This window comes from Rhinolophus hipposideros (assembly GCF_964194185.1).
Source record: "Rhinolophus hipposideros genome assembly, chromosome: 14".
Classification (NCBI taxonomy): domain Eukaryota; kingdom Metazoa; phylum Chordata; class Mammalia; order Chiroptera; family Rhinolophidae; genus Rhinolophus; species Rhinolophus hipposideros.
Window position 1 is genome coordinate 23,573,596 of NC_138060.1, and position 72,089 is coordinate 23,645,684.

The 72,089-nt window shown below is 47.5% G+C and overlaps 1 protein-coding gene across 1 annotated transcript; it reads right to left on the bottom strand.

The window, feature by feature from the left end:
• Nucleotides 1-3,231: 3,231 nt before the first annotated feature.
• Nucleotides 3,232-34,560, bottom strand: SSUH2 (ssu-2 homolog; the record flags this gene model as incomplete). The annotated part of the gene is made up of 12 exons (XM_081072197.1): nt 3,232-4,708; nt 9,056-9,163; nt 11,009-11,114; nt 11,686-11,778; nt 13,097-13,182; nt 14,902-14,964; nt 15,934-16,058; nt 17,107-17,167; nt 18,361-18,493; nt 19,907-19,980; nt 20,313-20,419; nt 34,518-34,560. 12 exons carry the CDS (start codon nt 34,558-34,560, stop codon nt 4,562-4,564), a joined length of 1,146 nt encoding a protein of 381 aa, XP_080928323.1. The 3' UTR covers nt 3,232-4,561.
• Between the last annotated feature and the right edge of the window lie 37,529 nt (nt 34,561-72,089).

Sequence of the window (72,089 nt, forward strand, 5' to 3'; positions counted from 1 at the left end):
TGGAGGTGAAGAGAGGACAGGTGTCAGGGGAGGGCTCTGGGCCCTCCACCCACACCTCAGCCACAGCAACCATGTTTCTATATCTGGATCCCACATAAGATTTTATTTGGGGGAGACATAAATGGTGCCATGAAAAAGGAAAGGAAAAGAGAAAAAAGGAAAAATAGGATCCAAACCAATTCCTCATAATACAAAAAGAAAACTGACGTTAAAAGGTAAAAGGACTTATTCAGCATCACACAGCTGGTGGAGGCCACCTAGAATTAGAATCTGACATTCTTTATTTTAAATCAACATCCAGCACCTTGATTCAGTCTTGGGTTGTACTTGGCAGTGTTTACAGATGGGCGCCGCATGTAACAGTGATAAGCTAAACACAGACCTGCCCTATGAGGCCGGCAGTGGGGGGAATGGGGGGGACGGGGGGGGGGGGAGATACAAGTCATGAAACACGTGCAACCTCCCCAGAGATAGGAGCACTGAGGATGGGCCATGGGAGATGGCCCCATCAGAGGGCGAGGGGAACCATCCCTGAGGAAGGGGTACGTGAGCTGAAGGATGAAAAAGCAAGGTTTCTGGCAGTCACTGCTGCAGTGCAGGAGGCCGGCTCACTAGAGAAGTGCCGTGACACCCATTCAGCACTACCTACCCAAAGGAGTGTCATTCAAGGAGAAGACAGCCTTCCCAGGTACTGAGCCCCTACTGACGCTGAGCCCTGCACACCTGACCTCTTTTAACCCTTTCTACCCACCCTGCAAAGCAAGTGATATCATCCCCATCTCACAGATGGGAAACTGAGGCTCAGTGAGGTTAATAGAATTGCCCAGTATCACACAGCTGATCATAAGCAGGGCTAGAATTTGAACCAGAGTATATATGGTCCCCAAACCATGCTGTTTCCACAATCCCTGGCCATTAAATATAATTTCAAAGAAAGACTGGAATTCTGAGTGCAAGCCATCAAGGCCACACTGCTGTATCTAGAAGGTTCTTTCCTACTGGGAAACACAACTCCACTTGGGTCATTTGAACCAACTGTGAAAATAACACAGTTCTCTTGCCATTCTCCATATCAAGGGCTGCATGTGAATTAGGAATTGAAGTCAGCCAAGGTACAACAAGCTGACCAAGTGCTGAAGGCTAGGGTATTGGGAAATACTAAGAATGACAGGAACCTGGAGGGAAGGGAGGAAAACCAGGTGGGAAAGGAAGTCCCTCTTGCCTTCTAAGCAGTGATTCTCCCCACATGGCACCCACACCCCATACACACACATGCATAACACACACACCAGGCATGCACACACGTGTACACATACATATACATACACCGCACACATACATATACACATGAACATGCATACACACATTCATCATGCATGCACACACGTGCACACACAAAAATACACACACACACGGTACATGTACACCCACCATGCATGCTCACACACCATTGCACACACACATATACATATTAGGTCGGTGCAAAAGTAATTGCAGTTTTTGCAATTTTAACCTTTTAAACTGCAATTACTTTTGCACCAACCTAATGCATGCACACACTGCGTATACATACATACATACACAAATGCACATGCACACACATGCACATATGTACATATACTTGCAACCATCACCACCAATTGGGTGTTAGGCATTCTCCTGTCATCAACTCCCTCTCACGTTCTTTCCTTTCCCTCTCCACAACACGCAGTCTCTGCTACTATTCTGTAGTCTTAAGAGCAGAGACTTCAGATCTCTGGGAAACCCCTGCCAGCCCAGCATGGCTCTGCCCACCTGACAGGGACCCAGTGACTGGTAAAAAACAGGGCTCGTGTTATCCTCTGGCACGGCAATAAGGAAAAAGCAAGCCACGTGAGTCTGTTCTTCAAAAACAAAATTGAATTGGGATCAGAGCCGGTCTGTGGAGGCCAGTTTTGAGTTAGGGCTGCCCTTGTGTGCTCTCTCTACCCCCCATGACTTCAGCTGGGGCTAGGGCTACAGTCACAGCCAGCTCAGCCCTCGGGTAGCAGACAGAGGCAGAAATAGCAAATGAAGTCATATCCTGGCTGCAGCAAAAGTCATAAAAACAGATAACACTGCAGAGAAAATCACACAGCAGTTATCAACCAATCAGAGCACCCAGCATCCATCTGGGATTTTGCCGAAACCATGGGAACTAAGGAGCCTGTGGCTCGTGGCTCATGGGGGCTCACTTGGAACATTGTCCCTTTGGACCCACTTTATTCCTGCTGGATTTTTCTCATTGGGTTCACGCACCAACCGTGTGTATGGCCCACTGGGCCTCAACCTTCACATACCCCCTTTTCATCCTAAAATGTTATTCATATATAGCCTACTTATATTGTGTTTTAGAAAGCAATTGAATTCCCAAAGTGAAATATAAAGGGGAAATAAGAAATCCTTGTTTCCATACATGTATTTCAATTTGTGAATGCTCAGGCACAGCGGCACGAGGAGCCTCAACACAGGTTAGGACTTCAGAGAAGTGAGAGGACCAGAAGCCGTTTCAGACAAGGTGTACAGGAAAATCAAAGAACAGAGGTGAACACTAAATGAAAATCAGCGTTACGTTAAGCAATAACGGATGACATTTTGTAAAACTGAGTGAGCTCGACATAAATGTCAGTGGTGCGTCCGCAAGTCGTGTCAGATGGGGGCCAGCGCTGCCTGGACTCCGTCCACCAAAGGCCGCCAACAGTGTCGCTTCGAATCACTGTAACAACCAAAACTGTCCCCTCCCTTTGTACAAGTCCCCCTAGGGGCAAAAGCTTCCCAGAGGTAGGTAGGCCATCCCCAGGGAGGTGGGTGCTTGGCCTCCCTTGTGACCCAGAGCAGGAGCCTCCCAGACGGGGGTGCACACAGAGGCAGAAGGAAAAGGAAGTGGGAAGCCTTGGGAGGCCCTCCCTGGTTCCCCTGCCAGCACCAGGCTCTGTCCCCAGGTCACCCCTCCAGAGTGTCCCCCCACCCAAGTGTGCACTTCTCGTGCCCCTGGCCTCCCACGCGTGCAGAGCCTGTGGCCCTAGCTGTGGGCGGCATCCGAGACTCTCAGAGCCTCCAGGTCCCATTCCTGTGCTTCTCAGTCAACTTTCCCTTGTCTTCCTGCAGCCCTAGGGGAGCGGACACCCCTCTGAAGCCCTGCCTCTCCTGCCAGCCACCCCCCACCCCACCTCCAGTGTGCAGGAAACAGCAACACCCGAACAGAAGGCAGGCGAGGATACAAGTGCTTATTTGCATTGCATTTGGCAAAGATGCCCTGGGGAATGGCCTCAGACCCCCGCCCCCAGCCTCCCCAGCCAGGCCTGTGTGTCCACATCCTCCCACCCCATGGGAGACAAGGGCTGCAGGCAGGCAGGAGCTTGGGAATCAAAAGGGTACAGACTGGCCCTCGCAGGGTATGGCAATCCCCTTCCGGGTGTGGAGTGGGGATAGTAAATGACAGGGGCCTCTGGTTACCCACAGGCAGCTGCACAGTGGCCCACCCGGGCCCCATACCACCCCTCCAAGGCTAACTGAGCATGCAGTCTGCAGGGCACCCCCTCCACCCCAGCCTGGTTGCACCAGGTGGGAGCTCCTGCACGTGACTGGGTACACAGGACATCCAGTTTGTGTGCTCCTCAATGGGCAGGTTCTGAGGTCAACACATCATGTGAGAACCTGCATACATCCAGAAGCACTCTCTCAAATTTCCTCTGGCATAGGCACCCCATTAGATATCGGCAAATAGACCGGGAATCCATCCAACACACAGGCCTTGTTCTCCCCTTTGGGAAGAGCTCTCTTTCCTCAGTCAGGTGAGCATGAGGGGTGCTTACCCTTACAGCTGCCATGCTTTAAGGAAGCCCTGGCTGTGTGGAGAGGCCACATGTAGGTGCTCCAGCTGTCAGCCCTCGTAGAGGTCCCAGCCAACGGCCACCATCAACCACCACATCTCTGGGTGAACCAGGCTGCAGGTGATTTCAGCCCCCTGCCCTTGAGCCGCCTCAGCCTTGAAATCTTCCCAGACATGACTGAACAGACACAACCCATCCCCGCCGTGGCTGTGTCTGAATTCCCGACCCACAGAATGGGGAGTCGAAGTTTAGGACATAAAGGTACTTTCTGCCTACGTGCACTCTTTGGTGTGCAGTAAGGGGCAGCCGGCGTGGGTATATCTTTAAACATTCCAACAACGCTCTGCTTGGCAAATGGCTCACACTTGAAGAGGCGCGCCAGAGCTGAGCCTGACCCAGGGAAGAGCGACATCAGACTCCACGCACACTCAGGGCATGAATAGGCCTGGAGGCAAGAGGCCAAGCCCCCACCGTGCAATGATTTGTCCTACAGGAATGTGTGAAGTTGAATTCTTGCAGGTTAAACACATGATAGGCCCCACCAGAGGTGCTCCGGAAAGGAAGACCGGTGGCTTGACAGACGATGAGCTGAATTCTCTGGAAGGACAGACCCCTGGGTTTGTGTGTGATTGTCCCATGTAGCCAATGAGGAGTGAGCTCCGAGACCTCAGTTGTCTTCCCCAGTGGGCTGTGGAGAGAGCTGTTCTGAGTCAGATGATGGTGCAGCCGCAACAGTACCGCTCAGGGTAGTCTGCCACATACACCCTGTGGTCAGTGCCGTAGATGTAGTAGACATTAGTCTTTCCTTGGTACCAGTAATGAACTTCTGTGAGGGGGATCAGCTCAATGGTCTGGCGCTGAGGAAACAATTGGCCAAGAAAAACTTCAGTGTTCTGTTCAAGTCACTCTTCCGCTCAAGAACCTTCAGTAGCTCCCTACTACCTGTGGGATGAAGTTCATGCTCTGGAGTTGGCATTTTGGCTCCCGTCTGCCCCTCTAGATGTATATCCCCCTGCACTCCTCCATATACCCTTCATTCGGACTCAAACCAACTCGTCATGTTTAGCCACCATCTGCTGCTAGGTTTCATGAAGTGGCGGCACAGGTATCCCCAGGGGAGCCCCAGATGCATGAAAAGCCACCAGCCAAACAGGACATCTCCCAGAAACACTCATTTTTAAATGGTGGGACAACAAAGGTAGAAGAGAAAGTCATTTTTAACATTTGTATATTAAAACAACCGTGGACATATTAGCGAGTGGATTACGCAGTTTGAATTAAATTTTAAGATAGAATGTGGATATGAAAGGAATTCCAAAGTTTGATGGGCTGCTTCAGGCGATTTTCTCCGACCCTGAAAATGCCTGCCCCCCACCAAATGGGAAAATCGAGGCCCCTGGCCTCGTGGAATCTCCAATCTGAAAGACCATCTAGGTCAAGCTCCATCTCCTTGCCATAGCGGTACCTGTGTAATGCTCAGGTCTCCTCTCCAGCACCCACCTGTACCTGGCACTCCCTGCCTCCCACAGAGCGGTCCTGTAGTCCCTCGTTCTCTGGCCCCTTCTCTGAGCACTGACTCAATGACCTTCTGAAATCAAGGGCCCCAGAATGGAACTAGCAGCCCCCCTTGGGAGAGAACACTGGCTCCTACTGAGGTATCCTCCCCATTAGCTTTACATGCTGTTTTGTTGTTGACAACTACAGACGGAGTTGCCGTAGGGAAGTTACCCCTAATCATTGAAGTAAAGCTTTCTTGGGGACATCCTGTGGGCCAGGCTCTGTGTCAAAACCCCTAAGTTCTTCTGCACTATCTGCTCCCCCGTCCCAGACTCAAATGTGGGGATCACAAACCCAGAGGGAGTTTAGCCCAGGGTCAGACTCTTACTTGGAGGAATTTCCCCTGCTTAGGAAAAGAGTCCAAGTCCTGTCAGTGTATATGATGGTCTGAGGCCCCGTGGAAAGGGTGAAACAGGCTGGGGATAGAGGGTTGGATTTTGAGAAGCAGCTCCCTACTGTACTGGAGGGCAAGTTTAGGGGAAGCATGACATTGTGGCAGGAGGGGGACCCAAATCAGGGCATGCGTTTTCCATGAAGCTTTGTGTGTGATCTTGCACTTTCTTTCTCTGAGCCTCAGTGTCCTCATCTGTGAAATGGGGATAAAACTTCTATATCACAGAGTTGTTGAGAGAATCAAATGAGATTGTGAGACTGAGTTTTTTTCATATGCCAGAAATTGGTCTCCCAGTGATAATTTGGGAAATACAAGGTAGAAACCCCTCTTGACATCTTGGTATGGGGGACCCAAATGGGAATTACGAGAAGAGAAGAGATGGTAGTTAATATCACTGCTCAGAAGGCCTGGACAGTGGTGTCAGCACCATTCGTTTCCAGACTTTTCTACTAAGGTCAAACAGAAAGCACAGCAATACCACCCTACCGACCCCCACCTGCCTCCATTTGCTTCTGATTTGAATGCTCTCTGAGTTTGAGGCCACAGGTTGGTCAGGACATCAATTGCCATCAAGTGGTTACCTTGTAACCAGCCATTTATCTGATTCTACACCTCGGTCATGCACCTAGGATGAAAAAATCTGAGGTCTGAGTGTAATGAGCTGAGCTGGTATCATGACAGCTGTCTCCACGTTGGATTCCACTTGCTAACTTCTTGATTCCAAACAGAATGTGGGCATGAATCTTTGTCTCCAGTCCAGGACCAAGGGACAATGTAGGAAAAGACTCACGGACATGGCCTCTTGTCCCATTACGTTCCCTTTTAAAGCATAATGTTCCCCATGCCTCAGTTTACCCTTCCCTGCTGCAGGGCTGGTTCCCAAATGGCTTGTGTTGCCCGAGACAGGATCATGCTGTAGGGAAAAGCCCAGGAACCAGGTTCCAGATCTCGGCAGTCACTTCACCTCTTTGGGCCTCAGTTTTCCCAGGTGCCAAATGAAGGGTCCAAAAAGGACTCAAATCGTCAGTCTCAGAAGCAAAAGAGTCCCAGGATAACCACTAGTGTCCACACGCTGCTGAGTCACGTCCTCACCTTCTTCCCAGTTCCCAAGCAGAGACCTCAAAATTTGGGGCTCTTCCCTCGGACCCACACCATAGGATACTAGTGCCACAAGAGCAAGTTCCCCAAGAGACCGTTCTGGGGTCTCTCGTAGGTCTTGTTCTCATCTCACCCGGGTTCCCTGGAATCTGCTTCGCACACTCACCCCTATCCCGCTTCTACACACACGACTGCTCCCAGCTCAACCTTTCTCTCCAGACTCCCATCCTTGAGATACAGAACCCACCTCCCACCCACGGGCAGACAGTGCCTGGGCGGTTGTGCCAGTGATTGGATGGTACTAAAGAACAAAAGTCCAGCTCTCTCCCCTCCAGGAGGACAGCCTGAGGTGTGATTGACCCTCAGAGCTCACCTGGGTGTGGGCAGCGTCTGGGCCGTCACCGGCACTGCGTCCTTACATGACCTCCTCCTCTTCCCTCTTCAGCTCCCCCACTACTTTACCAGGTTCTCCTGGGACCCCTTCCTTAAAAACTCTGCCTCAGATCTGCTTCTGCAAAGCCCAACATAAGGCAACGTCCAACCCCGCTCATTTCCTAGAGAACACGGAGGCCCGTGGCAGGGAAGAAAGGGGCTGAAAGCCGTGAGTGCATGCCCGACCGGGCAAGCAGGTCCTAGCCTGCTAAGCAAATTGTCCCTGCAGTGTGTGGCCCGGTGAAAAGGGTCCCAAATCTCCCCGCTGGCTGATCTCCCTGGCCAGCCTACACTAGCTCCCGAAGAGTTGCTTGTGCGTCTTAAATGCGGTGAATGACAACATTGGGCTTGGAGTCGGGAAAGTCAGGTTCTGCTCCTGGGCTCTTGCACTAAGAAGCTGCATGACCTTGGGCAAATTACTTCCACTCCCTGGGCCTCTGATGTGTCAGAAAAGCCGTAAGTTTAGACTAGACCAGGGTTAGCCTATGATGGCTCACAGGCCAAAGCAGGCCCATCAGCCTGTGCAGTGCCCACTTAGCATTTAAAAAAATTTGTCATATATTGAGAAATCAGGCTTCATATATAAAAATCTGGACTTTAGATCTGAAATCTCTGCCTCTGAGTCAACATAAAGCTGAGCGATGGCGGGTCCCTTTGGATAAAGGGCTCTCCCACCCATGTTACCACTCGGCCCTGGTCGGCCTTTGAGTTTGCAGTTCCCCAATTCCATGATTTCCCCAATTCCATGAGGTCCATTCCAGCTCCAAGATGGTCATTTATTAATTTTAAATTAAATGCATCCTTCTCTCTCCTGCAAATAGGGGACATTTGCAGAGAAAGAAGGGGAAATACTCATTGCAAAGGGAACAGAAGGAACAAGGACATTTTGATCATTTTGATCACCAGGTTCCAAACACTTAAAGCAAATTGTCTCATCCTTACAACACCCCCCCTGAGACCGTTCTAGCATCTCTTTTTCCCCAAGTGAGAAACTGGACTTCAAGGAGGAGGACGAAGGTTAGGATGTGGGAGAACCAGGATCTGAGCCCAGTCTGCAAGACTCAGGCCTCTGATGACAAAACCCCTCACAGAGCTCTGGCCCTGGGCATTCCCTGGCCAAACCTCCAACTTCCAGCAGCTTCCAGCCAGGTAACTGCTGGTTGCAAGGGGTACTACTACCACCTAGAGGCCACCAGGATACAGCACCAAAGCAATCCTTGCCCTGGCCACCACACCTGCCTCAGGGAGGCTGGTGGAAGACATGCCTGGGATTTGGAAAGAGCACCGAAGGGTAGACGCTGGGTTCCCACCTGCCTAGGACTCTGGATCTCGAGCTTTCCCTTCCCCTCTCTGAATACCAGGGGATTCAAATCAAAATCACACCGAGCCAAATTCCTGCTTGAAACCCTGCATAGCTTCCTGTCACTCTCAGAATAAAAGTCCAAACTTCTCACCATAGACTATGTGGCCTGCCCTGATCTCTGCCTCCAGCCGCTGACCTCAAATCAGTCCCCAGTACCCCCTGTTTTCTCAGGCTGAGGCTCCTCCCCACCACCCTCCCTCTAGCTGCCTCTTCCTTTTCCTTCCTCCCCGCCCCGCAGAAAGGAGCCCCAGCAGAAGAAACATCTCATTTCCTCCTTTAGTGACCAGAGGGACGGTGCCCTCAGAGCCCCAGGCTGGCCCTGGAAGCCTCCCCAAAGCCCCAGGCCCCTGCCCAGCTCACCTGCTGAAGGACTCGGGCTCTGGAGGCCAGGGCGGCGCTGTGCTGGGCAAGGCCTCGCTGGGAAGCCAGAGAGATCTCCCTCAGGGGGAAGTCGACAAGTGGGTATACCTGGGGAGAGAGACACACCCACATCGCCCTCTGACCAGGTCAGCACCTGGAGCCTTGGCGAGCTGATTCCAACAGGCAGGCGGGAGAAAGAGCCCAGAGAGGGCCCGAGGCCATGCAGGCAGCGGGGTGGGGATTGTTTAATCACCACAGACCCTCAATCACCAGCATTAAAGCCTCGGGAATTCCAACAAAGGGAGGAGGCGGTGGACAGAGTACTCCTTCACCTGCAGCCCACTCAGTCACCCAGCAAGCCTTCCGGCTGCCTGACTCGGGGGATGCAGGGCTTCCTTAGGGGTGATGCCTGCCGTGAGCATTTAGGAAGCCCGAGGGACTGGGGCAAAGAAAGGAGGCTGAGGAATATTATTCAGCCATAAAACAGAAGGATGTTCTGGCATTTTGACAACAGAGATGGACCTTGAGTGTATTATACTAAGTGAAATAAGTCAGAGAAAGATACAGATGGTATGATCTCTCTTATATGTGGAATCTAAAAGACAACAATTAAACTCATACATGCAGAAAACAGATCCATGGTTGCCAGAAGGGGTGGGGCAGGGAGGGGTTGGATGAAATGAGTGACGGGGTTAAAGGTACAAACTTCCAGTTATAAAATAAATAAGTCCTGGGTATGTAATGTACAGCACGGTGACTGTAGTTAATAATACTATTTTGGATATTTGAAAGTTGCTAAGAGAGTAGATCTTCAAAGTTCTCATCGCAAGAAAAAAAATTGTAAGTAGGTGTGGTAATGGATGTTAACTAGACCTATGGTGGTGATCATTTCACAATATATACAAATATTGAACTATTATATTGTACACCTTAAACTAATATAATGATACATGTCAACTACATCTCAGTTATTAAAAAACGCATGTTACTAAGTGAAAGAAGCCAGTTTGAAAAGGAGGAAGGAAGGGAGGAAAGAAGGAGGGAGAGAGAGAGAAAGCTGAGCGAGCACCTGTCCCTCTCAGAGAAAATGGCATAGGGACCTTGTTCAGGTATCCCATAAAGGCCGAATTCCCTGCCAAGGCCTACTGCAGAGACAGCAAATCTTTCCTGTAAAAGGCAAGATAATAAACGTTTTAGGCTCTGTGTCTCAGCTACTCGACTCTGCCCTTGTAGCACAAAAGTAGCCACAGACAATATGTAAACAAACAAGCATGACTGTGTGTCAATAAAACTTTATTTATAAAAGCAGACTGAGGGCCAGTGTTTGCTGATCCCTGGCCTACAGGACCCTCCCTGATCTGCCTACTGGCACCTCCCGTGTCTTAGCTCCTTGCTCTGCCCAGCTCACTTTAAGGTCTCTACCATGCTGTTCCCTCCGCTGAACACCCTCGCTCTGATGGCCACATGGCCCACTTCCCCACTGCACTGCCTTCAGGTCTTTGCCCAGTGTCACTTCTCTGACCACCAGCTGAAACACCACCCCCAACCTTTTATGTCTCCTCACCCTGCTTGCATATTTCTCAATGACCCTTACCACCATCTGACATTGTGGTCAAATGTTATTATCTTCTCCCTCACCATACTGTGAGATCTATGAGAGCAGGGATTTTGTTGGATGGTATCCCCAGGGTCCAGAATGGTTCTTAGTATAGGAGAAGTGTCTCCAGGTTTGTGAAAGGAAGAGAGAAAGGAGGGAGGAAGAAGGAGGAAAAAGGGAGGAAGGAAGGTTTAAGAGTGTGAAATTCATGGGACAACTGGCCCCCTGGGGTCCCAGCCACCTTTGTTCTGTCTAGGCAGCTCAGCCTGTCTTTCCAAATGAGAGCAGCCCCACAGACAGCTGGAGGAGCTAAGAGAAACCTAGCTTCCGTGAGGCATCTGCAAAGCCCTTCTTACCACTGTGTTTTCATCCTTAAAGAGGTTTTCTCCTTTGGCTTTAGCTAGGAGCTCCCCGGGGCAGTTCAGCCGGTGCTCAGACACAAACTCAAACAGGCTGTTCTTCCTGGAGGTGAAGAGGGTGAGGGACAGATTAGAAGATGGGTTTGGAATCAGACAAACCTGGGCTGGAAGGCTTGCGTTACTACTACTGATAGGACCTTGCGAAAGTTCTTTAGCCTCTGAGCCTCTGTGTCTTCAACTGTAAACTCAGAAACTAGCAAAGTACTGACAGCTCCATCTTATGACTTCATTTCACCCTCACCTGTGACTTGCTCAACGAGGTGTCTGAAGAGAGAAACACTTAATGCCTGGGAGCCTTTCCTGACATGGGAATTTAGGACACGGGGACTCACTTCCCAGATGGGAGTGCCCACTTGATGAGTGGCTGTTGCACTAGAAAGTGGTGATGGCTGAATTTGAATTCAGGTCTGCGCTAAAGCCCGGCAGCACCCCACCATCCCACGCTGCCTCTTCCCAGAGATCTCTCCCCTTCCCAAGTCGCTTTAATCCCTTTTGTCCCAGCAGGTCCCCGTACTGTGAAAGCCCCAAGCAAGTGGAGTTTCCCTGCAGAAGCCAATCCAGCCCATGTTCCCCGGCTACCCCCCGGGCCACGGCATTGAGACACTGCCACGTACCACATGATGACGAGCTGAATGAAGTGCAACAGTTTCTTCTCCCCCTTGCAGGTAGCACAGGTCTTGTTTCCCCTTCCCGAGCATGTGCTGCACCTGAGAGGGACACACAATCAGTCCCACTCTGATAATGATGGGGGCCTGGGGGCCTCCAGAGGCTCCACCCCCAAATCCTGTCTCATACACGTAGACTGTGGTGGACATGGATTACTTCCGCCTGCCCACCATCTAGGCCTCCTCCTTCTGGTGGCAGTACCCCAATTTCCCTTTGGAGACCACCCTTCTCCCACCCAGTCCCCAGAGTTCCTGGGCTTGCCCCCACCCCTTCTATGACCAGCTGGGGACCTCAGTCTGGCCAGTTAGCTTATTATATCCCTGGCCACCGTGGCTTATACAAAGATGGGCACATGACCCAGGTGAGTGCAATGAGACCTGCCCCATAACTTTTGTTGGAACATTCAGGAAAGGGATACTCTTTTCTACTGAGAGTACTAAACTTGGAGATGGCTTGCCTGAGAATGAAGCCAACACAAAGGAAAGCAGAGTGAGGAATGGAAACAGATTCTTGATGACATTGTTTAAGCACCTGGACCCAGCTGTACCTTCAGCTGGATGGAATATACTGCTGAACCCAGAAATACATTCCTGAACTTTTCCATGACATGGGACTATAAATTTACTTTTTCGCTACAGCCAGTTTGAATTGGATTTCTTTCACTTGTAAATGGAATAAACCTGAGTTTCCTTCCAAATCAAGGACTTTCTTTATCACCCACAGGTGGCAGGTATGCCAAAGCTTCACCATCAGGATTCTTAGAAGCATAGCTTGGGCCTCGATGAGCCAAAAATATCATTAACCAACACAACTTTGGATAGTTTCACTCCTCATGATTTCCTGTTGTCCTTTAAAGATTTATAAATACATTAAACAATATGATTTACAAAATGCAACGCTCCACTGTTTGCAAAGCCTTCTGAGCAGACATGGAACTTGGTTGATTGTTTAGACCATCACCCAACCTTCCTTGACTTCTCTCTCCTCCATTGCCCTGCAATGAGTTATAAATAACTGTTTTCCCAGGCCCCAGGACTTAGATAATCAAGAATCTCATCTTTGGGTGGTTTTCTATATTCATTACGTGAGACAGGACGAGGTCTCCTCTCCATAAACTGCCTGCCTGCCTTCCTGCGATGGCTTGATCCTTACACCTGACTCACAGATTGCTTGATGAGTTCCAGTCTTTTCCGGAAATATCAGGCCTCGAGAAAAGCCCACCCACTCCACAAATATTTAGCAAGTATCTGCTATGCACAGAGGTCTGGGGACACAGGAGTTATAAGACAGACGGGGTGCCTGCTTGCTCCCCAGAAGAGCAGACAATGAGAAGAGAGAAGCCAGGGAGACCCATCCTACCTGCGCCTGCCACACCCCGAGCACATCTGACATCTCCGGGGCTGCTTGGCTCTGCGCTTGGCTCCACAGCAGGAAGGGCACCTCACCTGTGGACACACCACGGCCTCAGCCTCCACTGGCCTCCCAGGAAAGTGGGGCAAAGAGCATCCTGAGACCCGGTTCAAATCCCCGCCTTGTGACCTTAAGTTTGCCTTTCCTCTCCCTGGGCCTCCGCCCCTTCATCTGTAAAATGGGAGGGTTGGACATAGTGAATTTGTGGACCTCTTCTGTTGTACCTTTCAAAGAATCTACATCCTAATATCCCTGTTTCTCCTGGGCCATCCGTCTCTCCTGCTCTCCTCAGATCCCCACAAACCCTGGGACTGTCCCTACCCAAACAGCCATGGCCAGAGGGTGCAGGAAGAGGAGCGGGCTGGCTCAGGGACCTGATGCTAGAGACAAAGATCTCCATCTTGGAAAGGCCCCCAGAAGTAACCCAGGCAATGCTCCCCCAGTTGGCTGATGGTGGATGCTGACGACATTCCAGGAAAAGCCTGAGGGAGGTGGGAGAGGGAGGAGAGGAGCAGGGTGGAGGAAGGAACAGAAGAGACCCCAGAGAGGGGCTCCGGAAAGCCACAAGGAGAATGGCAGGGGTGAGAGCACAGGAGAGAGACACCGGTACTCAGCACCACTAGCCACAGATGGGGCGTTAGTGGACAGAGGGGTGAACACACAGCAGGCAGAAGGAGGACACCACCAAGGTGGGAGGAATAGACAGAAAGCCGGCAGACAGAAGGATGGAGGAAGACACAGCTTAGAGTGACAAGTGGTCAGTATGTGTCCAAAAGATTAGGTGCAAAGGGGAGCGCTAAGCACACGTGACGAGCTTGGTTCTACTCCTAGGATGGTTAGCAGCCCTGAAGATTTCTGAAAGGCTGATGTCATGAGAGCCTGGTTGTGTGCTTAGGGGCCTGTACTGGGTCAAATGGTGTCTCCCCTCCTCCCCGTCACCAAAATTTACACCCAACAGAGCCTCAGAATGTGATCTTATTTGGAAATAGTCTTTGCAGATGTAATTGTTAAGACGCAGTCATGCTGGACTAGGGTAGGCCCTAAATTCAATGGCCGGTGTCCTTATAAGAAGGCCATGGGGACACACAGAGACACACGGAGGACCAGGCCATGTGAAGACAGAGGCCCAGGCTGGAGTGATGCAGCTCCTAGATTGCCAGAAGCTGCCGGAAGCTTGAAAGATGGCTTCTCCCTCAAGGCCTCCAGAAGGAAACAACCCTGCTGACACCTTGATTTTGGACTTCCAGCCACCAGAATTATCAGAGAATAAATTTGTTGTTTTAAGCCACCCAGTTTGTGGTCATTTATTAGGGTAGCTCTCGGAAACTGATACAAGGCCCCGTCTTTTATGTCTCTGGAAGCCCTCTGAACTTCAACTTCTCAGCACTCATCATCCTACAAGTCCTGGTCACTGTCAGTCTCCCCCACAGACAGGGAGTCCCTGGTTGGAAGGAGCTCCAGTTTTAGTTTTCGTCCTTTTGCAGGGCCTGGTACCACGCAGGTACTCAATGAGTGTTTGTAGATGGATGAGACAAGGAGAAAAGAATTAAAATCATAAACCATCAAAGTGAAAAACACCAGTAGAGACCACCCCATCCAACCTTTCCATTTCAGAGGTGGGAAAATGGAGGATGACTTTCCTAAGGTCACACTGATAGAGTAGGAAGCCCCAGGCCCCCAGCCCAACCCTCTGTCTCTATGCGGCCCTTCCCCTCACACTGTCCCTTACTCACCAGCCGCCACACGTGACTCACCATGCCAGCCCCATGGCAGCCGCTGCACTTGTAGCGCCCACGCCCATGGCATTTGTGGCATTCCTGAAGGTGAAACTTGCCTTGAATCTAGTTTCCCAGGCACCAGCAGCTCCTGGCTTCACCACCCCAACCCTCGCCCCCATGATGTCACCATCCCAGAGCCAGGGTGGGAAGACAGCCATTCCCACTTGACTATGATCCAACGGGCCTTGAATGCCGAGCCCAGGAGATCGTGTTAGCATTTCCTCAGAGCCCCAGCCCAGTCTGTCCTGTCCTGGATACTAAGAAGGGGACACTTGCTCTCCCAGCCTCTCATCCTGACTCTCGTTCCCAGGCTAAACCACAAAAGAACGGTGCCCTTCACTCATTAAGTAGCTAAAGTGGTCTTTGGGAATAGAAGTCATAAAAAATGGACACATTGTGAGAGGCAATGAGTTAGCTATTGGAATTTAATCATCGAATCAAAATAGCGTTTCCACTCTCGAGAAAAGAGTAGAACACTTTGTTTAACCTCTCACAGTCCCTTCCATCTTATAATGCTATGAAAACAGAGGGTTCAATGACATGCTTGCATCAAGTTCTACAATGAAAACAAGGCAGACAATTAGATGAGAATATAATATAAAATATCTCAGCTGTGTTTTTGTAATACATGAGGTTACCCTCACTTCATGTTGTGACATTTCTATAAAATAGGATAGAGGTTAAATTCTGTTGCCCTACAAATTTCTATGAAAAATTCCAACAATGTTTTAACTTTATTTTATATCACATCAGTTGCTTACTATCAGGCAAAAAAAAAAAAAGGATAAAAATCATTCAGATGGTCTAGGCATGCGAATGCACACTATTTGAATCTGATGACGATTTTGTAAATGGGATCACCCTTTTGCTATGTGAATAGAAAGCCAAGAAAGAAAGCAACAGCCTGGATTTGGGTTTCCCTTTTAAAAAGGATGAAGTTTGAAGAAACTTCCAGTGCCTGGAACACCAGCTCGGAGAGGAGGGCAAAGGTCCCAATAATTGTGTTACCTTGACCAATGATGAGTGAGGGACTTGGAACTTCCTGATGTCTTCCTGAAACATCGGGGGCACCTGGACCTTGATGTCCCAAAGCCTGGGGGAGGTCCCTCTTTGTGGCCCATCCACAGAGTGTTCTGACACAGAGAGGGATCAGTGTAAGAATAGTAAGTCTGTCAGAACAAACTTTTATTGATTTACCAAACCCTTCAGAGGCTTCACTCGGTGCCAGGCATTAGGCTACCCTGAGGCATGGAGATAAATTCTCCTTGCGGTCAGTGATTAAGCACCCAAACTCTGGGGTTGAAGAGACTTGGGTTTGACTCCTGGTTCTTCTACTTCCTAGCTGCGTAATTCCAGACAAATGAGTTCACCTCTCTGATCTTCCATTCTCTCATCTAAAATGGGGATAATGGTGGCACCTACCATTTAGGATGGTAGTAAAAATTACATAGAAGAAGGCATAGAAATGTTTAGCGCAGGGCTGGCACATGGTGAAAGGCTCAATCAACAAGCACTCTCATCTCCATCCCCACCATATTCTTCCTCTTCCTCTTCCTCCACTCAAGGAGCTACAACACGATGGTAAGTGCTTTGGACAAGAGTTTCATCAGGGGCTGTGAAAACCCAGAAGACTGATTCATTCTGCTGGGGAGGGAAGTGGCAGGAGAAGAAATCCTGAAAGGCTTCATGAAAGAGGTGACTTGTGAGCTGAGTCTTGAAGGATGAACCGAAGTGGTCAGCAGACAAAACAAGTACAGCATAGGGCTTCCCAGACAGAGAACCTGAAGCCTCCAGTGGGTTTAAGCAGGAGTTGGGATGGCACAGTGAAGGGAGGCCCAGGGATCTAGAGACTTTGGGAGGTACTGGGGTGGCCTGGGAGGCAGGGAGATGCTCACGCACACATGCTGCCTTTGCAATATGGCCCCATGTGGCAGCACCAGCCTGTGGTCAAAGGCAAAAGCTAGACTTTCTCAGGACCTTCTACAAACCATTTCCTGGGCGGCAAGCATTTGCTACGATCAGCACTGGAAAGCCTCTCACGTGAAAGCCCATCCTTTCATTTTACAGGGGATGGGGAAACTGGGGTTCTGAGCAGAAGAGCATCTCATTCAAGGTTAGTGGCTAAGACGAGCCCCTGCCATATTTGCTCCCAACTAAACTGATTTCAGACAACTCACTTACTAGTGAAGGGTTGAAATGTCCATTCACTTATCCTGGATTCGCTGAAAGTCTCTAGTCGGTACTATAGAGAAAAAGAGAGCATGTTCAAACTCGTGCCCTTTTGGAAGACAGAGCATTATACAAAAAGAAGCAGGCCCCCCGACCCCTCACCCTGTGCTGGGGCTCAGTGGAGAAACCAGAAACCCCACTTGTGGCATCCAGGAGCTGCTTAGAACAGGCTGGCAATAGTGATTTCTGTTCCAGATGTCTCTGCAGAGAGGTCAGTCAGCCCCAGGAATCTCCCTGACAGGCTCACAACCGGGGCGATTTCAGTTCCCCATTTCTGTATCTGTAGAAGCATTCTAGGAGGCAAGTGTGGGAGCAGCAATTGTCCTCTGATGATGGAGGCTGCTGGAATCCACTGCCACGAGGCTCCCCTTCTGAAGGAATTTATCTGCCTGATGTCAAGGTCCTTCTTGATCCTGATCCACAGAATCACAAAATGGGAAGGGATCTTGGAAATCACCTGGCTTCTTTTTCATATGAGGACATGAAGACTTAGCGAGGTCAGCTGACTTGCCCAAAGCCACACAACTACACAGGGGGCTCTTCTCCGGGACCCCTGCTCTAACCACTCCCTGCAAGGCTCATCTGATTTCTGTGCGATCCTGTGCTCACCAGAGGATGGTTGTGCCAGTGACACTAGGAAATGTGAACTTAGAAGCTGTCCGTCAGCCCGGTCAATGCAGAAGGTGACACGGGTGCCTGTTGAGATCCCAGCGCAGGATTTCCCTGCAGTGTCAGGCCCCAGTGATGAACAAATGATTCCTTGGCACAGATGTAACTTGGTAGAGGAAGCTGGGAGGAAGGGGAGTAGAGGGACCCCTCTCTCCCAGCCCACCCCTTGTGGCAGCGGGTCAGCCTTGTGTCTGAGGACACGGGCTCTGGTGCCAGCAAACCTGAGTTTGAATCCAGCTGCGGATTTGGGGGCAAGTACTTTTGCCTCTCTAAATATCCAATTCCTCCTTGTAAACTGATGACGATAACACCTACCATGCAGGTAGCTGTGAGGTTGTGACGTGGCATATCTCGCATGATTTACGCGAGGCCTGGCACCGTCGAGCGTTTCAATGATGGTTGATAATAATTACTCAGACTTCAGACCAGAGAAGTCGCACAAGGGATGTCAGCCACCACCATTGACACTCACTGCGCCACCCTGGACGCCTTTCTCCCGGCTCACATCACAGCCCCCGCCAGGACCAGCTCTCTTACCCTGCACAGGGTCTGCTGCTTCAGCTCCTGGATGATCAGGTCGCCTGCGGCTGTGCTGCCATAGCAGCATTTGGAGTTCACGAAGCTGAGGAGAGCTTCTCGTGCCACCTCCTCCGTCACCACGGGGACTCTGCTGGGGATGGAGCAGAGAGGCCAGGGAGTCTCAGGAGGGCCTGTGGGCTCTGCCAGGCCAGTCTGCCCCCTCATTGTGCAGATGGGACCTGGTCCACAGTAGTGGGAAAGCACTCAGGAATCCAACTAGGGAGGGCATCTCTGCAAAGGGAACCATGTGAACAGATGCCCAGGGTGGAAAAGTGGAAGGTCTTTCTAGAGGACAGCAAAGCACATTAGCTGAAGTGTGGAGCTCAGGAGGAGGGCTGATAGAACCTTAGAACAACAACAAAAAAAAAACAAACAACAAAAAAAAACCTTAAAGATGAATTATGCCATTTTACAGATGAGGAAAATTGAGATCCAGAGAAGATGTCACACAGCTAAGAAGGCAGAGTTAGGCTAGATGAGGTTCCTGCCCATGGGAAATTTGACCTCAGCCAGAGGAACTGCAAGCAACTTCAACAGCAGCACCCCCAGCAACTCACAAAGAGCCTGCTGGGTTAGAGGGAAGGGGGAGGTAGGAAGGCAGACAACTGACTCCTTCCTCAGCCTTCTCTCTGGTCAGCTTGCCCTCCTCCTGGAAATCTCTTTCCTGAGGCCCAGCTGCCATGTCCCCTCCTTAGAGAACCTCTCCCTGCCACAACACCTCCAGTAAGCAGGAGCCCTGTTCTCCTTCCCCCAAGCCCTCGTTTCATCTTCATACATTTTTTCACAGTAGCCCAGCTCCAAATGGTTAGCTCATTTCATTCACACTTGTGTCTCCAGCAGCCCACCCTGCCCAGAGGGTCCTGTGTGCCTGCAGGAAGCGTGTGGACTAGAAAGAAGCAGGCCTGCACTGGGCACGGAAGATGGGCGGCCAGAGAGAAGGGGAGTGCTCCAGCCTCCACCTTCTGTCTGCACAAAGCTGGCAGCAAAGCTGGAACTCTGCCCCCGCTCTCTCAAAACAAGGCCAGTGTGGGCCTTTCCAAGGAGCAATAAGCTTTTTCTGTAAAGAGCCAGAAAATAAAAAGTTTAGGTTTTGCAGGCCATCTCATCTCTGTCTCAATCACTCACCTCTGCTGTCGTAGTGGGAAAGCAGCCACAGGCAGCAGGTAAACAGAAGAGAGCAGCTGTGTTCCGATGGAACTCAATTTACAAAAACAGGCAGTGGGCGGTAGTTTGCAACCTGCAAACCCCACTATGGTTTTCAACTCTGGCTTGGGAGCCAAATAGCCTGAAAAGCTGCGTAAAATACAGATTCCCAGATTCCCAGGCTCTATCCCTGGAGAATCTGATCTAGGAGGTCTAGCTCCTGATGTGCTGTCAGGGTTGAGATCGTGGCCCCTGAGAGCCCTCAGGAGGGTGCTATCAGGGGCAGTGGTGACAATGAGACTCACCACACGTGATTTGTGGGATGGCTCTCTGAGGGTCACCGAGCACACCTGCAGCTCACCTGTGTTCCAGGAACGAGGACCAGCACCTGGGTTCCTCGGGTCTCCCCGGGGCCTCCAAAGGTGGGAAGAATATCTGCCGTCCTGGAAAAGAGGGGAAGAGTTGGGCTAGCTCAAAGGAACAGATACTTGTGGGGTGAAAGAAGGAAAGACTGGATGAATGTGAGAAAGAACAGATGAAGAAACTGGTTCTCAGACCAGCATCATTCCGGTCTCTAATGGACATGGTCATGGAATGTTCGTGGACACACGGCTGATGCCATGTCCTCCCGTTCCTTCCCAAAGCTGACAAGAGGCTTCCTCGGGCCTCCAGACGAAAGGGAGCTAGTCCGGTACTGACCTGTTCCAGAGATTGTCCCCTCAAATAGCAGAAGCCCCAAGAAGAGGACGCAGCATCCAAGACCCCACAGACTTACCAACACCTTGAAAAAGGCAGTCATAGCTGGGCAGCCTCTCCAGGAGCTCAACTGGGGGTGCCAGAGGACTCTCGGCCTCGAAGCTGAGGTCCACCACACCTGCGGAAAGACATACCTAGTCCTAAGCCTCGGGGAGGGTGGGGTCTTGATGGCAACTTCACAGGAAGCTAACAAATAAGGGCAGGTGCATTATAAAAGCCTCACAATTTAAGCCATCTCACTCTGGCACCCTCTGGACAAAAAACAGTCTGCAGAGCAGGCAGAAATGAGGTGGGGGTGTGAGAGTAGCAGCAGTAATAATAATGATGGGAAAAACATTAAGAATGGCAGCTCCAGTTTGATGGCCACCTACTCTGTGCCAGTCACCATGGCAGCTGCTTTGTAAACATTGTCATATTCCACGACTCCAGAAGATACATGCTGAATTATAGGTGGTCACACTTCTTCATTGCTCCTCTCTCTCATTGAAAGATGATTTAAACAAGTGCAGGTGAGGCTGTAGAGAAAAGGGAACCCCCGTGCACTGCTGGTGGGATTGCAGATTGGTGCAGCCACTGTGGAAATCAGTATGGAGGTATCTCAAAAAACTGGAAACGGAACTACCTTACGACCCAGCAATTCCACTCCTATCTATCCAAAGAAATCCGAAACGCTAATCCGAAAAACTATACGCACCCCTATGTTTATTGCAGCACTATTCACAATAGCCAAGACTGGGAAACAACTGAAATGCCCATCGGTAGACGACTGGATTAAAAAACTGTGGTACATTTATATAATAGAGTATTACTCGGCTATAAAGAAGAATGAAATGTTATCATTTGCAATGATATGGATGGACCTAGAGAACATTATGCTAAGTGAAATAAGTCAGACGGAGAAAAACAAATACCATATGATCTCACTTATATGTGGAATCTAAAGAACTGAATAAATGAGCAAAGTAAACAGAAATAGTCTCAGAGATATAGAGAAAAGACGGATGGTTGCTAGATGGGACGGGGATGGGGATAAGGGAAAAGGAGAAGGGATTAGACAGCATAAATTGGTAACTATAATAATGCCATGCAGAAATGAAAGACAGTTTGGGGAATATAATCAATAATGTTGTAAAGATTTTGTAGGGTATCCGATGGGCACTTGTCCCATTAGGGAGACCTCCTCAGGGATGATGTAGATGCCTGATCACTGCACTGTGCACCTAAAGCTGAAGCTCAATAATATTGTATGTCAACTATAATTTAATATATATATATATAGTCACAGGATGTGGAGTACAGCATAGGGAATAGAGTCAATGGAAATGTAACAGCTATATATGATGCCAGAGGGGCAATAGATTGGGGGAGAGGGGTTATCACTTTGCGAGCGGTGAGATGTCTATTACATTGTTTTGCACACCTGAAACTAATAATAAAAAAGAGAGAAAGAAAGATGAGTTTATGTCTCCTCCCTTGAATCTGGGCAGGTTTGAGACGACCTCAACCAAGGCACATAATGGAAGCAATGAAGAGACTGCAGCGTCTACTTCTGGCCTCTGGGATTGCTCCCTCTTGAGTCCTGAGCTGCCATGTAAGAAAGCAGGCTGACGAGACCACATGGAGATGCCCTAAGACTACATGGAGAGGGCCCAGTGGAGCCCCGCTTTCCTGCCGCCCTCCACCCCCACCCAAGCCACCAGGCATAGGAATAAAGCCACCTTGGACCCTCCTGGCCAGACCAGCTGCTTGCTGAGACCGCTGAGGGACCCATTATGAACTGCATGGTTGTATCCCCCCAAATTTATATGTTGACACCCTAACCCCCAATGGAATGGTATTATGAGGGAGGCCTTTGGGAGGTGATTAGGGCTAGATGGGGTTATGAAGGCCTCTGCCCCATGATCGGATCAGTGTCCTTAGAAAAAGAGGCTACAGTGCTCTCTCTCTCTCTCTCTCTCTCTCTCTCTCTCTCTCTGCCACGTGAACACAGAAGAGAAGGCAGCTGCCTACAGAAGTGGGTCCTCAGCAGACACTAGATCTGCCAGCACCTTGATCTTGGACTTTCTAGCCTCCAAAACTGTGAGGAATAAATGTGTGTTGTTTAAGCCACCCCGTCTACGGTGCTTTTTCACAGCAACCCAAACTAAGACAGACCCTAATGGATTGCACATGGAACAGAAAAAGCACCCAGCTAAGCACTGCCCAAATTCCTGATCCCCCACCAAAAAAACGAAACCATGGCTCAGCTATCGTTTTCAAGACACTGTCATATGGGGCTGTTTGTCATGCTTCCTGTATTGGGCAGTCTTTGCTCTGGGACTCCCCACCGACCTGGGTAAGACTTTTTCTCAGACACACCATGGTCTGAGGCTCCTTCTGCTCACACTCCTTCCTGCCCTGCTCTCAGAAGTCTGACCTGCACTAGGGTCTGGAGACCGTCCCTGCTTCCATCTGCTCCCTCTTCCCTTTTCCCTTCACAGGTGTCTCCAAGGGACCTCTGGCACATCTAATGCCATTTTGGTGTCTGCTTCCTGGATGACTCAAACTGACAGATTAATACTACCCCATTCTACCAGTGAGAAGACTGGTACTCAGAAAGGGGGTGACTCGCCGAAGATCACGTAGCCAGTGAGTGCGGGAGCTGGACTGCTCCATCGGTCTCCAAACCCTGTGTTCTTTCCAAGCATTTTTCATGAGGCAAACCCTATGGAAGAATCACTCACTATAAAGCTGCTTTTACGATCTTTTCTTGATCTGTCAGGCTATAACTTAGATATGCATGGCCCTGAGACTCCACGCAGGAAAGCATGATGTAAGAACTAGCCCCCGGAAACTCAGGACGACTCATGAATCACCTCCCCACACCTGTTGCTTCACCTCACCCCCACACCTGGAGGTATGGAATGCAGGCCTTCTAACTCCACCTGACAGGAGGCATCTGAGGCTCAGAGAGGTTACTCCAGGAGTCGTACGGTGCACAGCAGTGCAGTTAGAGCATGACAGAGTGTCCTTGTTCCAGTTCCAGCCCTCTGGCCCACCCTTCAAACCTGTTCCCTGAAGCCCCCATGCTGAGGGACAAGAATCCCCCAGCTGTCTTTCTAGCTGCCAATTTAATCACAGGAAGTTGGCTTTAAAGGGTAAAGTGATAAACGGTCAGTGGAAGGTGGTTCTCTCTGCATTAAATCAGTGAAGCACACTCAGGTCAAACTCCCAGTTGGTCTACTACATCCCCCAGATCCCTCTTTTATTTTTCTTATTTCCTTTTTTCTTTCTTTCTCTTTTTCTTTTTCTTTCTCTTTCTTTGTTTCTTTCTTTCTTTTGCTCTCTCTTTTTCTTCATTTTTTGGACAGCTTTTTAAAGCCTATAGCTCTTGACCTCCACAAAAATAAAAATAATATGTCCTGTCCTTTCAACTTTAATAAAAACAGAGGTTAGAAGAGTAACCAGATCTTTTTCTAAATTGGAGCAGCTTGGTTTGTCTGGAAGTGAAAATGGCATAAGGTGAAAAAGCCTGAAATCCTGAAACTTGTGGCCAAAAACAGTGGAGTGTAGGGGGACAAACCCTCCCTGTTCCACCACTCCCCACAAATTAGAAATATCCTTGTCCTCTGACAATAAGAAACACAGATGCATCTCGAAGCTTCTTTCTCCTTGCAGGAAACTTACAAAGAAAGCTGAAATAGAAGAATGTTTGCAGATGTAGACAGAGTACCTGTCTTAGCAGGAAAATTCATCCTTGTGAGCAAATGATTCTGCCCGGAAACAGGTAAGAGAGCCAGAACAGACACAGGTGTGATACAAAGTGACATTGTCCCAAAGCTTCAAACTGAGGCCTGTCCATGGGGACCGATGTCCCCATTACGATCACCTGGGATTCATACCTTGGTTCTCAATATTGTTTTGTTTCTAATGAGTTTATTACCATTCTCAGCTATTTTAGCCACCAGTGACCCAGGGACCAGCAAACATTTTATATAAATAGTCAGGTAGTAAATAGTGTAGACTTGGTGGACCAAGTGGTCTGTCTCAATTAGTCAACTCGGCTTTGTGGCCTCAAAGCAGCCGCAGACAATATGCAATTGAAAAAGTGCGGCTTTGTTCCAATAAAATTTTGCAAAAACAGGCTGTGGGTTAGATTTGTCCCTTGAGCTATTTTTCGTCCACCCCGACCTAGACACTCACCTGTGTGGATGGGTTTGAGGGAGGTCAGAAAGGTGGCGGCTACAGTTTGAACCTTTCTGGGACCAGGGCTTTTGCCTGTTCCTGTGAACATTGCAGTTCCTGTGAGCCCAGTAATCAGAATTAAAGAGGAAGGTCAGTGTTAGCCTGTAGCCAGGGTGACTGGACTCGGAATTCTGAGGCTCAGTGCTTAGGAACCTGGGTTCTGATCCACTGGAGCTGAGTCATGTGGTACATGACACTGTGCCAGCCACACATCTTTGCAGAACTCAACTCCTCCAGTTGTGAAACAGAGTGGGTGATACTAGTGCCCATGTAATGAGACAATGTGTACAGAGCTCTTAGCCCCAAGCCTGGCATTTAATAAATGTTCGGTCGATGACATGGACCTTATAGGGAAGGTCTTCCTTTCTTTTTGTGCTCCTTTAAGCCAGGAGACAAAAGCAAAATGTCAAGCACAGAAAGAAGGGCAAGGCCATCAGAGCCCTCTCCCCAGGGACGGCTCCCACCCACCTAGAAGCCTTGGGTCAGCTAGGGCATCAACACTGTCCTCCACGAGAAGACAGGGAAATGCCATATGCTTGCTATGTCCTGCTGGATACCAAACAAAGGGGCAGGAAGAGGGGAAGAATGAGAGGTGGGAAACGTAGAGCCCCATCCATCAAACAGGAGCCACCCTAACCTCCCGGGGCAGTCGCCATTCGTCAGAGCTAAATTAATCTTACCATTATGTTATGGACAAAAATAAAGGACTCCAGGCTGACCTCCAGGCGGATGCGTCATTTCCTGTGCAACAGGAACGCGGATGTCACGGGGGCATTGTGTGATGCCCAGCGTGCGGCACCCCGAAAGGGGCCCCCAAGAGCGTCACTGTTTCCATGGCGTTGGGGCTGAGTTCCAGGGTGGTTGTCCAGCTGGCCACCCCACCCTAACACATGCATTGTGTCCTGTGGCTCACAAAGGGATGGATCTCTTTTGCACTTCATGACAACCATGGTTTTCCCCGTTTTGCAGAAGAACAAGTTGAGGCTGGAGGTCTGATTGGAGGCAAGGAGCTCAGACATTCACAGCAGAGATGGAAATAATACTTAGAACTCAGGCCCTAACTCCAAGCCCAGTGACCTTTTCGCTTAGCTGAACATCCTACCGCTCCATGCAAATGGCATTAGGTGGTTGCTGAGAAAGCTTTACAAAGTGGTACCAAGGTAGTGTTTCTGCTCACCAGCCACCAGCTATTTTTCTTTGTACAGAAAGGAATTTTTCTCCTAGAGAAAGGCATAATTAATGGATAACCTCTTAACTTTCTCTTTTAAAATGCCATTCCTTTTATTTCAGAGGATAAACAGAGCCCACATCTTCTGCCCCTGATTCCAGACTAATCATCTGAAAAACACTGAAATCATGCCATTTCTCGGCTCAAGTGCCTCCCCACGGCCATTTTTTAAAAAATCTTATCTCCTTCAACAGGTATAATAGCCCCTTTTAGACAGGAAACCCCACCCCCTGCCTTCTTGCATATAGTTGGTGCACATAAATGCCTTGGGGTTTGAATTATCCTTAAGATAGTACAAGAGAGATTCAGACGGTCAAAGTCAGAGAGACAGAAAGTAGAATGGTGTTTTCCAGGGGCTGCGGGAAGGGAGAACGGGGAGTGGGTGTTTAATGGGGACAGAGTTTCAGTTTGGGAAGATGAGAAGATGAGAAGGTGAGTGGTGGTGATGGTTGCACAACAATGTGAATGTACTTCATGCCACTGAACCGTCCATTAAAAATAGTTAAGATGACACATGTTACGTGATGTGCATTTTACCACCATTTAAAATAAAAGGGAAAGAGAAGGCGATTCAGGTGATTATAAGATAAAGAAAAGGAAGAAGTCCTGTTTTGCCAAGAAGAACAAACAAATAACTGCCTACACTATGCAAAGGCCGTTCTAGCAAGACTAGAAAGCCTGACAGGGTCATCTCGTCTCAAACACTGCATTGGCTCATTACTACCCACAGCTAACGCCAAAGCTCCTGAACTTGGCAGATAAGGCCCTATATCACCTGTGGGACAGGGAGCAGACGAGCGTCTGCTCACGTGATGGGACAAAAGCCTTCCCGTGTCGTCAGGGAAGGTTGAGATTGGGGAAGACAGCTAACTGGGGAGTGAGGTGGTGAGAATAAAGAACAGAGCAGAAACGGGGAGACAGAGAGAGATAAACCTGCTTAAGGTGTGAAAGAGAAGTGTGGAAGCTTTGAGGTACGGGCCACTGAGAAAGTAATTGGGGGAGCAATATAATGCCCACCACGGGAGTGAGACCACCATTGAGAGAAATGCGGGGAAGAAGACCTGGAAGAAGTGTTCCCTGGAGTTATGTAGGCCCCCTCTGGCGTGCCAAGAGAGAATGTAGCAAATAGTACCACACATCGTCAATGAGCTGGGATGTGGAACTCACGCTCTGTAGAAAGAGCCATCGTGCCAAGACAGGGCCACACGGGGGCTGGGCTTTCTGCCAGGCGCCTCTCCTTTCCAGAGGCGACTGGTTACTTCCTGACTGAGGTTTGCACTTATCCTCACACCCACAGTGGCACTTCTCCCAGCCCTGGCTCTAGCTGTTCTTGCCCAAGGACCCCCTATCGCCCAGTTCAGCCTGTCTCAGCCCAAACCTCACCTTCTGCAAAGTCAGCCTGCATGTGGTTCCCCATTTCTGTGCTCCCAGTACTCCATTCCACTCTCTAGCACTGCTTTTGACGAATGGCTTTATAGTAAGAATGATTATGTGTAAAGTACCAGTGTGGGGTCTGCCTCCCCCACTAGATTTTGAACACCTTGAAGGCAGGTAGATGTTTCATTCATCCATGTTCCCCCAGCCATGAGCACAGCACAGCCAGCCTGCTGTGTAGTCTTAGGGAAAACTCACTTAACTTTTTAGAGCTTGATATTCTTTTCCTAAATTAGGGCTCAGGGAGTATGTCACTGAGAGGAGCGAATGGCACAATGGATGAGAGAGAGCTCTGGAAGCAAATTCAGGAGAGTTCTTGGGAACTTCTCTAAGCTGAATTACAGGGACAGCTTCAGAACCACTCTCAGATCGCCAACTCAGAGCTGGGGTGGGGGGACAGTTTCATGGATAAGCCTCTGGGGAGCAGAGCTGGTTCAGATGCCAAGGGGAGAGTCCCATCTCTTCAGCACTGAATCATTAACGGTGACAATTTGGCGGCCTCGGATCACTGCCCCCACCTGCCTAGGGACCAGTGCCCAGGAGTAGGGAGGTGCCACCTAGGTTCTACGGTCCTGGAGCAGAGCCGCCTCCTCCTAAAATTACCAGGGGCGCTAGTTACATCCCATCTTATTTGAAGAGGCTCTTGCTCACCATTTCTGGCAGGGGTCTCAGTCTGTAACAAAAGAAGTTGTGTTACAAAAGCTATGGTGTTTGGAATAAGGAAGGGGAATTTTCCTCTTCAGCTCTGTGCTAGAACATCTCCCTCTAAGAGAAGAGTGATTAAAAACACACTATAGCTGGGACCATTGAAGAAACAGGGCATGGTCAAGCTAGAGAACAGACTCTGAGGGGTTCTTATTTTAAACAGGGAACAGACACATTCTGAGTAGCCTTGGGGGTAGAATCAAAACTGAAGAGTGGAAGCTTCAGAGAAAGAGATATCAGCTGAATGCAGAAAAGAACTTTTGACAGTGTCAGCTGTGGAAGGGGGACCAGCCCACCACCGAAGGCATTTGAGCCAGGATTCGCCGACGCTGTCTCCAGTCGGTGATGCTGCCAGAAGAATCCCAGCACTGGGCAGCAGTGGTGTGAAACGGCCTTGAAGGTGACTTCCCTGTGTGGGTCACGTCCCACAATGTCCCTATCCATTCCAGCTTTGGTGCCAAAGTGTTTTCATTGGAGGAAGATATTCTCTCTCTGAAGCTGTCCACATTATCGACTCAAAAACTGTGGGACAACACAGTGACTGGGAAGGGTAACTCACCGAGAAAAGTGGATAGCCATCTCTCACCTAAGAAGGGATACTGAAGGTATACAAGTCCCACAGCAATTCGTCTGAAACCTGGAGAAAATTTTACCTAGTTCCAGAGTTCATCAACTTAGTTTCAGAAAACTTTTCTGGAGGATCCCATACCTTACAGTAGACCCTAAGGGTTGACCTGAGGTTTGACTGTGTTAGAAATCAGTATGTAGGGTGAGCCTACGACAGAATCGGGGTTTTTAGAATATTAATGGAACTAGAGTTCACCATACTCTCACCTTGCTTACTAAAAGGATGATGCCAAAACAGAAACATCACAGGTAATAATATTTTCTATTAATAGAGTTTAATTTTTAAACTCTGGGAACAAAATCTGGTAATTTTTTCTAGAGTCAACATTTATTCCACGCCTACTCTGGACTGAGTGATGTTTTAGGCACTTTACATGCAATTAATCCTTTACTAATTCTGCAAGGTGACAAGAGAGCTTAAGTGACTTAACGTCACCCAGCAATTAGGAGGCACAGCTTGGATTTGAATTGAGATCTGACCTAGCCAGTGTCTACTAAGAGAAACTCCAAACATAAACTGAAAGACTTCTAATGAGCAGTGTTTTGAAGAGGAAATATTGCATTTGAATGTTAGGAGAAGCTTATTAAGACTATGGATACATAATTTCCAATCTATCAGATAAAGTTCTTCTCAAACACATGCTAACATATCTCCATGCAGTTTCCTACTTCAATATGAATAAGGATTCCAACAGAATTTAAATTGAGCTCTAAGATTAGCATGGGTTTATTTTATATCCCACTTCGGCTCTGAAGCTTAAAGCTTCGAGACAACAACATTAAAGACAATAAAGAATGTTGAACCCTCAAAGGACCTTCAAAGTCGCCAAGTTCAGTAACTGAAAATGTACTAGTGTCGCGGGCCTCCTGGGATTCAAAGGAAATCTGTGTTGCCACACCTCAAAAAACAAGCACATTCATACAACATTTTACCCACCCCTTCTTCAAGGTCGTCAAATTAAGAAGTCCTGACCCAATCTCCTTTCATAGATGGGGCAAATGGGGCTCAGAGAGGTTAAGTGACTTATCCAAGATCATACAGCCAATTCACAGCAGAGCCAGGACTTGAACCCTAGGCTCCCAATTCCCAATCTGATACTCTATCACATTGCCCATTCCAAATTCAGGATCAAAAATATCCTTTTTTAAAGCATAGCACACTTCTTCCTAAAATACTATTTCCTTCTTCATGTCATTATATAATCCTTAGATTCCATTGTATTCGTGTCCCAGTAATGATAGGATGGGGTCACCCGGGCTGTTTCAGGAGCGGTAATGAACAAGCGCGTTCTTTGCTAGAGGGAGACCAGGAGTAAAGACCTTTCATGACATTTCTTTAAAACTAACCTCCTCTAAGAACAGAACCCAACTGTGAAAATAAGAATCCTGACAACCACACTTACATTTGACTCTGGGGTTGGAGGGGGAGAGGCTGTCAACTAGAGAAAGGAAGGCTAAAGAATATGTGCCTTCGACTGTGTTACCAGGCTTAGGGAGAAAAGTTCTCCTCTTGGGTTTGTACCATCCTCCTCTGATGCCCAGAGGCACATAATGGAAACAGCCTGCAGGCTGCAAATGGGCTTTGCATGGAAAGGAAAGAAGGAAGGAAGGAAGGCAAGGATGTTCCCAGCAGCACACATGCAGAACCCGAGACAGCGCTGAGGGCAGAGGGAAGGCTTCGGCTCAGTGCCGGCCACAGGCCACACAGGTGGCTGCCCCACACCCTCCCTGCGGTACTTACTGTCCTCATCACTCAGATCCCTGTCCATGGTCCAGAGGTCCAGCCGAGGAGGTTTCTGCCTTTCCAGTGAGCTCAAGCCGCTGGGATCTCAAGGACCACCCTCGGCCCCTCCCTGAATGGCAGCCCATTGTTACCCGATTTGAATTCAACAAAGGGAAACATGGTGGGGGGGGAACACTTTTTCCATTAGAGCCACTGCTCTGGACCTGATCTACAGGGGTTCTTGCAACTCCTACTCACCTGACTTTCTACTTGTCAGGCTCTTGCTGGAGAAGAAACGAGGCCACACAACACATCATAAGCAGAGCCGCTAAAAACCCCGGCTACGTGGGCCACGGCTGTCACCACACCAGCCTAGCCCCCTGTGAAACCTCCACAGGTTTTTCAAGGTCTCTTTCCAAGCCTTTCGCATCGAGGCTCAGTACTTCTTCAACCCCAGCCCTTGGAATATCAACCCTCTCCTCTGGAGGAGTCTAAACAATGAACACCCTGAACCTGAGTCACCTGGTGGTAGAAGCTTGTGCGCGGGCAGCCCCCTAACTGTAGCCTTGGTGATGACCCCTCACATCTGGCCAGGACAGCCTTGCTCCTCCACAGGACAAAGCAACTACCTGGTGCCCTGGCTCGCCCAGCCCAGCAAGGCCTGTGGGGGGCGCCATGACAGTCCTACATGAACACCAGGGATGGCATCCCCTGGGGAAGCATGGCCACACCACACAGAGACGGCTCCAAGGTGTGCCACAAAGTGCCTTCAGTCCCTCGCTACTGCTCCCCCCACATCATTCTCTGCCCACTCCCGACAGAATGCTGGTGACAATCATGAAAACAGCAGCAATAGCTGACAAACACTTCTTAAATACAGTCAGACAACTCAACACCCATAAATAGGTTGTTATGGTTAGTAGGAGCACTGAATTTCTTAAACTTGAGAGTTGTTGTTGTTTTTTTCAAGGAAGAGAGTTATGTAAGTTTCATTACTGTAAATACATGAGAAAGACCAAGATCCTGAGGAATGAATATAGTCGTTTGATACCTTTATACGTACATTAAGCAATGATATTAAGCCCTTGTAAAATTGTCTCCATGGGAACAGGATGTGTGTGCTTGGCTTTGTATATAGTTTGCCCGAAACATAATATACTCGCATGTGTGTGTCTATGTCTGTGTCTATATGTCTGTGTGTGTGAATATTTGAGCCTAAACATGATGAGAAATGATGATAGATGATAGATAGATATATCGGTAGATAGATAGATGATTGATAAATAAATAGATCAACTACTTGTGTTTTAACAACAACAATATACCATTATTACATCTTGAGGACTTTTTAAGCAGCAGTATATACTTACCTAAAACGCTCCTCAGCATTTGAAAGGAAAAAATCATAGGAAATTATTTAAACGGCAAAGAGAAGGAACAGGATGTTCAATAGAGTTGAATATGAAAGGGACCAGAAATCTTGAGGCTACAAAAATACAGACCATCATGAGTTGTAGCTTAGGAACTAAGGAATGTAGATCAAAAGGAGTGACAGTCCCTTGCTACACACTAGTTAGATGACATGGTAGTGGATTAGTAAATATGTCGTAAGATACATGGAAGACAAACAAGCCAACTACTAGACCTTTCTAATCCTGCTTAGGCATCAAGGCAAGAATGGGCCTTCGTGCTTGAGTGATTCGGCAAACAATGTACCCATCACCTCACAGGACTCATGGTGTCAGCAGGAACTAGCATCACCCGTTCTAGGACCCAGGCCAATATGAAGTTAATACTGGTTTCCACCTCCCACTAGTATCTAAGGAGTTTGGGCTGGGGAAAGGGAGGCCCCAACTGTGTGCCAGGCACTTTACCTCCATTCTGCATCACGGCTGTTGATTCAAAACGTGGGTTTCTTACAGCTCTTCTTCCTGAACTGGTCCTCATTGTTCCATGGATACGATCCATCATTGGCACTCTTCATGTCCTGCATATGGTAAATATGCACAAAACACATTTGTTGAATGAAGGCAGCTGTCCAGGAGGTGACTATAGGTATTTATTGCTGTCTGAGAATCTTATTTGTTCTTGGAAAGAAAGTCTATGTAACCTCATACCTTGGTCTCTGAGCCTTGAGGGTATGTCATGGCTGTGGGAAACATTTTAGGGTGGTGTATGGCTCTAGAAGGGTGTCTAGAAATCACATTGTATGGCTGCAGTTTAATATGATGTGAGGGAAATGCCTAGAAGGAGAACTCAACAAATGCCTTCGAGTGTTAAAGGGCTGTCATAGGAGGCAGCAGAACTGAATCTCAGGTCACCTATCCAATGAGCACGCATGCTCAGAGCTGGTCCAGAATGGGGGAGGTGGGGGGGGCGAACCAAAGCAAAGATTTGTCTAGTGAATAGAACTTCCATCAATTGGGTTTGGCCTCTCTGAAGAATATTAAAGCAGAAGCTTAATGATTAAAAAAACATGGGCAGTGGTGGAATGTAACAATTTACGGCCTCAGATTCAGTTCAAACTGGGTTCAGAGTCCAAAAATGGATGCTGCAGCACTACAGTCCCTTTTTGAAACAGTCCTGAAAAACAGGAGAAGGGAAATCCTCCTAGTGGACAGAACTTTGAACAATGCACCTGGCTGTGCGTTTTGCCTGGAATAAGAGAGGGTCACGGGTAAGAGTCTACACCAGTTCATGAGCTGTGGAAAAATGGTTTCCTTGGAAGGTCAGGAACACCACTAGAAAATTGGTAACAGTGAGGTCTGGGGAAGAGATATATTATAGATTTCTCTGAATAGGCAAAGAATGTAAAGATATTTGTACCCCATGTTAATGCTCACCAAAGGGTGACTTGAGCAGAGAACTTAAATAACCAAATTGATGGCATGATCCATTCTGTGGCTACCAGTCAGGCTCTTTCTACAGCCACTTCTGCCATGCCCAGGGGGTCAAAGCGGCAGTAATGGAGGTTACGCAAGGGATCATAGCCTGGGTTTCCACTTACGCAGGCTGGTCTGGCCACTGCTGAGTGCCCAGTCTGCCAAAGACCAACACTGAGTCCCTCTATGGCACCACTCCCTGAGGTGGTTGGCCAGCTACCTGATGGCGGGTTGATTACCTTGAACCACTTCGACCATGGAAGGGTAGCACTTTGTTCTGAAACAGACACTCTGGATATAGATTTCCTGCCCTGCACATAATACTTCTATCAAAACTACCACCTCTGGACTCCAAAATGGAGCAGATGCTGCCTCCTCTGAGACAAAAGAAATGATCATGCGGAGAACAGGTTCTTGGTTACGCTGCCAAACAAGCTGAGCAAGTGGTGAATTTATTCAAAGAAAGAAGATTGGACAGTGCAGTCCCCGAGGGGTGGGAGTGGGCAGGCTGGGGAGAACTGGGGCTTGGGCATTTATTGTTTTTGTAATGAGGGCACAGAATATTCAAGACTTTGGGGTGGTGTAATAGGTGTTCCCAGACGGGTCTTTGCTGACCACTCCTTCCTCTCAGGAGGAGGGATTTTTTTGTCTTTATTTGGCCCTTGTCGGAACAGTCATGGCAACACAGAGGGTGCAGATTCTTCTTGGCTGCCATGCTATTAATATTATAATCCATTATAATAACTAAAGTTCATCTTGAGGGGCAAGACAGCGTCCTGGATCTGCTCTTGGCCACTGGAATCCAGTTCTGGTCAGTCTGGTAGGGATGACCTCATTCCTCATTCCTTTCCTCCCCTGTCTCTCCCCGCAACCCTGTTCTTTCTGCCTATGGTAACAATCAGATCAGGCTGGTTCAGAGACAGAGGTTTCTAGCAAGTAGATCTGTTGTCTAAGTAGCCAGAAAGTTCATCACACGTTCATTCAACAGTTCAGGCAGTGCTTATTCTGTACCCAGCCTCAGGTAAATCAGGTAATTCCTGCCCTTAAGGAGCTCCCCGTGGTGGGTGGGAGAGAAATTCATAATCAAGTACTTAAATGCAGAGGACCAAAGGCTGCGATGGAGGGGCAGACAAAATGGTCTGGAATATGGAGGATCAAGTATTATGTGGGATCCACAGATTGGGGTGGTTGTGGCAGAAAATGTACCGCTTACAAGGCACCAGTTAACACTAAACTGTTAAACCAGTATCAGGTGAACTTTCTGGTTAAACATCAGACCTACTGGCCAGGAATCTCTGCCCTTCAGCCAGTCTGCTCCGATGACTTCTTTGTCTCAGAAGAAGCAGCTTCTGCTCAGCTCTTGCACAAGCTCCTGACAAGCATCAGCCCCTACTTGCCTCGTCCCTGCGACTATACCTCCGTCCCCTGGCGGCCATCGCTGGTTTTTCTCCCACCAAATGGTGGCCTCCCAAGATGGTCACTGTGTCTGTCCCAGGCTTCCTAATGAATTCACTGGTGCTGGCCCTGGGCCTTGTTTCTTCGTCAGTCAACAGGAATCACCAGGGGGTCTGCCAATATACAAATTCCCAGGCTCTGTCCCCAGATAGCCTGATTAAGAATGTCTGAGGTGGAGCCCTGGATTGTGTATCCTTTTTACAAGACTCCCAGGTGATTCCAACTCAGTTGGTTTACACTTTAAGCAACACTAACTTAAGGAACACACTCAGCACAATTCAGCATTCCAACATTTTATTTCGTACAAGAGTCATTTCAAGGTACAACCAATAGAAGTTTAATGAGATTTCTCACCGTTTGTCTGAGATTTTTTTTCCTTTATATGGAGAGGATTTTCTTCAGCTCAAGATAAAGAATTATTATAATATTGGGTTAAGTGCTTGACTGAGGTCATTCCATCAATTTACAGGGAAGATCCTCATTTTCCTTCCTGAAGGGCACAAATATTGAGGGGGTAACACTAATGACCACAATGAGAATTGAAGAAGCATTTTAAAGGCACAAGTATTATCTCAGTGGGTGGCAGCTCCACCTTGAGCAATCCTAGGACATTCAAATCCAAACGCCATCTATTCCATGACTCCTCTCTTGCTCTGACCCCAGAGTGCCACCATAACCATCTCATAAGTTGATGACAACAAGAATTCACCCAGAATTTTAAATTATTCAAGAGTCAGCCATTTCTAGATGTAGGCAAGGTGGAAAGGCTCAATTTCAGTTAAGGTAAGTTGTTTTCATGCAGGAGGTGGCAGTTATATAGCATTTTAAAAAATGTTTTTGTACTGTCATGTGACAAAATGCACATGACATGAAATTTACCATCTTAACCATTTTTAAGTGCACAGTTCAATGACATTAAGTACATTCACATTGTACAACCATCATTACCTTCTTCCTACAGAACTTTTTCTTCACCCCCAACGAAAACTCTGTCCCCTTCAAACAGTAAGCCCCTGGAAATCACCATTCTGCTTTCTGTCTCGATGAATTTGACTACTACAGACTTCATATAAATGGAATCATACAGCATTTGTGTTTTCGTGACTGGTTTATTTCACTTAGCGTAGTGCCTTCAAGGTTCATCCATACTGTGGCATGTATTTGAATTTCCTTCCTTTTTAAGGCTGAATAATATTTGTATGTTTAGACCACATTTTCTTTATCCATTCATTGGTCAATGCACACGTGGATTGCTTCCACCCTTTGGTTTTATGAATAATGCTGCTATGTACATGGCTGTACAAATATCTCTCTGAGACCCAGCTTTCAATTATTTGGGGTATTTACCCAGAAATGAAATTGCTGCATCATATGGTAATTATGCTTAATGTTTTAAGGAACTGCCTTACTGTTTTGCACAGCAGCCACCCCATTTTGCATTCCCACCAACAGTGCATAAGGGTTCCAATTTCTCCGCATCCTCACCAACGCGCGTTTCTGTTTATACGGCATTTTTCAGTTCACAATTGTTATCGCCCCTTGACAGATGTTTTTAAAAGGCTCCAAGAGGTGAAGTGGCTTGCCCAAAATCACTCAGTAAGAAGCCAAGCTGGAGCCTCCTAACTCCTGGCGCTGCAATGTCCCCCTGCCACACAGTAAGCACTCATTCCAAATCCAGTCTTGCTCTTTCCAGATGAAGTTCTCGCCCACCATCTATATACGAGGAGTTCTGAGCCACTCACTGTATCCATCCAGTGAACACTCACTGAGCATCTGCTAGGAGCCAGGCCCTGCCCCAGGCCCTCTCAGCAGTCCATCTAAACTTGGACCCACCCAGAACCCTGGCACGAGCCAAGACTGCCCAACAAAGGAATTCTGCCCCAAAGGGCCTGGCAGCTGTGATAACATTGTTGCTGGCTTATCTGCAGGCTGGGTAGATGGAGACGTGTTGTGCCCATGGCAGGAATCGAGGATGGAATGGAAGAGAATGGTCTTGACACAAATAAGAAATTTGCCCAAGTGGGAGTTCCTGGAACACTGCACCCAAGCACCCTCCTCTCCCTGGGAGCCAGGGAAATTGGCGCACCCCTTCAGGCCCAAGGCTCTCACTGCAGAGGCAGAAAAGGGACTGAGAGTTTTGATGCCTCCCAAATGCCAGGATGAAGGGAGATATTTCATAGGTGCTTTTAAACCCTTACAATAACCCATAACGTAGCTATGATTCTCTTTATAGATGAAGAAGCAGGGGCTCAGAGAGCGGAAATGACTTACCCAAGACCACACAGCTCATGTTTGGCTGACCCAGGATTCAAGCAGGACCTGTTGGCTCTAAGACCCTAATGTAGACTACAAACAATCCTGTGCATTATTACCTGTCGTTGTAAGAATCTGGGGGAAAAGAAAGTGATGTGGTTTTCACTGACCTGGCTAGAAAGTGGCTCAGTCCCTGTAAACCTGGCTACCTAATTCACTGAACAGGAAAAGAACAGAGGAAAGCTGTGCAACTTGATGCCTGCAATTCCTTGCCTTTAGGGAAAGTCACTCTTCCACCCTTCCCTTTTCTAGCTGCGTGGTGATAGTCTGAACGTCTGTCTCCTTGACAACAAGAAAGCCACATTTTCACAGGGGTCCCTCCCAGGTCTTTCTGGAAGTCTCCAAGGAATGCTCCCCACTGCACTAACCCACGCTGAGTGTGCTGCCACTTGTCACCCTGGCCTGATGCTCTTGGCCCCTCTCTTTTACCTCCTCCTGTCTTCTGTCCTCTTCCCTTACCATCTGGACATAAATGAGGCCTCTCCTATAAGCTTCTAGAGCCAGGCTGTCTCACGTCACAAAATTCAGCTGTGCACATTTTCTTGTGTGGAACACAAGAGAAAACCTAACCTGGGTCGTGGACACATCACAGCTCCTGGATTCCACCGGCCCTGACTCTCCAGGGAACCCCAAACTCACCAACTTTCTTAACAGACCCTGGCCTGCCACTGTCTTCTAAAGGCCTGGTCACGTCCCCCCGTGGGGTGCTTCAGGTCTCCCTCAGGACCAAGGCACTTGCTCCCCGACTCCTGGCAGCGTCGAATGCTCAAGGCCCAGAGCTGCGTCCTTCCGGAACGTCCGGCCCCAAGGACTCTGCCTTGCTTAAGGGTATGCCCCACCTCTCAGGGAGGCCCACATCCTCGGTGACTGGTCAATGCCAGGCCTCCTTGTCTGAATTCAGGGCCGCTCTGAAGGGCCACCCTGCTCCCCAGCTCCTCATGGAATCGGCTAAGGCCTCACAGTGCAACTCTCCCTCCTCATGGGCCTGCTCCCTCCTCGCGGGCCTGCTCTCAAGAGCACCCTGACTGACTGGCTTCCCACACATACATCTCTGGAGCCTTCCTCCCTCCTTGGAAGGCAGCCTGCCTATAGGGGGCTCTTTAACCCCATCCACCCTGTCAGGTACCCACAGCCCCTCTGGTTCATGAAGATGTCAGGAACCACATTTCTCATTCTCATGTCAGTTCCTGGAGGTGGTGAGGTGGGAGTGGCACCTCCTCACCGCCCATCTCTAAAAATCAGGGTACCTGGACTCATCTTGTCTCTATGGGCACTCAATCCTGGGTAATCTCGGTCAGCTTCATGACCATCTATCCATACACGGACAATTTCCAAATTCACACCTCTCTTCTGAACTCAGACCCCTCTGTTCAGCTAGGACCCCTCCGCTCAGATACCCCCCAGACATCTCAACTCTGCACCGCTAACTCTGCACTGTGGATCTCCAGGCCCCGTAGGCCCCTCTTTTTCTCACACCGCTTGTGCAATGTCAGCATGTCACACCCACTGGCAGTGTTGCCACTTGCTCCCACTCTATCAGAGCCCCAGCCCTTCCCACCCAGGTCAGTGCAGGGACTTCCTCTCTGCTTCCTATAGTTGCCCTTGCCCCATCACCCAGAGCTTGTACCTGTCTCTTCCGTGACTGCAAGTCACATGCAGCCCTTCTCAATTCAACACCCTCTATAGCTGCCTCTGAAAGCCCAGCCCCTGCCAAGGCCTGTGAGGGGCAGCCTGCACCTCCTCATACCATCTCTGCCCTGGTCCCCCAGTGGCCCCCACCCCAGCCTCCCCATTGCTCCTAGGCCACACCAAGCACACCCCAGCCTCAGGGCCTTTGTACTGGCTGTGCCCTCTGCCTGAAATTCCCTTCCAGATCTCCACACGACTCACTCCCTGGCCTCCTTCAGGCCTTTGCTCAAACGTCACCTTCCCAATGAGGCCATCCTTAGCCCTCTGTCTAAAATTGAACACTCTCACACAACACCCCCACCAAATCGCAGGTTCCCTATTCCTGGTTCTTGCTTTAGCTTTTTTTCATAGCACTTAGTACTATCTAACGCGTTAACTATCTTACTCTTTATTTTGTTTAATATCTGTCTCCCCACCACATAATCAGGATGTAGGCTCCATGAGGACAGGGTCTGTCTGTTTTGTTCCCTGCTGCATGCTTAGCTCCCTGAACAGGACCTGGCAAATGAGAGAGGTGTTCCATAAACATGGAAGGAAGGAAGGAAGGAAGGAAGGAAGGAAGGAAGGAAGGAAGGAAGGAAGGAAGGAAGGAAGGAAGGAAGGAAGGAAGGAAGACACAGTCTACATTATTATGCAGACTTTATCATCCAGTTGTCCTAGACTTCTGAGCCGTTTTCTCCAAATATGAATTTGTTCCATCTGTGGCACACTAGTAATTTTTCAGTATCAGCCTTTCCCTGTTTCTAGACTTTCATACTTTCAAAAACAAAGGACTTCAGTTTCAGTGTGCCCATTACAAAGATCGCAGGAGGAAGTTCACTGGGACCTGAGGCTTACATGTTGAACTAAGGATGCTTTCCCAGCATCCTTAGGGAATAAGGAAGGCTCAGGCCTCACAAGGTCAGAAAACTGACGGGCGACAGCTCAAGATCCATCCCATGGCCAGGACTCTGAAAGTTCTTTCTTGTGGAGCTCTTCAGCAGGTCCACTCAGATGCCAGCCTGGGGCTTCAGATTCACCCCACTAGCACCAGTGTCTAGGGTCTGGCTGCCCTACTCTCTGGGTAAGAAACTGGGGCAGATTTTCACTCCTGGCTCCTGACAGGCCAGGAGGACTGAGTGGTTTGTTTCAGGCAAAAGTCAGAGATGCTGATCTCATATTAAGCAAGGCTGCCTGCCAGCAAATCTACACAGGGTGAGCTGTCCTTCCATTCTCCCTCCCTTCCTACTAATCCATTTGTCTCCAAAACCAATTAGGAATTTTAAAAGGCCAGGTGATTTGGTCACTTACATTTTCAAACACAAATTCAATTTGCTCTGTGAGGCACTGCCCGCCTTGCGAGGCCTGGAGACAGCACTAACCGCTAGCCCTGGGGACTGCATCTGTCATAGATGCTGGGGTCCCTTTGTGCCTCCCCACGCCGCTCCAGCAAGGTGGTGGTAAACATGTGTTGGCACTTCAGAAATCCTCTTGTGCTACCTCCTCAGCGTACACATGGGGAAACCGAGGCCAAGAAAAGGGTCACACGGCAATGACCAGCAAGCCACAGGCTAAGATTTCTTCCCTAACAGACAGCCTCACATTTTTGCACTGAGGACCACATAGGCAGCCGAGAGCAGGGTTGGGGGTAGTAACCTGCTATTTTTTCACTCATCATCAAGCTGTCCCCTTGCAGACAGGTACTGCAGCCCTAATATCAGACACAGTGAGGTGCCTTCCATGAAGCCGAGAATGGCAGAAATGACTTCTCCTCCACACCCTGATGGGGGGCCTCCTATCTTATATCGACTGGAGACATAAGCAAGGGTGATGTGCTGCCATCATTCCAATCTAATCATCCTCCTCGGCAGGCTAGCCCCTCCTTTCAAGGCCTCTTCTTGCCCAATGGCTTCACCATCCATGCCCCCCACCCCACGGCCATACAAACTGGAAACCTCTAGTTATCCTCAGCTCCCGCCTCCCCTCACGCCCATGCTTCCTCTAATCTTTCCTCCTCCATCTCTTCTGTGTCTCCACACCACTCTGCACAGAGCCATTATTGATGGATATGTGACTGCTTCTCCCGACCCCCCAAGGCATTTCCCCAAGATGTGGGGGAGATGCCAAGCGGGAAACCACTCCCTGAATGGCCATCCTGAGGAATGCCCATTGCACCTTGCTTCCAAATGTCAAACTTGACTTGAAGAAAGAATCCATGATGAAAACCCAAAACAGCTAGAGAAATGAACAAGGCTGACTTTGTGAATCTAAATGAAGAATCACAAATGAAGTTTAAGTGCCGTACATATAATTCAAACCTGGCCACGCAGAGGGGTTCAATGTTCATTACTGACCTCAGGGCAGGTGGAAGGGACCTCAGACAGCATCTGCTCCAAACCCCTCATTTCTTTTCCCTTTTTATTTATCTTCACTATCCTTTTTTATATTTAGAAAAGAAATACCATAATGCCGTGAAAATAACCAAACTTACAAAAGATTAAGTTAAAAATTAATAGCCACCCCACTTCCAATGTCCATATGTGAATTTATATGTAGATCGTCACATAAATATACACACACTTAGAATTTTTCAAAGCATAAATGGGATCATACTAGAAATACAAGGTCTGACAATTAAGTTCACAAACTCATTCTAGAAAAAGTGCTACATACCTCACTGCTGAATATCACTACGGTCACCTTCGAAGTACTCCCCTTGGGAAGCTATGCACCAATGCCAGCGCCTAGTCCACATTTCAAAGCAATTTAGAACTCTCTGGTATGACCATCAGAGCTGTCATTGTATTACCCTTGATGTCCTGAATGTCATCAAAATGTCTTCCTTTCAATACTTCATTTATCTTCAGGTAAAGAAAGAAGTCATTGGGGGCCAGATCAGGTGAGTAGGGAGGGTATTCCAATACAGTTACTTGTTTACTGGCTAAAAACTCCCTCACAGACAGTGCCATGTGAGCTGGTGCATTGTCGTGATGCAAGAGCCATGAATTGTTGGCAGAAAGCTGAGGTCATTTTCTTCTAACTTTTTCACACACCCTTTTCAGCACCTCCAAATAGTAAACTTGGTTAACTATTTGTCCAGTTGGTACAAATTCATAATGAATAATCCCTCTGATATCAAAAAAGGTTAGCAACATCGTTTGACTCCTGATTTGGACTGACAGAAATGTTTTGGTCATGGACAATTGGCTGACTTCCATTGAGCACTTTAACGCTTTGTTTCAGGGTCGTATTGGTACACCCAGGTTTCATCACCAGTGATAACATGACCCAAAACATCGTCTTGCCTCTCCAAAAGGTCTTAGCAAACTTCCACTTGCATTTGCTTTTGTTCATCGGTGAGCTCCTTCGGGACCATTTTTGCACACACCTTTCTCATGTCAAGATTTTCAGTAAAGATTTTCCTAATTGTTTCTCTGTCGATGTTTACTTTGTCTGCTATGCTTCTCATAGTCAGCCGACAATTTTGACACACAGTTTGATGAATTTTTGCAATGTTTTCGTCAGTTCTGCTTGTTACTGGTTGCCCTGAACTCTCTTCATCAGTGATGCATTCCCTCCCCTCAGAAAAACGTTTAATCCATTTGTACACTGCTGTTTTCTTCATGGCATTATCCCCATTAACTTGCACTAACATGTCCCTGATTTCACTTCCTCTCTTGTCAAGTTTAACATGAAATTTAATGTCTGTTCATTGCTCTATTTCAAGCTCATTCTTTTAAGGCACACAAAAACACACAACAATAACAAATGCCACTCAGCAAGACACTGCCACACGTCGACATGAACACAGCTACCAAGGTTATGAAACATCTTACCGAGCTGTTTGTACAGTGCAGCCAATGTAAGCACATGGTGACAAGTTTGTGAACTGAACTGTCAGACCCTCGTACTTCATATTTTAACTAGCAACATGCATCTTCTTTCATTTCTTTAGAATATTTTATGTCCCTACTGAATTACACATATGTGTACACACACACGAGGTGGGACAATTAAGCTCACAAATTCATCCTAGACTGATTCTCTATGCCTGCCCATTAGCCTGCATTACCTCTATCTACATACTTCATTTCACTGAAAAACAAATTGAAAATATTCACTTGAAATTAGTTACGTACACAAACTACTAGTTGGAATCACAAACATGCCTTAGGCCAGCTTTTTGATTGACATCTGGAGCTGACTGTGCAAAAAGAAAACACAGCTGTTCCTCTGTTCAGAGCCAATCAGGCAGCCTAATAATACAGCCCCATAACCACTCAGCATCTGTCGGATGAAACAGGATGGTTTCTAAAGCAGAAGGCCTGGGTCCCTGGTCGTGGTAAGGTGGGGAGACCGAGTGACGCAGACTGCAATTTTGAAAGCCCACTCTGTTCTTTCTCAAGTTTGGGAGACGGGAATTTTCAGTTTTCTCTACCTTTTTTCCTTCCCCTTGCACTACTGTGGGGCAGAAAAACTTGAATTTCAAAAGGATATTTTTCTAACTAAATATAAGCCTGTGCTGCTATGGAAACAAACTTGATTTTGATTTTGTTTTTTTTTTTCTTTTTTTTGGCTTGCTTGCTTTATTTTTTTAACAATAATTTGTGTCCCACTTCAACAATGGCCGAGAAAATATTTTAAGAACAAGAAAGGCCCGGTTAGTGCAAATTTCAAACAAAATACACACAGCTCAAAAGGCTCCCTACAAGAAATTCAGATCTCTGACAACACATCCTCCCCCTTTTCATCTCCTACTAAACAGCTAATTTCCCATCAGCAAGTCTAGCAGAAGAGGGAACAAAAAGTCCACTCCAGGACAAACTTTAGTATTTATTCCAACAACCCCCAGGAAATGAGACCTCTTAGACTGGCTGCCGCCTTCCCCCGCCCCCATCCCTGCCCTGTCTCAGACCAGACTTTTTGTTTAGGCAGTTTGCTGATGCTGGTGCTCAGGAGAGGTTTTTATTTTCTGCCCATTCACTGGGAAGGTGCAATTCCAGGCCTTCCAAGGAAAATGACCCAGTCCTGGGGACTGTGGAATGAAGTGTGCAGGCCAAGATGGGTGGTGTCGCATCCAGTACAACACGGGCAGTGAGGGTGCGAGAAGGTGTGGCTTGGGTTAAGTTTTTAAGAAAGAAACAAACAGAGATTTAATGCAGTTAAATCTCTCCGAAGGCCAGGGGTCTCTCAGTCTCAGAGGACTGGAGCCCAGAATAAGGCCAACTGAAGGTTTTTATTGATAGACATACAAATACAAGAGAATAACATTGTTTTTTACAAGGTCTGTGAGACTCATACATCATAGCAGAAAAATGTTTATTCCAATCACCCTTTGTCTGTCAACAGCGGAAGCACAAGGTCCCATGATGTCTTACCTAAGGTATGTACCTTCTCAGGGTCAAGTCTCTCATATTGTAACAGCTCCGTTGAGATAAGTGGAGAGAACTGATCTTTGTTGTCCTCATGACTTCTCTCACAAACAGGTGCAAGGGAAAAGCCAGAGCCGGCAACAGCTTTTCCCAGGCAGGGGCGGAGGGGAGGCAAGGCCCTTTCCCATATTTTTCTAAGGCAGCTCATTGGGGGTCTTCACTTGGTTCCGCCTGGCTTAGGTTGTATCTCCCATGAGATATCTTACCCGTCTTTGGCTGCAAACCATCTTTTGGGGACCAGACAGAGAAACATAAGGTGTAAACACAAGAATGGAACAGAGTCCCAGAAAGGCACAGTCTCACAGACTCTTCTTTCCTTAAGGAAAGACACGGGACAGTTGGCTAGGCTGTTGAGTGACTACAGGGTGGTGTCCTTTGGAAAATGAGGTCGGGGGTGGACCTGGAATGTAAGCAGCAGGGTCCCCTGGCGATCTTGCCATCATATTCCTTGGGAGAGCAAAAGCAACCAGAAAAACCAGAGTTTGGATCCAAACTTTAAACACAACCCAGCAGGTTCTGTTCCTTTTCTCTGGGCTTCAGTTTCTCCACTTGTGAGACAAGGCTTGGGGCAGGTCCAGGGAAAGAGACCTCTAGAAACTGCCCCCTCCCCCTGAAAAATGTATTATACAGACAGAGCCTGGGGAGAACAGAGTAGAAGCTTAATTCAAAGAGGATTTGCACCAAACTGGCACAAAACCTGTTTGTGGATTGATCATTTCAACTCTCAGGCTCTCAGATCCCCATGACCAGCAATAGGCAGTCACTGCCTGGGACTTGGGGATGGAGATATTGCCCCCCCACCGATACCACCATGCCCACGTGGAACTAATGTGATAGAATAGAGGAAAAGGCTGTGCTCTTTACATACATCATCTCATTTAGTCCTCCCTACAACCTTATGAGGTGGCAATTAGTATCCCCATTTTAGAGACGAGGAAACTAAGGCACAGGAAGGGAAGTGAGTTGACCAGTGTCCTACAGCTGGAAGTGGCAGAGTTACGAGTTGAATATGGTTTCTCTAACCCCCACAATCTTTCTACCTCCTTTTCATAGGTTTTATCATCCTGTTTTGTATCTCTACATCCATAACATTGCACTCAGTAAGTATTTGTTGTGTGGATGGTTGGGTGGGTGAATAGGTGAACACTCAATCCTGCGTGCCATAAGAAATCATTGAGGGTTTGAAGACAGGGGAGTGATACAAAGTGATGTAAAATCACAAGATTTAGCCCGTACACTCAAGCAGCTTTCAACCCAGTAGGGAAGACATAGCATGGACATCTGAAATGTCTCTAACACTGAGAGACCACTTCCGCTGACGTGGCCCATATTTAGGGATAGCAGTTATGACAGGAGGTCAGTTGGGAGGGAGCTCACTCTGCTCTGGACAGGGGGACGTCAGGGAAGACTGCCTGGAGGAGACAGGGCTAAAGCTGGACACTGAAGAATGGGAAGAGTTAGAGGGATGGAGAGGAGGAGTGACCAAAGGTGGACTCCAGAGACCATGCATGCTCTTTCTGCTACATCCTACCAAGAGTGAGTATAGAAGAACAGGGTGGCATGGGAGTGAGGGAGGAAAAAAGGAAAGGGAAAGAGAAAGGGAGAGAGGAAGGTTGTAAAAAAGAAACAAGAGGTGAGAGAAAGACAAACCTTCTCTAAGGCAACTTACAGAGGATGCAGCTCTGCAGATTTCTGTTGGCCAGGCTCCTCTGCTCATCAGAGACAGGCAAGGTGACACGCTCACCCTCGGATGCGTGGGCCTTGTGGGCTAAAATGAACATGCTATTGGGGCTCTCCAAATCTCTTTCCACCCTCCCTGCTTTCACAACCCTGGGGGGACAGGAGCACAAGAATTCTTTTCGCTGCAATAACTCAGAGACATAAGGGAACACTAGATGCAAGGTCTGAGTCGAGAGCAAGACCAGGACGAAGGCCAGCTCCCCACCTCCTCCCTGTTCTTTTCCCACCGTGTGGGCAGGCAATGAGGGAGGTAAGAGAGGCATCCACTGTGTACCCAGTAATCCTGAGGCCAAACCACTTCCAAGCTGGTTCACCCTGGGCAAGTGACTTCACCTCTCTGAGTCTCGGTTTGCACATCTGAAAAATGAGCCTATTCCTCATAGAGCTATTACAGGATAAGAGATGGTGCGTGTAACAGTCAGCACAGTGCCTGTTATCCAGTAGAATCCCAGTAAATGGAAGTCATTACTATTAGTAGTAGCATTGCTTTTATTCATATTACAGTTGGATATAAAATTAAATCCTATTGCTTCTTGCTGATGACTTCAAAAACTCTCTCAGTAAGATTCTGGTCTTCTAGTTCCCGGCTGAGAGAAGGCGGGGACAGTCCAGGACTGTCTAGGACACCTGGCCTCCCTGACTAAGGAAACTAGTCCCCAAGGATCCCAGCTGTTTCCTTCCCACTGACGCTTGCAGGAGACTAGCCTTTGCTGGCGACTGGCTGGGGCCGCCAGGCTGGGTGGGGCTGGCCTCGGGGACTCTGTGATGCATTTTTGAACCACCCGGCTATGGTAAAAATAGTTCTGCTTTGTGAGGCAGGGTGCTTACACACTCCTTGACCTGGCAGCCTGCCCGCTGGAAAGGCAAATGCCAGACTATTTCAGGCTGTGAAAACAAGCCCCTGCCAGGCCCCAGCGTCAAGCCCCCAGATAGCGGTATTAATACTCTACTATCTCATTCTTTCAGGCCAGAAAAATAAAGAAAAGAAAGCTCTGTGGCTGCATGATTCCTCCTTCTGTGACCCACAACCACAGCTGCCAAAACCACTACAAACAATGCACATGACCCTCAACGCCATGTTCTCCCAAACAAAAAAGACACAGAAGGCTGTACAGTCAGCATAGTAACGACAACAACAAAGCACCGTACACAAAGCACTATGATAGGCATATTGTTTTCATTTGATCGTCTGTTCATAACAGCCGTAGGTGGTACCTGTCGCAAGCCCCATGATCTAGGAAAGGAAACTGAGGTTTCCCTTCAGAGAAGTGAAGTAACCTGCCCAAGGTCACACAGGTAACATTCAGAGACTCTGGGATTCAAGCCCAGGGCTGCCTGACTCCAATTCAATGCTCTTTCCTCCAGCTACTTCTCCTGATGCTTTACGAACAGAGCACCTGTTTCACTATTTTTCTTTGTTTTAAGTAACAAACCCCACTCGGGCGCGTTCAATGGCTTTCTGGTGCCCTCAAGAGAAACTCCACCCCCTTAGCTTGGCCTTCAAGGCCCTCTGAAGCCGTCCTCTCCTCCCTCAGAGTCCTGCCTTCCTTCTCTCTGAAAACACCGTGTGTTACTGTCCTCTATTGCCTTCCCTGCCTTAGCCCATCTGGTCCCTTGGCCTTTCTTCTCTCTTCTTTCCCCCTCTTGCCCCCCTCAAACTCATACGTTGAAATTCTAACCCCTAGTGTGATGGTATTTGGAGGTGGGGCTTTGGGAGGTGATTAGGTCCTCCCTAATCACCCTCACGAATGGGATTAGTGCCCTTGTAAGAAGAGACCCCAGAGAGCTTCCTCCCTCTGCTCTCTACCATATGAGAACACAGCAAGGAAGAGGCCCTTCACCAGATACCAGATCTACCAGTGCCTTAATCATAGACATGCCAGCCTCCAGAACTGTGAGAAATGAGTGTGTGTTGTTTAAGCAACTCAGTCTATGATATTTTGTTGTAGCGGCCCAAGCTGACTAAGACACCCTCCTTCTGCACCTAGCTCCAGCCCCACCTTCTCCAGGCAGCCTTCCCTGATCTCTCTTTGCCCAGAGCAGAGTGAACTTTCTCCTGTCTGCCCTCCTATCACATCCACTGTCTGTGTGCTTGGGACACCTCTGCAGAGGTGCTCTTTCAGAATTAGAGAGTCCTATGTCCATGTGGTGTCTTTCCAAGTGGACTAAAAGCTGCTAGATGGCAGGGGCTGCATCTGCGCCTCTGTGTCTGTTCACATGACTCCCCTGTCCCCACATCCTCAATGACATAGGATAGCATTCATCCCTCTATGCATGTCTACACCATCCATATAGTTATCCACTCACTCGACAAATATTTATTGTGTGCCATGTATTATAAGATATACGGAAATCAATTAGATAACTACAGTCAGAGAGGAGAGAGAGAGAGAGAGAGATGGAAGGAGGCAAGTGAAATACAGCCAATCAGTGCTGGAAGGGGCAGAAGTCTTCCCTGGGAGTCTCTCCAGGGAAGGGAACACCTGAGTGGATCTAAAGGTCAGTTAGATACAACGAGGAAACCTTTCTTAGACAAGCTCCTGATTCCCCCTCTACAGTCTGACCTGACATGCTTGTCCCTGTCAGCCATTGTATTAGTCAGCTCCCAAGGAGGAAGGCTGGCTTACTCAAGTGGGGATCACATGAAAGTGCTTGCTTTCATGGGGACAATTATACACAAAGGGACAGGTGGGGGACCATCGGGGACAGTGCAGTTGCAATGGAGCACTTACCACCCCCTATGTCTAAAAGGGTAAGGAGAGGGAGAGTCTGCAGAAATTCAGAATGAGGGAGTTGGGTTGAGCCCTCTGAGAAGTACAGTGACTTTCTGCCAAAGGGCACAGGAGCCCAAGGCGACCTCGAGGGAGCCGAGAGGATCCCTGCCCTGACCTCACTCTCCCCCAGGCTTCCATGGTACGTCCCAGTGGCTAAGCCAGCCAGCCTGCCAGGGCAGGGAGCAGGGCGAACAAGGGTAAGGGTTGATTCCAGAGGGACAGCCGAAGCTGCGAGCCCATCCAGCCATGCATCCCTGGCTCCAGCACACTTGGACTGACTGCTGTCCCCTGAGCCCAGCCATGGCCCTTACACTTCTGTGCTTTTGCTCATTCCCTTCCCTCTGCCTGCAACTGCCTTCCCCAGCTTCCAAGCCCATCAAAATCCTATTCCTCCTTCAAGCCACACTCACAGTCTGTGTCCTCTGAAAGCCTCTGTCTTATCTACTCAGAAAGCATTCATCTTTTCAGCACTTACGTGATTCTCCTCTAAGTCAGGAGCTGGAATCTGTCAAGAACTGTGACGAGTGTGAGAATGTAGCCTACTTGCAAGCTCAAGTTAGCCTGCCGGTTTCACAGATGCTGGCAGAAGACATGAGACTCCTGGGTCAGAGGCAAAGGGCATTATTGCTCACAGCAATAGCCGTAGCCAGATGGCCAGCGCCTTTGGCCCACTTCCCTAAGCCTCGCTTCCCACAGGACCACATGACAAGGGCCAGATGTCAACTGTACATACTGGGGGTTGCATTACAGGAGAGTAACGCTGATCTTAGGGACCCCAAATATTTTATAGAAGGCAGTAAGCTCTCTTCAGAAGAAGACATTCTCTGTCTCCCAAGGATGTCTGCTATATAAACATCCTGGAAAAGATAGTCCAGAATAAAGGCTAGCCAGACTCTCTGTTTGCAAGACATGCAGAGACACAGAGGCCCAGGGGTAACAGTCCCCCATGGAACCTGCTAGGTACCATTGAATGTGAAATGTACACCCGTGGTCCCACTCTGCACTCCTGATAACAAACATTGGGACTGAGTCTCCAGTCAGTCCAGCCCTGCCCGGCTCCCTTGCAGTGGATGCTAGGACTCGGAGTGATAGCACCACCTGAAATTGGAGACGGGTTGATGAATACTAAAGAAGCTGACTGGTTCCCCCAAACCCATGAGGCCCTCAGCCATGGATGGGGTTAGGGAAGGGAGACGGTAGGGAAGAGAGGAAACCGAGTGTGGAAGACCCAGAGTAGGGTGCAGCCCTGGAGTGCCTATGGCAACTCACGGAATTCACTTGTGAGTCTCATTTTCCCCATCTGTAAAATGGGCTTCATGTCACTAGCTAGCTCACAGGGTGGTTGGGAGGATAACATGAGTTCAGCCCCGTGAAGTACGTAAGCCGGCACACAGGAAGTAGTACATATGTTAGCAAAAAGAAAAAAAGAACTGATATACAGAACAGGAGAAAGCTGAGCACCTGGACCAGAGGCTGGCCCTGCTCCAGAGCAGGGAGCAGAACCACAGCTGCAGAAGGCGGAGAATGTCATTACCCAGCACGCCCTCCTTTCCCCAGGCTCTGACTGGGCACTCAGGCAGATACAATTTCCTACACTATTTCTGGTCTCCATCCCGCATCTTCCTTCGCAGATGGGATGTGATGACATCCACGTGGCTAAGGATGGCCCCAGACTCTGATGGTGCTGACTAGGAAGAAATTGTTACCCATTAAGAAAAATGGAGATGAATGATTTTGGAATCTTTCCAAACACAAAATAAGTACCAACGCAACATCCATGCTATTATTCCCACTCTCATTTAGACATTGATTTGCCCTCTTCGCAGTCATGCCATACACCAAATCATTGGAAGACCATAACGGCATTAATGAAAATAGCCACGGCCACACACCGAGCGTGCCAATGAACATGTCAGCCCTGAGACGGGCTTTGCATCGATGCTCCTAGTTGACCCACATCACAACCCCAGGGACAGTCATTATCATCATTATCCCCATTTTGCAGATCAGAAAGCTCAAGTTCACGGCAATAAAATAACTTGCCTCAAGTTCTAAGCTCGGAGGTAAACCCACGCGGGCCTGACTCCAAAGCCCAAGCTTAGCACAATGCATTCTGCTGCTACAAGGAGCCTGGGAGATCACCTACGCCCTCGTGTTTGACTGCAGAGAAACACAGGCCTGCAGAACAGAACCTGGGCGGTGCTGAGTCCTAGAAAGTGCCTGCACTAAAACTCATAACTCCAGGCCCTGGCCTCGGTCCCTCCATCCTGTATTCTCTGATAGCTTCACCAGGACTTTGTGAGAAGCAAACACAAAACAATATAAAAATGCAGAGGAAATTAAGAACACTGGTTGCGAGCAGGGGTGGGGCGGGAACCATCGCAATGTGGCTGGGAAAGCTATTTCCAATTCAGCCTAGTCCACGAACTCCATTGTGGATTAAAGCAGCCATGTCCATCAGGGGGCGCTAGGAATTCGTTAGCTGAGTCACTAAGCAACCTCAATTCCTTCATTTAAGGGAGGGTTTCCCAGCCAGTGGTTCCTGTGGAGACACAAGAGGTCATTGTAGAAAAGCACACAGATAAACTCATAAATATTTTCAATAATTATTTATCTTCTAAGAAAATTTCGTTTTCTTCTAAATGCACTTGGCAAAGGAGGGATTTGCTTTCTGACTGGGGTACAACTATTTCCCTTGGTTAGAAAATGAAGGATTCTTTGATTCTTTAACTTCCAAAATATAGTGTCTAATGGAAGGGCTTGAAGAATCATAGTACTTAATAAGCTCTTCAGGCCCTTGTCAATGCAAGGCATCTGGGGGGTCCCGCTGGAGGTTCTTGCAGATCAGAGAGCCTCACGGCTGCTGCTAACCCAGAAAGCACTCACAGGCCTGTGTTTCTGTAGGATGAGGGAGATGGAGAACCCAAAGGAGTTATTTTGTAGCTCCTAGAAAATGAAACTAGGCAGAGGGGCATGAGGGATGTTATATCTTCCAAGAGCCTCACATCCTTCTCGGCAATTTCAGGTCATTGAATGCTTGTCAATTGGAAGCCAACTGCCATGTTGCACAACTTCAGGGGCCTGATTCCCATCATAGTCTTTATGAACGGTGTCGCTCTTTCCCTTGGAGTTGTGTAGAGCGCAGCCATACTTGGGGAGGGGGCTCTGATGGTGAGTATTAATTCATCCATCCATCCATTCATACATTCAACAATATTTCTGAGCAACCGCATTTTTGCCAGATCCTATGATAGGCTCTGATTTTTAAAAAAAACCCATAGCCAAAAGTGCCAGGGAGTTGGGAGAAATAACAGCTTTGAATTGGGGAAATGCATTCCATTTTGAGAAACCCACCTTTCCCATTTTACAGATGAGAAAACTGAGATCTTCAGAAGGTATTTACAGCATGATGATAACAAACCTAGGAAACAGCAGAGTGGGGAAAAGCCCAGTGCCCTGACTCCTGGCTCATTGCTCTGATCTCCTCCCTGTGCTGCCCTCCAATGGGCCTTTGACCTTGACAATGTCTCTGACCTCTGGAAAGGACCCAAGATCATCACTTCCATTTCACAGAAAAACAAGTTAAGGCATCCAGAAAGCAACCTGGACAGCTTATCAAGCTCAGCATCTCTTCAACTCGTACATGCTTCTCGAGGAAGACACCTTTCAATTCCTGTAAGTCATGTCTGGATGTGCTCATACAAACACTGAGCTTGTATTCGCTCTGGCATCAGCGCCTACAGACCCCACCATGACAAACGCCTTCTTCAAGAACAGCCCTCACACATAATCCCTGCCAAACATACCCACTCCTCCTCTGGACTTTCTGCTTCACCTTCTTCAACTGTGTGAGCTCTGTTGTATCAATGCTCCAGAACATTTATTGTCAACAAGTTAGGATGCTGTCAGCAATCATTTCAGTGTGGGGGCATTTCAGCTGCCACAACAGAAAGAGAGGGGAAAAAGAAGAGGGAGGAAGAAAGGGAAGGAGAAAAGGGAATTGGAAGAGCAGGTAGACAAAGAAAGGAAAGGGGGTGAAGGAAGAAGGGAGACGAAGATGGAGCAAGGAAGGAAAGTGGAAGGGAAGGCAGGAGGCAGAAAGAATATCCTGCTAATAAGGACCCTGGGCCTTCTATTCATTTTCCCATCCTAAGGACCTAGCCTAATACAACTGTTTTAATGAGCAGTCTGTGGAAATAGGACCGTTATCACCCTGCAGTCTCTATCCCTCATTGCTTGGGCCTGAAACCAACGTTTACTGCAACTTCCACAGTCTCCTCTAACTGGGAGAAAGGGCACTGTGGCTCAGGCTCAGGTCTTCGCTAAGAAAGAAGAGAATCTTATTACCAAAGAACGTCAGAGTAGGGCAAGACCCCAGAGATCTCTGAGGGAGCACTCTCAACCTTCCAATCCGGGTCCCCTTTCCATTAACCCAAAACGCAAACCAACAAAAAAGACCTGCTTTCTTCAAATGTCACTTGAAATGTCTAAACAGATAAGTATCGTTACTATAAATAAGGCAAGGCTACGGCAATTTTAGATGAAAATAATTTCTTTTTCCCTGCAGGGGAAATTGAATCTTGACGTTATTCATGTGCTATCAGTCTACTTGCCTACCCCAGTCTTTCTCTCTTGGGTCAAAAGTGGCAGCTAAAACATAACCAAGATCATTTTTGACATCCAGGCCATTGTGTGCCTTTTTTGTGTTGACAAAAATGGGAAATAAAGTACAATGAAAGCTTATTTGTTTTCAGGAAATGAGAGAGAATATTTACTCCCTCAAATCTTTAAAGTCAATTTTATGTAAGTTGTCTTGCCCCCAAAATCAAGCTTCAGTTCCAATACACCTCTGGGAGATCTGGCAAAGCCTGAGTGCTGGAGAGAAAGGGGCTCCATACAGAGTGTCAAATGTGCTTTTTAGCCACAATATCAGAAAAAGAAGTATATATCCTGACTTCACCCTGCATACACATTAGATGAATTTTTTTCCCCTTGGAAACAAGATCACCAAATGTAAACACTAACAAGAAAATTTTAGCATGGACATGATGTATCTATAGATATACTTTGGCTATAATTGCTTGACATAGGAAATACCGGAAAATGAGTTGGATGTTTATTTCATAAAGTTTCACAATCACTGTATTCAAGGTTTCAAATACATCTGCCGAGTGTGCCCAGTTTCTCAGGTCGGGCTGCCAAGAAGCAGACCCTAGAGGAGGACACGTGTTCAGGGAACTTACTTATTAAGGAGGAACTGTAATGGAGTGAGAGAAGCAAGATGAGCAAAGGGGAAAAGCTGGGCAGAGGGGCCATTCAAGCAGGTCCCCATCTTAGCCAGGTCCCCTGAGACCTCTGGGGCATGAGCTACAGATCAGAATTTCTCTACACCCCCAAAGCAGGAGCTGGACTTTCGTAACCAGCCCTGCAGTCCCTGCTACAGCCACCTCGCGTGCTACAAACTCCCAGGAAGCACTTGTTCTCTGCGCCTGTGCACAGGGCTCCAGCCACCCCAGGGTGAAACAGCAGATGCAAACCAATGGTAGCAAAGCACATACGAGCTGCGACATGAACGCTTCAAACCTGTAAAAGAGACCCAGGGGCTCCGGGAGAAGCGCTGAGACACACTGAGCGTGTCTGCTGTACCAAGTTACATGGACAGTTAATACTTTAGAAAGTTTGGAAAGGTCTTTCCCTGACCATCCCAAAGAATAAGTGACTGTGACCTTCACTGATTCCAGCCAAGTTAATTTCCCTCAGTGTTCTGGGGTCAGCACTGAACTCTTTACACAAAAGGCAAAATGATCTGATGTTTGAACATACTGTTTTTCATAAACTGGCTGTCTTGAAAACTAGATCAAGCTTCCCACGTAGAGTTTTTCACTCTAATGTTTGACAGTGATAAGATATTCCGAGAAGATTAATTTTCTCTTGAATTTTTATCCCAAATGCTGATCTTAAACCTGGCATTGTTGAAATCAGTAGACAATCTCATTTTGGTTTTCTAATTAAGCTCATTCCCTCAAATAATGTTGACAGTGCTTCAAACATACCACCAATGTAAGGGCTTAGGAACAGAGTTTCTTCGATGCAGCACGCATAAACAAGCAGTGAGCACAATTTTTCTTTATTGGTGATGAATCAACCTTGAAATTTGGTTTTCTCAGCTAAGTCATCTTTTCAGCTATTGACTGTAAAAGCAAACAAAACAATACTCTGGAATTTATTTGTAATTTAATTTTCTCTCCAAGTGGAGTTTTAACAACACTCAGAGTTTGTAGTTTTCATTAATCTCTTCAACAATATGAAGTTCTTGTCATTCTTTGTAATTTAAAAAGAAAAAAAAACTATTTCAGATGTTTATAACCTAGGTAGCTTCATGATTACATTCTAGTATAATCCAGCCTCAGATGCTAATGAGAATTGTGCCTTATTTAAAAAAGAAAAGAAATCTATCATTTGTTAAAGGTTTGTCTGTGTGACTCAAAGCTGAGCCATCACATGTCTAGTCTCAACATCTTCTCCTACTCAAATGAAACACCAACTCAACATAATAAAAGGCAGTGAAAAGCAATTTTAATTAATTAATACTTTGTCATGTTGTTTAAGTTACAAAAGTAATACATCATGTTAAAAGGACACAAGAGCCAACCTGAAAGAGCTCCCACTAGGCAAAGCTGGAACAATTTGAGCAATAAAATAAGTAGCTATAATATTTTATTATAATCCAAAGAATAAAATAAATAAAAATAAATATCCATGAGCCCATACTGACATTTAAAAAAAAAAAAAGACTGAGTAAATAAATAAATAGGGGGAAAGTGATAACTCTTCCTTACAGAAGAATTCCAATTAAATGGAGAAGGAATGGGGGACATAGAAAGCCACCATCAGAGTGCCCAATAACTACTGTAAAACCCATCGATGAAAACTAAAATTAGTGGGTGAAAGTTGAAGGTGAAACAGGATGTTTGATAACCTCAAAGAATTCCTCCCCAATATTTATTAATTACAAAAAAGGAAATAGCAATTTTACAGTAGAGAAAGCTGGAAGACTCATGATCAAAATCAACACTACCCTGTTTCCCCAAAAATAAGACCTCGCCGGACCATCAGCTCTAATGCGTCTTTTGGAGCAAAAATTAATATAAGATCCGGTATTACATTATATTACATTATACCTGGTCTTATATTAAAATAAGACCGGGTCTTATATTAATTTTTGCTCCAAAAGACACATCAGAGCTGATGGTCCGGCGAGGTCTTATTTTTGGGGAAACACAGTAGCATGTACCCTAGTACACTTCGCCTGCGTGGCATTCTTCCCCTAAATCCATAACCACAATCTATCTATTCATGAGAAAACATCAGACAAACCCAAACTGAGGGACATTCTCCAAAATACCTGACGAATACTCTTCAAAACTGTCAAGGTCATAAAAGACAAGACTAAGAAAGCGTCACATATTGGCAGAGACCATGGAGACATGATGACTACATGTCGTGTAGGATCCTGGATGGCGTCCCGCTGGCACCGAGTTAAGAACACTGGTGGGAAAACGAGAGAAATCTGAATAAATTCTGTCATCTACTTAATAGTCTTGTCCCAGTATTAATTCTTAGTTTTGATAAATGTACTGTGCTAACATTATGGGGAGCTGAATGAAGGGTATATGAGAACTCTCTTTCCAACTCTCTTGTAAGTTTACAATTATTTCCAAGTTTAAACAACCCAAAAAAGGAGTACATGCTGTTGTAACAAGGCAAACCAAATAGGAGGTGTAAAGAAAAATTTCACTCTCCCTCCCCACCCATCGAAGTGACCAGTTTGGTGTTAACTTTATGGTTTATTTTGCTCATAGGGAGCTGGATAAATAGATGATGACAACAAATGATAGATTAGATAGATAGGTAGATAGATGATAGAGAGAGAGAGAGAGAGAGAGAGAGAGAGATGACAGGTTTTCCCATTTTTCAGTTGTTTGTTTTAAAAAACGGTTGTTGTGAAAAGCAAGGTAAATATTTACTGATTTAATCTTTACAGAATTCTCTTTTAAAAGGCTCCAAAGGGCCATTCTGTTGTAGGATGCCATCAAAACATGTGGGAACCCCTCTGTGCCCCCAATTTTTTTCTGGGGCTCTTACAGTCCCGGTTAAAACTTTTTCTCTATCTCCACTGTATGCCTTATCTCCAAGTTTCCACCCCGCTGTGATTTCCTTCCCTGTTTATTCATCTCAATACCCTCCTTCCAGCATTCTCACCCCACTCTGTTTATTCCATTCTTCTGTGCCTACTTCCCTACCCTTCCCAGTGGAAGCCAGTTCACCTTCCTGGCTCCTGCAATGCCCCAGTCCACTCGGTAGCACGAGCTCCCTCACCAGAGTCCAAAGCAAGTAGCAGAGCATCCTTGGAGAAGGCGGGGGAAGCTGTAAATACATCGATAGCTCTGTCCCTGCCACACTATGTTTGACTCAAATGTTTTTCAAGTCAAGAGGGCTATATGGTGGCATACTCAGTATTTTTGGACATAAACCATCCCCAAGAAATTATATTTTAGTCTTTGCAATAAACATAGATCCATACTTTATATGGGCCTTAGAAATTTGGGAGAAAGGGTGTTTGTTGTTGTAGTCAGGAAGAAGAACCCCCAGGAGAAGAAGGAGGGACATGACAATGAAGAAAGGGTGACTTTCAGGGTGACCAACGGTGTCAGTGGTGACCTGTTCGGGGCAGAGCAGTCCCAGGAATCCAGCTGTTCTTGGGATCAGTTTTTGTTTGTCTCCCTGTATACAGCAGCAGCCTATGACCCCATCTCATGGTTTAATGGGGTCTAAAGGCAGATCTGTGTGTCCTCACTCTGATTTCTTTTGGGCAAAAGTAGAGGGAGTTCTAACTTATGGGAGAATGTCATCAAAATAATTGTTTTTGATACTTTCTTGTAGCAACCACAAACAAATCAAACTTTATTTAGCACCAGTCATGCCTGGCACCAATCCTTAATCTTCCCGTTTACTTGCTGTGTGACCTTGGGAAAATTACTTTCCCTCTCTGGCCCTATTTTCCTCATATGTAAAAAGGTACTAATACTATTCATCTTACATAGTTGCTGTGAGGGTTAACGAGCTAATGCGTATAAAGAGCTAATGCATATGTAGAGCTTGGCATTTAAAATTCCCCCATCTTGAAAGGATAAATTACCCAAACTATGTTGCAATACAGATAGACAGAGCAATAGAAGTAGATATGTATGTGTATACATGGCATTTAGAGACCTTTTGATTATCTGACATGGTCATTTGTATGCAAGTGCTTACCCACCCAATTTTGCTGGGAAACAATTAGACACCATATTCCTAAAAAAGCCTCTCAGAGCTTCTACAGGTACCAAGCAGGGGCTGCGGAAAGTGGGGGAGGGGGGGCGGGGGAGGGGTTGTTCTCGGGGTACACCTGAGGCAACTTTCCAACAACAGATGTGAGATTTGTAAACCATCTCAGTGAGTCCAAGGAGCTTCCTTTCTTTAAGAAACCAAGCAAGGAAAAAGTTACATATTTTGAATAAGTAATCTATCACTCAAATTCACCATCCATTCAGTCTCCCTGAATTGGGGGGAACAGGTGAAATTAAAAAGGTCTTACAGACAATAGTTTAGTGGTTACCAGAGGGTAAGGGGGGTGGGGGGAGGGAGATGAGGGTAAAGGGGGATCAAATATATGGTGATGGAAGGAGAACTGACTCTGGGTGGTGAACACACAATGGGATTTATAGATGATGTAATACAGAATTGTACACCTGAAATTATGTAATTTCATTAACAATTGTCACCCCAATAAATTAAAAAAAGAAAAAAAAGAAAGGAAAAAAAAGAAAAAAAAAAGGTCTTAGCAGGGTTGAAACCAGGCTCAAAACTAAAAGGGAATTGCTGTTTATTGAGTTCTGTCTTACACATTAACTGGATTATCAGAGTTAATCGTCACAAGGACACTTAGAAAATAAGGAGTATGATTAACCCTTTTTTAATAGGAATTAGGCTCAGAAAGTTATAATATATACAAAGTGCTTAACAGAGCATTAGCACATAGTAAATGTGCAACATGTCATAGTTACAGGCATAATGATTATTTATTTACCAAGGTGTCACAGCTGGTCAGTGGCACAGCCAGGCTGCTTTGAATACACATCTGACTGCTAAAGCCTTGTGCTTGCCAATACTTCACAGAGGCTTTCCAACTCTCCTCCTTCCTTTTCCCCTACATTCACATGACAAATATTTTTTGAGCACCTACTTTATCTATATCCCCAACAGTACCTTACTACTTGCAAGGTCTTCTTAAGTTGACACCTCCTTTGAATCTCAATCTTCTAAGGTAAGCAGAGCAGAAACCGCTCTCCTCATTTGTAAAATGAGGAAACTGAAGCTCAGAAAGGTTCTGCGAGTTCCCCAGAATTCAGAATTCTTAAATATACCTTTCCCTCAGCACTCATATATGTGAGCACATGTGAACACACACACACACACACACACACACACACACACACACACACACACCAGTCCCCTGAGGTTACAGTTATTCATTTTTTCTTTAATTATAGAAATACTATGTACTGATTTATAAAATGACCAAAGCTATAATAAGGAAAAGTTATATTTTCCAGTAGTACACTCCTCAGAGACAGCTGGTGTCAATATTTTGGGGTAATTCAAACATGGTAGATTGGTGGACCAAAGGCCAAAGCTAAACCAAAAAAAATTTTATTTGGCCAAAATGTTTTAAGACATAAATCAGTTTAAAAAATTGGGGGATTTCATATACATACTATGGTTTCCAGCTTCTCCTTAAAACTTTGAAGAGCTAGCAATATGTGGCAAACAGCTGGCTAGGAGCCTCGTTTCCAAAGGGCGGGTTCTCTCTCACCTGCCTTAGTCCCCACGCATCCCTATGTTACACCTGGCCTAAGCCACTAGTTTCTATTAACTACTGGCTCCTCTAGTCATCAGTTATAATCTTTCCTGTCCTTTACTATGCAAATAGTTTTTACATTAGAGATCATCACAATTTTTTCACTGGCCTTTTTCAGTCAGCTTTGTATCATCAGCACCTTTCTACATTATTAGGCATTCTTTAAATATTATCATTGTTATACAGCATTCCATTGTAAATATATGTGTCCTGTAATTTATTTCTGCCTTTTTGCCATTATAAATGTGACGGTCTCTTTTAGATTAGTCAGACTTGGGATTTTTTAAATGTACTGTTCTGGGATTGATCGTGTTGTTCTCCTTTCAATGCCACCCGTGACCTACGACCTTGGCTACAGTGGCTACTGCTTCTTAATAACCCACCAGCAAGTGTTAGGCTCTGAGTTCTGGGTTTGAAGTGGTTCTCCATGGAGTCAAGGTATTTACCTGTCTGCAGATATGAAAAGAAGAATCCCCGGGGTGTGATGCTACATGGAAGGGAGCCAACATGGGCCTTCAGGGCCACCCAGCTCCCACCCACTGTGCTGCCCTTGCACACAGGGCAGCCTTGCAATGACCCATCCCATCTGCCATTCCTCCCATCCTTGGAGCCACCCTTTTGCATTTACTCAGTAGAGTGAAATGTCACTTAATCTGGGAATTTCACCTTTCAGAAAATGACTCAGAATACAGAAAAAAGCCAAAAGGGCCTGGGCAAACTCAAAACTATTGTCATCACCAAGTGCATGCACCAAAGCCTTTGCTCACAGCCATGACTCATACTGGAGACAGATTTTTAACAAGGTTAGTTATCTGATGTCCCAGATCATAGCCGACTAGAAATAATGAATTAAGAGGGGGCAGAAATTAGAGAGGCACTGATAGTAACAAGAATTGGCAGTTGCCAGTGAGGAAAGAAATGGAAAAGCTAGCAAAAGCAGCCAAAAGACTTAAAAACTACAGCAATCTGCGGTCCAAGGATAATAGAGGCATCCTCTGGAAGGGGACACGGCAGAAAGTAATGCCCCAAAGAGTGAGGGCCACCAATGAGACAGAGCACAATTTCATTTAGCACAAGACTGAGCTGGATCTGGCCCACCCAAGGCTCTGAGGGGTGAAATGATCGAAGACACACAGCCAGTGGCGCAGAGGCAGAACTAGGGCCACATCCCTAAGACCTCAACCCCTGGCTGTGGCACCCTGATCCTTTCCCCAGACTCAGGCTCATTTTCAGAGGCGCAAATGGGCAGAGGTAGCCCCAGAAGGAGGAGCATGTGGGAGCTGGAGTTGACCCTCCAACCAGATGCCCCTGTGGCCTGAGGTCAGAGCATTTTGGTACAAGCTGAACATGACCCAGGCAACAGTGAGCCAGCCAGCAGCCCTGGCTCTTCATCTAGTCCCAGGCTCCACCTGCCTCCTGACTAGGAGGAATTTCTTAACCCTCTAAACCCCCACTCAGCTATCAAGTGAGGATTTTATTCCTCTCTTATCCACCTGGGGGCAATCTCACGACTAAATCTGTTACCCTGTGAGAGAACCTAATTTAGAAGCTCTTATTGCCATGTGGGTAATCGGTGAAACGGGGAAAGGACTAGACCTGCTGGCTCACAAAAGCAAGATAATGCTCCATGTTGGCCCCAATCAGCTAGCCAGCCTGTGGGATTATCCAGAACATTTGCTCAGTGACTAATGGATGTTAGAGAGGCTTGATTCTAAAACAGAGCAAAGGAAAACTGCAGAACAGACACTAGCCAGTCACTCTATCAAATAGGAAGGCTGGAGTAATCATTTCGGCCAAGCAATTTTTATGATAAGAGATATTATTTTTGCACATACACATCTTCTCTGAGTGCTGTACTCTTTATAAAGATTGGGTGTGGTTTTTAACCTCGTTTATGTTCAATGCAATGTGCCTGCTGTGGTTCCTTTTGCTTTAATCCTGATGAGGGTTGCCCGTGAATACCATCCCATCTCTGTTAAGACAGGCCACCTGAAGACAGGGTAAGAAAACCGAGGGCCAAAAAGGTGAAGGTACTTGCCCACCCAGGTGACTGAGTGGCAAAGACGAGATTCAGATCCAAACCCTCTTTCCTTCAAAGACTTTGTAAGCATGACAGTGGCTGTAAGGAGAGACAGAGGCTTAGAGAAGGGAGGCCAAGGGCCTGAAGGCTTGGGCATTGTAACTGACACCGTCCATCTAAAGTGTAGTGAAAAATGTTATCCTCTTAACGAGGACCTAACTTTATTTGGGAAAATACCTTGATGAGACATTTAGGGAGGAGAGGCGTCACATGAGGCCATGAAGGTAAAAGAAAAGGAGACCCAAATTGCCATTCCTTGGAATTGCCCAAGAATGTGCAGACAAGGAAGGAAGGGAAAGCGAAATGGAGAGGAGACGACTAGAAATGGGACTCTAGAAAGGGTGGGACATGCTGTGTAAAATGCCTGCAGGGGGGCACCGCTGGGGTTCATGCAGAGATGCCCACATCCCAATTCAAAGCGGGGATGCAGCAATCCAGCCCCGCTCTTCGCTCCTTCCATATCCTCACAGGGAAAGCCAACCACATTTACAAACCGCCGTGCATATACGGGATTTCGATCAGGAGAAGAATTAAAAGTTTTACGTCTGGGCCCATTAAGTGCAAAACAGAGAAAGTGGGCTGACCTGTAAGTTAGAGAAGAAGGAACTCCAAACCAAAAGTCACCATAAAAAGGAATCTCCCCCATGGGCAGCCAGATAATTCAGTGGTTAGAGTGCGGTGCTCATAACACCAAGGTCGCTGGTTCGAGTCCCCACAACTATACTGAAAAACAACAACTTGAGTTAGAGCTGAGCTGTGTCCCCCACAACTAGATTGAGAAATGACAACTTGACATGGAGCTGATGGGTCCTGGAAAAACACACTGTTCCCCAATATTCCCCAATAAAAAACAAAAATTAAAAAAAAAATGCCTATGTATTTTGGGAGGAAAGCAAAAAGGAATCCCTCCTAGAAACTCGCTGAGATTTGGGGGAGGGATTGAAATTTTCTGGGTAATGGTGGAAATGGGGCTCCAAGTTAGTGTTATCTCCATGACAAGGGACAGGGGCCCCACCTGACATCCGGGCATTCTGCAAAGAATAAGATCGTTAACATCCTGGATGATTTCAACATGTGGGAGAGGAAGTGAACACAGAAACCACCAAGTCCAACAGTCTCCCCAAGCATCCCTAACCCACACATGACTCCCCTAATTCTGCACACACGGTACACAGGAGGAATCCCCATCTTTGATTCTATCATGGCATGTGGGATGGAACATGTATCTCAGGAACCTATTTTAGAGCTAATTCTAAGAGCTACGTCTGCAAGACAAACAGAATTTAAGAGTGGTAGCTCCGAAAACAGCATTATCTGCTGGGTCCTTTGGAGAGTGATGGGATGGTCCCTTTCAGGTGAGGTGAGAGCAGGGCTTCAGGAAGCAAAGAATGTTTTAGGGAATCACCTGTGCGTGGAAGGGCAGCGGGCCAGGCATCAGTGGCCTGCACTTTCATCCCACCGCTGCCTCACACTTGCTGAGTGACCTTAGGAAGGTCACTTTAGGCCTCAGTTTCCTTTTCTGTAAAATAGCTGCACTGACATCTGCTCTTCCTATGGTATTTCAAAGCAAATTCAAAGTAAATGGTGGCATTTTCAGAAGTAATGAGCAAGCAGGCTTGAAAAGTGTGCCCACCCTGCTCATGGAGGAAGAGTCCAGGAAAGCCTTGGGCCTTGGTTCCAAACGCACCCCACCCAATGTGCCAAGGACAGTTGTACAGCATGATGTGGAACAACCAGGCTCCAGGCTAAGAGTGGAACCCTTACAGGAATAACAATAATGGTGGCAACAGTGAAAACAGCAATTAAACACATACATGCATCACACAGTGTTAAAAGCATGTGGCATGCATTCTCTCACTTACGCCTCCCAAAAATGCTATGAGTTTGGTACTATGATTATTCACATTTTGCAGATGAGGAAACTGAGAAACTTGCTCAAAGTCATATAGCTAGTAAGTGTCAGAGCCAACACCTGAACCTGGAAGTCTGGCTCCAGAATGCATGCTCTTAGCCATTGTGCCAGAATTATCATTGTAAGTGATAATGTTGCTATCAGAGCTATTATACCATCATAGTAAAATAATAATTATTATCATCCATTGCATTTGGTTCTCCCCACAGCTCAATGAGGAGGGCATTGTATCTCCATTCTATCAGTGGGGAAACTGAGGCTCAGGGAATCACTCGGAGTCCAAGGGGCAAAACCAAGATGTGACGCAGACACACGCTCACAGCAGATTTTAAAATAATAATAAAAATTACCACCTTAAGATACCACCTGACTGAGAGTGACCCACTCCCTGTCGGGACATGTCTTGCAGATTTCAAGTTCAAATGTTAGAAAGGCAGGTTACTCCCAGCTTCACCTTCTCCAAAAGAGGCCGAAAGATTCCAGTCTTGGTGGATTTCAGGAAGAGAGAGATCCGCCTAAAGGCAGGGAATTAAGCTAAGTGAACCCTTGCACATTAACTCAGCTACAGAATTCTAGAATTCTGGAGTACGAGGAACTTGAAAGGCTGCAATGCACGCATTCTTTTCAATGATCTATCAATTTTGCCTGCACTCAAAGCATTACATAGAACTGTTTTACAGAACTCCACTGCTCCTAGGAGTGAACCAAAATGAATTTAATTAGAACTCAAAACTCAACACTATTTTTAATTCCACTGAGATAAACAAGGGATGATTCAGAAGGATAAAAATCACTTTCCAAAAGTAAGCTTCGTCCTGCAAGTCTTCCTAGAATCTATAATTGCCACTTCAAGAGAACACAGCACAAGAACGGGGGCTGGATTGCAGGTATACTGATTGTTCGTCTCCCTAGCAAGCATTCCTAATCCTTCTCCTCTGCTTGAGGGAGTAAGGGAGTCCCACCCCACATCCCATGTCTAGGAATAAGCATGTGACCCAAGCTGGCCAATCACAGAGCTCCATTGCCCAGACCCAACTATTGTGACCCAAGCCAGGCCAAACCCTGGGGTTTCCTGATTTGAAGCTGGAACAGAAGGAGCCCCATCTTGGGCTCTTGGTCCTGGAAAAACTTGAAGCTAAGACCCAGGCAACCATCTTCCCTGCTCTGTGGAGAAAGCCTGTTGGCAGCAGGAAGAAAGGGAGCCCTTCGGAGATTGTCAGAGACCTGAGAAAGATGAAGAATGAGACAAAGCGAGTGTCCTAGTGGCATCAAACCCCTGCTCCGATCCCTGAGGCCCTAGTTCCTGCAAGCTACTCCCCATCCCTTTCTAACATGTGAGCCCACAAAGTCTCCTTGCTTCTGATAAAGTCCTTGACCAACATGCAAACTAAAGATGTGAGAGCTGTAAAATTGCTGGTTGTCAATGACTAGAATGGTCACCCTCTATGAATTTCTCTGGGAATGCTGGTATGAAGGTAGTCACGTCAAATGTAAGATGGAGCCAACATTCAACTAGTTTGCACTAACATTCCCATCTTAACCTCTCTGAAACTGATTTACCACCACTGAAAATGGGGCTAATAAATAGAACTAGCTTCAGAGGGTTGTTGTGTGACTTCAGTGGGATCATGCATGGCAAATCCTTCCGACTTGAAGATTTAATGACTTTGGGTTATAATCCAAACTCCTGATGTGAGGCGGCTGAGGTCCAGAGAAGTCGTCAGTGACCCTCTCAGGTTACACAGCTAGTAAGAACAGGTAGGACTCACAGCCAGGCTGCAGACTCCAAGTCCAGTGCTCCTTCTACTTTAGCACCACTTCAAAGAAGGAAGGAGGTGCCCAGGTGCTCTGGCACTGGTGGAAGTGGAAATCGATGAACCAATGAGAGGTACAAATCGGGGGTGATGATTGAGAAAGCCACCCACTAAGGGTTGTTGTTTGCCTGACTCAGTGGGTTTCTTGGCCAGATAGGCAGACAGAGCCAGCCTTCCCTGGGGCCCAGGGAATGGAGAGGCCACCTTGGGGGTGGTCTCAAAGGGAATCAGATCCCCAGGAGTATTTCTTTTGCAGTGACTGATGGCAGCAACCAAACTCACTGATTACTTGAGCGGTTCCTCTTCAGCTAAGAAATTAGAATGACTGAGAGGAAAAGGGGACACAGAGCAAGGGATGGAGAAAGCCAAACTGCTCAGCTGGCACTGCACTTGAGACATCAGACACCCAGAAATCCATGCCTGCCGAGACTGCAGACTGAATCTGAAGCCAGTTCATTTCATTGCAAATTAAACTTCCAATATTCTAAGTGCTCAGCCTCTGGCAACACCATGAATTCCTCAGGCATCATCAGTTAGAGGTACACAGAGTTATGTGATTTTAGATCTTGGTTTAAAAACTAGGTTGAGCCGGGGGGAAAAACATGAACCGTACATAAGCAAGCAAAAACATCCGAGAGTTAGTATCTTCCTAAAGAGTGGGTACAAATAATTAAAATGTGAAGCTACATGTGTAAAAGATAGAAGAAAATTTCCCAAAAAGAGAAAAGAAATATAAAATATAGAGAAAACGTTGGGCAATCACAATTACCAAGAAAAGTAAATGATGTGCCAATGTGGTATCTAGTAAATTAGGAAAAATAATCAATAACAAAACCCAAGGTGGCAGGAAAACTGGTAAGTTCAAATATTACTAGTGACAGAGTATTTTGGAAAGTAATTTGGAAATGTTTCTTGAGCCATAAAATTATTGATACCCTGTAATTCAATGATCACACTCCATGGAATTTTTTCTAAAGAATCTGAAAGCCCAGCATCCAAAGATGTTGGCACTGAAGCATAATTTAATGGCACACCATTTTAAATTTATTTAAAACTTATTTTAAAATAAGTTTAAAAACAATCTAAATATCCACTACATGGAAACAGTTCAACAAATTACAATTTGTTCTAATGAAATATTTTGGAGCCATTTAAAATGACAATTGTAAATAGGTTTTTAATATGCCTAGTGCAAAAAGAAAAATGTATAGAAGCTAGGGTTACAATTATGGAAAATGTTTATTTTTAGGGATACAAGAATAAAAGGAGCTCAGAATCATGAAAATGTTGTAACTTGGTAAGATAGTGGGGAGTGGGTATTCCCAGCTTTCTCATCAAAGAATTGAGGGCAGAGTCTGTGTTCTCTCTCTCTCTCTCTCTCTCTCTCTCTCTCTCTCTCTCTCTCTCTCTCTCTCTCTCTCTCTCTCTCACACACACACACACACACACACACACGCACACACTCTCCCTGCCTTCTTCCCTCCCTCCTTCCCTCTTCACAATCATCAGAGGAGTATGCATGGGATACAATATGAGAAGAATCGTGCACGAAGTGGACTCAGTTCAAGCCCTTCTTCCCTTCTCTCGTCAGCTCAGGGTTCCATGAGGGAGTCACCTGTGACCTGCAGGGGTGGGAAGCTGTCTGAGGAGCCTGAGGTGAGAGGAAAACTGCCTCAAGGGAAGCTACAAATGGAAGGTGCCTTCTGGAGAGCACTGCTCACACCCCACATGCTTCTGTCTTCAAACCCAGTTTCCCAGCAGGCCCGGCACCCCTTTCCCCACACTGTTCTGGTCAATAGGAGACCCAGGCTTTCAGCACCCAGAGATTTGTTCAGAGGAGCCCCGAGCAGAGAGGAGGCTTGAGAGTCATGAGCTAACCACACGCTCCCCTGAGGTTTACAGTTTATAAAAGACCTCTGACTTTTTGGTCTCCTCTGAGACAAGAATCTTCAGAGGAGGTAGAATGGAGAATGTCATTTGAGAAGGAAACCAAGGCTCAGAGAGGTGAACCACAATCCCCACAGTTGCACAGCCTGTAAGTGGCAGAGATGGCAGAAGCCAGGACTGATGACTCCAAGCCCACATTCTGTTGGCTAAATAGGTAGGCTCCTCCCCAAAAGCCCTTTATAACCAGAAGAAATTTTGATTCACCAGAAACCCCCCAAGGAAAAGAACACTGGTCGTCTAGACCTAAGGTATCCAAACTTGAGCTCATCAATCACCGGGAGGGCATTAAAACACAGATCACAGGTCCCACCCCTGGGTTTCTGAGGAAGTAGCACTGGGCTGGGGCCCAAGAATGTGCATGTCTGACAAGTTTCCAGGGTATGCTCAGACTGCTGTCTGCGGACCATGCTTTGAGAACCACTGGCCCAGAAGCTTTGATAAGTGCTTGAGCTTAAAGATGTACTTGGGGCAGAAGGGAGACATGGTCTGCACGACCACAGAGAAAACGCATCCTTTTGCTCCCAATGGGGAAGTAAAATGAGAAAAGAGGACCGAGCAGTGGGAGGAAGGCCATGGGCTGTGAAAGGTAACCTCTCCTGCAACTCTATCACCAACTTCCATTAAAGCGATGAGAATTACAAGTGCTCAGGGTTAGTGGTTTGGAGGGTGTGGACGTGGAGGGGGTGATTGAGTGTCGTGTGGTAATAGGGGTGGGACACACAGCCAACGAGGGCCAGGTGGACAGGCTGGCGATCTGGATTCCAGCCACCTGGAAATTAGTGGGAAGGGCTTTGGATGTCCAAGGCTGTGGTATCGGGGGACCGAGGGTATGCCATGAAGCTCCTGTGGGCAGAGCCAGCTGACACATAAATCGGGTAAACTGATGGTGAGGGCGGCCTTTTGTGGCATCCAGCATGCCCTGGCATGATATTACTGGCATGCATTTATGAATACAGCATGAACGAAATGACGCCACTCCGTGGCTGACCCCTCTGGACACAGGGAGGAGAGGCTGCAAACCTGGAGTGGAACCCTGCCCTGCAGTGGCTGCCATGATGCCTCAGCTTCCACCACTGGAGATTAGTCCTGCAGGGAGGGCGTTAGCGTCTTCCAGAGTCCTCTGTCAAAACGTCCTTGGGAAACGGATTCGCTCATGAGCTCAACAAATATTTACGGAGTACCTACCAGGTGCCAGTGATATAAAACCTTTAGACAGTCATGAGCTAATGCTTTAGTGGGTTTTAATTGGCAGCTGGTCTGTCTCGTTTTAATTTAAAATGGTCAACGGAGTGAAGAAGCAGGGAGCTGAATTAACAACCCTGTGAATTGGGATTTTCATTTGAGTCGTTAGCAGGCTGGTGCTGTTAGGATGGAGGGGGGCACTTGTCAGAGAGGCCAGGGTGGTCCAGAGCGGTCCCTGGGCTCTGTGATGCTGGGCAGTCAGATCCCTGTGCTAAGTGCCAAAGGAGTGTGTATGGGGGTGTGAATGTGGGGGAGGGGAGAGGCAGCCGGGGACATAGGAAAGAGGGGGACTCAGGTGGCCTGGGAGCTCTGAAAATGCCCACTCTGACAGGGGCTACAGAGGCCTGAAGGACAAACCCCTGTTCGTCCCTGTTACAGGACTCCCTAGGGCGCGGTGGGGACTTAGGACCAGTTCTTCTGGAAGCCCACCCACGATGTCCCAGAGGCCTCCATTGTTAAGGAAGGTGAGTTTGCAGTCAGTTTGAGAGTAGTTCTGTATGTCTCACTGTGTTTGAAGGTTTTCAAAAGCCCAAATGGCAGGAAAAGGGGGTGAAGAAGAACTCTTTAACAAATAGCCGAAGTTATAACCCTGGGGAAAGAGCCCTAGATTTGGAATCCCAAGTCCCAAGTTAGAATCTAGATTCTGCCACCTATGGGCTATGCAAATTCAGCAAAGTCACTTCTTTCTTTGTGAGAGAGGTGCTAACACCTACATATTGGCCTCTGAGAGGCAGCAGAGAGCAGCGGTTAGAGGCCCTGACTCTGAAGCCCGACTGTGGGATCCAAAGCCAGGCTCTGCCACCTATAAACTGTGTGACTTTTGGTAGATTAACTAACTTCTCTGTGTCTTGATTTCTTCATCTGTAAAATAAGGCCAATAATCATTTCTGACAGGTATCCTTGTAAGAAGGAAGAAAGATAATACGTGTAAAGCACCTAGAACAACCTCGGGTATTTAGCAAGTGCTATATCAATCTTTATTTATTTAAAAGGTGACCACATGGGATATTTGTCAAACTCATCACCTGCCACTACCTATGTAAGGGGAGGGTGGCAATTTTTGGAGGGAATTTGCTGCAGGTACCCTGGCATTTTCCCAAGGGTGAGGGAAAAGGGGATCCCTCCTGTGCCTCCCAAACAAAGTGGGCGGAAGCTCAGGAGAACATTTGGATAGGCTGGGGAGAGCTTGCAGGATGAGGACATAGCTGAACGCTCCCCGGCTGGATCTCAGCTGAGCTGCAGAACCTCAAAGGCCACCCTAAGTGTTAACGTTGTTAACAGAGTTCTTGGTAGCACCTGACTGAAGGTCCCAAGGTTTGGGGGTATGCAAGCATATGCCTGGGGCTGGCCCTTCCCAGAAGCCTAAGGCACCACCTGGCAGGAGCAATCTGTGCAGAGGGTGGGCCCCGGGCTCTGGACTGAACTGCACTTCCCTCCTCTCCCCGATTCACATGTTGAAGTACTAACCTGCAACGTGACTATTTGGAGTGATAATAATAACATAATAAAATAAATAACAGATAATAATAACATAATAAAAAATAAATGAACTCATAAGGGCAGGGTCCTGATCTAATGAGATCAGTGTCCTTATAAGAAGAGACACCAAAGAACTCACTCTCCCTCTCTGCCATGTGAAGACAGCATGAAGACAGCCCTCTGCAAGCCAGAAAGAGAGCCCTCCCCTGAAACCCTATCTGCCGGCACCTCGATCTTGGACTTCCAGATCCAGACTGTAAGAAATAAATGCCTGTTGTGTAAGCCACTGTCATGCAGGGTCTCTGGTCCCGCTCCCCGCACCAGAACGCAGGATATGGCGAGGCCAAAAAGGAACACCCATGGAGCCACGGATAGGGGGTTCATACCATTGCTTATCGCTGGCGTCTGGGTTGGAGATACAGGAAGCAGGAGCTGCAAGATCCACAATCCGCCATCTGCTTCTCTGCCAACCAACCAACCAACAGCCTAGCTTATCCATGGCAATTATATTAGTGGCTAATGGCTAACTGGTTACAGCTGATGGCCACCCAGCCACAGCGAATGGCCATCTAATAACCGAGCCAGCACCTTTCCACGTGAGGCCAAGAGCCTGGAAACTACTCTCAGGGACTCTGTCCCCACAGCCACCCAGTCTGTTGCATTTTGTTACGGCAGCCCAAGCTAAGACACCCAGAATGCATGCATGTCCCCAGGCACCAAGGGGACTCTGGAGGGCCGCATGCCAGGGGAAGACAGCCCCAGGGGTGTGAATGGGAGCAGGATGAGGCAGAGTGTAGCTCGGGGGGCCAGGGTGGCGGCCCCTACAGAGAGAGCATGGGTTAGAGCATCTGCCATTTGTCTACCCAGAGGGAACAGCTACAGACAGCGCTAGATGGGGCCGAGGCATCACCTGGGAACCTGTCAGAAATAGAGTCTCAGCCCTCACCCCAGACTACTGGGTCAGAGTCTGCATTTTAACAAAGCCCTCAGGTGCTTCACATGCCTGTAGAGGTTTAAGAAACGCTGGTTAATATGGACGCAGCTTGGGGAATATTTACATACAGGCATACCCAAGGGCCAACCACCCAGACATGTATTATCTTGCCAGCACTCCAGTAGGCTAATTCCCGAAAGAGAGCAGAAGGCTGAAAGCTCTGCCCAGGGTGTCAACGAGAGGGAAGGGGCGACCTGGCAGAGCCATTGGAAGGAAACAAAGCCAAGTCCAGCCCGGACCCAGCAGGTCCAGCTCCTGCAGAAACCCGCCCCCTCAGGCTGCCTCGCCCTGCCCGCAGCTATGCCTACATCCTGTGCCTCTGGCCTGATGTCTAGGTTTACCTTCATGGCCACCTGGACTCCAGACTCATGAAAATGCAGAGGGTGGAGTTCCTGGGGTGTGAGAGTCTGGGTGGTGGGGGCGTGACGGCTGTGGCTTCTCTACCAGCCAGTTTTCGTTTTCCATTCCAGGCAAGAACATGCTGTTTCCTTTTCATACCTTATAATTTCTTGAGTTTGCCACCCTCACCTGTGCAATCAGGCAGCCAAGACTTCTCTGTTCTGATGTTACTTCCCTGAGGTTCCTTCCAGCTGATTCACTAACATCTTGAAATGCTGGCACATTCTCCAAAGGAAACTGCTCTCCTCTGTTTCCGGCGGCCTTGCCATGTGCCATCGGAGTCTCCAGGGCTGTGTCTGCTCTGGAGGGTCTGTCCTGGGGGATGGTTCTCCCTCCTGCCAAAAGAATCGTGCCAGGTGACCAGCTGCCATTGTCTGAAACAGGGTTTCTCAACCTCAGCACTACTGACTTTGGGGCCAATAGTCCTGTGTTGGGGGGCTGTCGTGTGCATTATGGGATGTTCAGCATCATCCCTGCCTCTGTCTACCAGATGCCAGGTAGTTTCTTTTAGTTTGGGTTCCCCAGAAAATGACCCTGAGACCCGGATTTCAGCACAAGTTACTTATGTGGGAGATGCAAGGAAGACTGATGAGGGAGTGGGGAAGTGATAACAGCAAGAAACAGGTGCCAATAAAGGGTGTGCTCTCAAGCCAGCTGCCACTGAGTGACCGGAGTGTAACCCTGCTGGGGACCTCTAGGAGGCAGTGTTGACACAACCCTCCCGTCCTGGGGTATTTATATGCTACCACAGTGCTC